The sequence below is a fragment of the Nelumbo lutea genome, chromosome 2, assembly GCF_056320005.1.
Source record: "Nelumbo lutea isolate HS-2025 chromosome 2, American lotus-T2T, whole genome shotgun sequence".
In the NCBI taxonomy this organism is placed as follows: Eukaryota; Viridiplantae; Streptophyta; class Magnoliopsida; order Proteales; family Nelumbonaceae; genus Nelumbo; species Nelumbo lutea.
The window spans coordinates 65530989-65603077 of record NC_142685.1 but is presented as its reverse complement, the minus strand read 5'-3'; the positions used below and the strand labels follow the sequence as shown (position 1 = coordinate 65603077).

At 36.6% G+C, this 72089-nt stretch overlaps 3 protein-coding genes and 1 non-coding gene across 5 annotated transcripts; 2 read left to right on the top strand and 2 right to left on the bottom strand.

The window, feature by feature from the left end:
- Positions 1-7947: 7947 nt before the first annotated feature.
- LOC148871266 (NAC domain-containing protein 90-like) lies at positions 7948-9491 on the bottom strand. The gene is made up of 3 exons (XM_088973082.1): positions 9229-9491; positions 8808-9100; positions 7948-8595 (listed from the first exon to the last, which is right to left on the bottom strand). The coding sequence occupies exons 1-3, from the start codon at positions 9380-9382 to the stop codon at positions 8296-8298; spliced, it is 747 nt and encodes a 248-aa protein (XP_088829208.1). The 5' UTR covers positions 9383-9491; the 3' UTR covers positions 7948-8295.
- A 19356-nt stretch (positions 9492-28847) lies between these two features.
- LOC148871265 (uncharacterized) lies at positions 28848-29616 on the bottom strand. Its single transcript, XM_088967243.1, has 2 exons — positions 29434-29616; positions 28848-29332 (listed from the first exon to the last, which is right to left on the bottom strand). The coding sequence occupies exons 1-2, from the start codon at positions 29561-29563 to the stop codon at positions 28923-28925; spliced, it is 540 nt and encodes a 179-aa protein (XP_088823369.1). The 5' UTR covers positions 29564-29616; the 3' UTR covers positions 28848-28922.
- A 20002-nt stretch (positions 29617-49618) lies between these two features.
- LOC148871264 (sorting nexin 1-like) lies at positions 49619-60866 on the top strand. Of its 2 annotated transcripts, none has more exons than XM_088971885.1 (11): positions 49619-49743; positions 49848-49979; positions 52727-52862; positions 55386-55519; positions 56772-56846; positions 58765-58924; positions 59079-59212; positions 59530-59598; positions 59851-59930; positions 60328-60388; positions 60479-60866. In XM_088971885.1, exons 1-11 carry the CDS (start codon positions 49726-49728, stop codon positions 60692-60694), a joined length of 1215 nt encoding a protein of 404 aa, XP_088828011.1. In that variant the 5' UTR covers positions 49619-49725; the 3' UTR covers positions 60695-60866. The 2 variants fall into 2 exon arrangements, with proteins under 2 accessions (XP_088828011.1, XP_088828010.1); XM_088971884.1 differs by having other exon boundaries at positions 49632-49743; positions 49816-49979.
- Positions 60867-64483: 3617 nt separating this feature from the next.
- On the top strand, positions 64484-64563 carry TRNAL-UAG (transfer RNA leucine (anticodon UAG)). The gene has a single exon. It is a non-coding gene; the product is annotated as a tRNA-Leu (tRNA).
- Positions 64564-72089: the final 7526 nt, after the last annotated feature.

Below are 72089 nucleotides of genomic sequence, written 5' to 3'. Positions count from 1 at the left end.
TGGTGAAGATTTTCTTCTAAACCCCCTTCACTTTTCCAATATACCCCGGCTCTTCAAATCCTCTAGATACCCCTCTGTCAAAAATTTGCCATTAAGATATGAACGCTTCGTTGTATATTTTCCTTCTTTTCTTTTCTTCCTTCAATGCACATACTTTATCTTGTTAAAAAAAATTGCCATATGAGAGACCCAGTCAGAGACCTCATGAGTCCTGAGGCCGGGGTGTTGTGACAGGACCAAAGCTGATGTTCACCACCAACAAAGATCTGCTACCCATAAGAACACTACCCACACCAACCCACAAGACACTTCAGTAGCCACACATTAAGAACATTTCTCATGCTTGAATGTTGTCATTCATGGGGAGATCTTAGTTACTTGATCAGAAGACGGAATAAAATGATCAATGTGAAGCTTCTTGTGTAGTGAAATGTCACCTAAGAAGTGAAAATCCACTTCAACATAATTCATCAGTGCATCAAACATTAAGTAGATGGCCCCAGTGTTGTCACACCAAGCAATCGAAGTAGAAGGGGGTAAAACCCAAATTGGCAAATAAGGATTGAGTCCGAAGTAACTTAATAACAGAGTTGGCTTGGGCACGAAACTTGAATCTCGTGCTTAAATAAGCAATGGTAGGCTACTTTTTAGAACTCCAGGCAATGAAATTGAAACTCAAAAGGATGGCATAGCTTCCAGTAGAGCACCTATCATCAGGATAACCGCCCAATTGTGATCCAAATACTCACTCAATTGTTAGGAAGAAGATGTTGTGAAATGAATACCATGATCAGTTTCATGCTTTAGGAATGGTAGAATCCACATGGCCATCAACCAGTGTTCAGTAATGAGCACTTTTCCCTCAGCCAGTGGTGGAAGCCATTTGCCTGCAGTCATATTCCTTCAATCTTCAGGGCAACTCTTGGATATATATAGAGACTTCAATCTTGGGCAAACTATATTTTATGGTGAAGATGAAAATAAAAAACAGTGTCCATTCTTGGGCAAACTAATAATTTGAATAAGAAATATTTCCAAAGTGTCCAGACTTGGGCGTTTGATGTATGTCTCTGTAATGCAAATTAATGGAGTTTTGATGTCCTTATCATCGTTTTCCCACTACCATACACGGTTAGAGCAGCTCTTTCACAGGTATCATTCAGGTAAAGCTTTTTTCTCTTTTCACAGTTTCTTAGAATTTTCTGTTTGCTTTTGAGTTTTTCCCAGTTTTCTTTTTTTTTTTTTTTTTCTCATTTCTAATATAATTTTCTTCGTCTTTTTTTCTCAAAGATTTTCAATACATTCTCAGAATTTTCTATTTGTCTATTAATTCTCTGGTCGCCTTATTAGATATATTTCTTATTAAAAATTATTATTTCATATTCACTGCAAAATACAAATTTTACTACTTTAATAATACTCATTTTGAGTGTTAGGATGTACGTAGAACTGAAAAAAAAAGTTTGTGTTTTGAAATGAAAAATATGTATTTTTCGTTTTTTGCTCAAACATAATATCGGAATGGAAGTTGAAGAAGGGTTTCATTTTATAGTTTTCTATGCTATAAATGTTATTATTATTATTTTGTTTCTTGCTCATACATAACATCCAGGAATGGAAGTTAAAAAAGGGTTTTGTTTTTTTGGTTTTCTCTGCTACAAATGGGGTTTTCTTTTCATTCCTTGGGAATTTCTTATTTATTTTTAGTCTTTTTAATTTTAAAATATGAAAAATAGCATTAATAGAGAGCCATTTAGATAGCTTGTGCACATTATCGAGAGTCTCGTTCTCATGGAAGTGCACAAAAATGAGTGTAGGAGATCCCAACTCTTAACCCATGATTTTGATTTTGTTAAGAGCAGGAATGACCGATCCCAGATGTCCTAACCACTCTTTATCCGTCTTGAATTGCAGTCAAAGAGTGAGTAGGAAATCCTGTTTGGGACAGGGAATGACCAACCAAACTGTTTTTTCTTTTTTATAGCGCTGACTGCATTAACGGTATAGAGACTATTACAGTACGTTAATTTTTTTATAATAACCTTTTTTTTATGCGCATGCCTGTAACCTTTCTTGGCCCGTACTGAGCACAGGCACCCCACGTTATACTTCTTTACTAGTACAAAACAAAGATAATAGCAGCTTTATGGACAATTTCCTCGTAGGATCCATCCACATGCATCGAAAGCTTTATTGAATTCCATCATGTGATCTAATTGTTAATTCTGTTAACAACCCATTTGGGATCAGAACCGATATTTTCGGACAGCTATAAGTTCCTGACATCCCATATGAGTTCAAATGCAATTACACTCTTTCCCAATTTTAATAAATAAATTATGTGAGAACACACCTGTTGCCGCCAAATATGAGGCAGAGAGTAATAAGGAGATTTTATAAGGGAAGAGATATACGTTAAAGGTCCTGGGTGTTATCTCAGGGGTAAAGATTCCAATGATTAAGTTAGTCAAGTGGTTAAGAGGAATCAGATCAGATAAGAGATAAGAACTTGAAGCCAAATCCTTAGTAATCAGGAGCCATTTTCTTGAAATTCTGAATATAGTTACTTTGAGATGAACATCCCTTTTTATAGCTAACCTTGCCTTAAAGAGGAATTGGAAGTAATTAGTGATGATTGGCCACCCCCGCTAAGAATTGATCTAGCCAATACCATGTGGCACAATCTAAGGCCCGTCAAGTATCCCAACATCAGCACCTATCATTTAACTTCTTCATGAAATTCACATGTAGAACAGTCCAAACAACTCTACGAATAGAAATCTCTCACAGGGGATTCTTTCGAGTATCCAAAAAGTTAAGATTAATATAAGAGAGAGAGCTTCAGAAAAGTAATAAGAATCTCAGATAGTAACCAGCCAAAAAATAATAAACAAAAAGCAAATAGTGACAGAGAACTTTGATGCACCCTGGTTTGCTGGCACATGCAACTCTTGTATTCTTTGCCCCAAGCATGGTGGTTTTATAGGAAAAACCATTATCAGCCATGACCAAACAATTCTTCTCAGGGGCCCAAATTAGTTTTAGACAGAAAGTAGAAAAGTTTTCAACCATCTCAGCATTTAATACATTTAATATCAGGAAGTCCATGGCAGCCTATTCTCATCCCAGCATCTGATAAAAGTGTAATAAAAGTTACCAACTGACCATTTGGCATACCATTTACTAAATAAAAAGGAGGACAGCACCAAAATGAGTCCAGATTTAAGCCAATGGTATGGCCGGATATGTCTTTGCCACCAAGTTTCAAAAGCACAAAACACGCAACTGAAACAGCATCGCCATGATCAGCTGAGAAGCAGAACTTCAGAGGTACTTCAGAAATCAAACATTTATTGTAAGACTATTAATCCAAATGCTCTCGGAGATAGTCTCTTCTCGAATCACATCATGTTTTTTCTGTCCAAGCTTCAGATTCATATCCTCACGTGTGGTGTAAAGTGTTGGATTTTAATTTCATTTACACATTAACCCAAACTTGCACGCATGTTTTGAAAAATAAATTTTTCTCATATTGAAACATATTTTTAATTTGCCCTATATTAGAAAATTACAAGAATTGTCTTGGGTTTTTAATAAGAACTGATTTATACTCCTTAGGTATAAAAATGAGAGTATGGAGGTTTGCTACTGTGCAATGTGCATGTGCATGTGTGTGCAGCGCAATGGGGCGCTTTAGATGCACATTTTGCTCACGAATGATGATTTTAGCTTTTGGTGCAAGATTGACCATTAGTGTGATCAGAGACCACGATTCAATAAGGTGATATCAAAAGACATAATCCAAAGGTTCTGTTAATTACTTTTTAACAATCACAATTTTTGAAATTATGACTGTTTAAGGAGTCTTTTTTGAACCAACACTTTCTTCTATTTCATGATCCTTCAGAATTTATTTAAAGAGTGTGAATCAAGCATTTGTATATGCAATTTCGAAAAACACCGTGTTCCTCTCCCATTTCGATCTACTTGTTGATTGCAGATTTTTGTCCAAGGCTCTGTTGTATCTTGAGAATGGATTTAATTATAACCCAACAACAAACTCAACAAAACCAATTAAGAGCAAATAACATTTTAAAGACAACATCTTTAAACACGTTTCAAAACTTCTCCTTCATGTTTCAACAATTCCATTTCCCAACAATTATCAAGGTTGACAAATATACAGTCCAACTATAGAAAGAAGAAGAGTAACAACTTAGTACTCCAGATCAGAGATGCTTATTGCTGGCATATGTTTAATTTTGTTTTTGGTGTGCCAAGCTTTGTTCTCATTATACATCGTCTTTTTCTTAGCAGATCCAGGAAACGAGTGGCTCTGGTCTCCAACAGCTCACAACGCACTGCTGGCTTTCATTGTAATGTAGTTCATATAGTAGATTCTAAACAGTTTGCCACGTGGAAGGTATGTGGGTCCTTTGGACTTTTTCACCCCAGACCAGACTTAGTTAGGGTCAAGATTCGAGTCAGTTCTACAGCTAACAAGACTTAGGGGTTAGCTGAAGAGTCGTTCTTCCTTTTTTTTTTAAGAATAATGAGAAAAAAAAAATTGGGGCCAGTTTTTAAGGTGTGTGGGTCTCTTTCCTCTTATTAGATATTTATTTATTTTTTTCCTTAATATTTAATTTTGACCTCTCATGGCACAAAGTTTCGATTTTAATATTGGGTATAAGGAGAGATTTTTATTTATATAAGATCGACTGAAATTCATTGACCTGGCCTTGATCTATTGTTTTTAGCTACTGCTACTGAGTATCAATTGGTCGCCATTGGATTAATCAAAATACAAGGGCGCCCACACGGAAAATGTCACCTTCCACTTACAATTAGAACTATTATATAAATAGCCATGTCTTTTTTTTTAGGCATGACTCATATCCCAATTGAATTATTAATACATGTAATTATACGACTTATATCTATCTATCATATACATATATATATATATATATATATATATATATATATATATATTGGAATCAATCAATTGATTGGTTCCATCTCTAAGACATAGTGAAAACCAAAATTGTATAGCATGTTGATCTCAATCTTAACCCAACCCAAGGTGTTGAACCTGTAACCTAACCTTAATCCAACCTGACCTTCAATCTGTAACCTATAATTTATCCCTCACCCAGTCTGATCTAGAATTATATTTGTTAACTGAAATAGAGTTGGGTTCAGTAGGGTTATTTACGGGTCGGGTTGGGTCAGTTTATTGAGATTTTTTCAACCGATCCGACTTGATCGGATTACCTAAAATTGAAACCGAAATCGACCCTGTATTAAGCAAAATTGACCTGGTCAGTTTGAGTCGGGTTGGTTCAGTTTGGGTCATTTTTGGCTTTAAGTTCAACCATGGTAATAAATTGGTAGATTGAACATCAGAGAAGTAGCTAGCAACATCATCCAGCAAGGAAAACACATAAATTAAGAGAAAACAGGCCAATAACTTTGTGAAGCACATAAAAAAGTTGAGTTTATGTATCAAGAAAATAGAAAGTCAAACTGTATTAGAGAAAGAAGACTGAAATTTGTATATTTCAAGAAACCTTCTAATCTAAGTAAAAAATGACACCTAATTATAATTGTAATTGGTTGGCTATTTGGTGTAAAAGACCATAAAAACTAGGATCCTTTGATTCTTTTCTTTAAACTTTTCCAAACAAATTCCTTGTCTATTTGTCTTACAATACTTGCCATTAATGTCATTCCTAACTAGAGGACTAGAAATTAAGTTAGGTTGTAACTAGGATAGAGACAACTTAGTTAAGTAGGTTGTAACTACTAACTAGGAACTAACTACTAAGTCGATTCGGTTTTCACACATGAAAACCGAAACCGACCTGAACCATCGGTTTATGATTTTTTACAACCCGAAACCGATCGGTGCTGAAGAAATCCCGGCAGACTCAGGTTGGGTCAGTCCGGGTTGGTCGGTTTGGTCGGGTTGGGTCTTCTTATGAACAACCCTAGGGTTCAGTTAGTTGGCTTGGGTTGAACCAATTTCTTACTTCTTTTAGTTATTTTACCTTTTGATACTATAGTAATAGTAATTTGTGAGGGACTGAGGGCTTATAAATTAAAGGGAAAATTCCTTATTAGTACCCTGTAATTTGGGCCTAATGCCACTTTAGTCCCTGAACTTTAAAATCCAGTACCTGTCGTTAACTAACTGTTAACCAGCTGTTAAGTGGCATTTGAAAAATATATAAATGCCCTTCAATTGTTAACCAGCCATTAAGTGGCACTTGAAAAAGACACAAATGCCCTTCAATTGTTATCAACCATCTAAACATTGATAAAAAATTAACAGTCTCAAATCTTTGTCTTTTCCATTCAAGAAAGTTGGGGTCATGTTTGAATGGCCATTTTGGTGACCCAAACTTTCTTGAATAGAAGAAGCAACAATTTGAGATTGTTATTTTTTGTCAATGTTTGGATGGTTGGTAAAGAAAATTTGATGACACTCGAAGGGCATTTGTGTCTTTTTTAAATGTTACTTAACGGTTAGTTAACACTAGTTAACTGCAACTAATGGATTGTCACATTTTAAAAGCTTGGGTACTGAATTGTTGCATTTTAAAGTTTGGGGGACCAAAATGGCACTAGGCCCAAAGTACTGGGTACTAATTGGGAATTTTTCCTAAATTAAAAGTGGATATAGCATTAAACAAAGCAGAATGGTATAATAGGATTCAAGCAGCTGATCCCATTTATTTGCGTTGAGTTTTGGCTTATATGAATGCATGTTCATATGTACCATTCAACCAAATGATCAATCCAATATCAGGGTTTGGTTCATGTCAAAACAAGAAACAATAATTCCTTTTAGCTGTGTTTAAAAAAGATACAAATAAGTGTGAATGCAAATTTGTAGAATGTAAAATGATCTATATAAATTGTAAAGTTTGGGTTAGTTTTGCATAGACAAATTTACCTTCTTATCATACAAACTTTTAGTTGTAATGGTTGCAAACACGAATTCCAATAAAGCATATGCCCTTTTTTTTATCAAAAGCTCACTTGAATGCAAATTTACTTCTTATTGATGCACTTTTACAACTTATTATCAATATAAATATACATTGAAAATGTGTTTTCTTCATTTGTCAATGCATAAATGTAATATTGCCAAAGACAAAAGTGAACCAGAGTACAAATTTACTCTAAACCAGGATTTACACTCAATTTGCATCATGTCCAAATGCAGCATTTGGAGCCCAATTAAACCGAATTTATACATCTTCGTTCATTCCAAGATCGATCCATGCACTTCATTGTGAAAACATCTAAGCTAACTGTGTGTTCATCAGTAACTAAGGTGCTTGCAAGGACGCCATTGTCCATTAATTGAAGGAGAGAAATGCAGGGGGGAGTCCAATTTATTCCTTTCTTAGCTTGTCCTTGATTTGAATTTGTGTTAGAAAAAATAGGAGAGAAACAGAAAGCTAAGGGAAAGTTCCTAAAATTTTGTGAATTCGTTCAGAACTTTCCCTCAACTTCCTCTTTCATAATATTTTGTGAAATCCATCACTGGCGTGTTCATGTTTCAGTAGTGGTTCACAAGAGAGCATTGCAACTACAGTCGCAGATTTGAGAACTCACAACTTTGGTCCTCAACTCAATTCACGTACCACATCAAAGATTTCTTGGCCATTCAATCTTTTTTTTTTTTTTTTCCTTCTTTTCCAAACAAGTAAACTCTCAAATCCGCTCTCACCAATTACACTTCAATTTCTCTCATGCGAAGATATTAATTAAATATGTGTAACATATACAAACAAAACGTGGAAAAAAATTTAACAGTGATTATATGGATATGGTTGTCCTGAAATTTGTCATTCCAGTCAAAAATTAATAAAATATGGGATTTGTATCGCGTACTGATGCTCCACAAGTGACGATGATGGTTTAAAGTAAATAAATTCTGTTTCAATATCACACAAATTACTTTTGATATCAGAAGAATTTACATTTTCCTGCAATTCAATTCAACTCTCCTTTCTTCTGGAAAAAAATTAAAACACAAGAAATTCTTAAACAATAAAAAAGAGAAACAAAAAGAACTATTCCCACCTACTTCTTTCAAGCTATTGATTTAGTAGGTAAGCTGGGATGGAACATTCGCATGCAGCCTCTCCCTTAAGATTATTACACAGATTTCTATCAACCAACTTGGGTTGAGACCTAGTTTGTCCTAAGAAATTAACAGTCTAATTGTTAGATTTTCTGTCAACTGAACTCTTGGGTTGAGACCTTACTTTGTTAATTTCTTCAGAACCGATTCAATTGTTCCCATTCCCATAGAGGGTTAAATTCATTTGTCATCTTCCAGTCGACACTTTCTCCAAGCTGAGTAGAATCGTCATGAGCTTGATCGCCTGAAGATGAAGTATCAGGTGAGCTGAGTTTCTCCAGAGATGAAGAAATATTGCGATGAGACGTCGTCCCCCTGTCCATATGACCTTGTTGCATTGGTGACTCGCTTGTCCTAGCTCCTACAGGACGTCGATCGAATGCTCTCAGACATCCAGATTTCACATAAACTCGACACAGACTGAATTCATGCCTCAACTGCCAAAAGGGTAGAAACTGATTTTAGTTGCAGACTTGAACATGATTCTGCTATAAACAGGATGTATACAGCAGAGTACGTAACCCAATCAGATGTACTAGCAACTGACGTGTGTACTCATGAATGGATTACGTAGCCTGTTGTACACGATCTGTTTGCAGAGGATTTGGAGCATCTGTGTGTAGTATTTGATTTCCTTCTTAGTTCTTACCAGTGGAGCTGCACTGCTAGATGAGGTGGCTTCTCCTTGGGTAGCTCTGTACTCGTTCATCTTCCATTTGGTTTTCGTACCAGTAGGAGCTTTCCCTTTGTAGAAAACCATGGTTTTCTTCACACCGATGATTCGATTACCAGAGGAGTAAACAAGACCAGGAGAGCCCGTCGCCTTCCAGTACCCAGAATTCGTCGTCCGGTTCGGTCTCCCTCCACGGGCTTCTCGTTCTTGTCTAGGACTGAAGAAGAACCACTGCTCCGGGTCTCCATGACAGAGCTCTCCCGAAACCTCTAAAACCCAAGAAAATGAAAACAAGTTAGTCTCAGTTTTACTTGTCATTTCATGCCGATTTTATCTCTTGATAAGATACACAGTAAAGGGTAGTAAACTCAGAAGAAGAGGAAGTAAGGATTCTAACGTGGGAGTTGCCATGGATCGAGCTTGTAAATGTTGACGACGGGAATAACACGTTCCAAGTCAGGTCCAATCCCTTCAAGCTTGTTATACAGATAAAACGAAACCAGCTCTTCCTCAGTTGGGTAGAAACGAAAACCAGGTGGGACATCCTCCATGGTCGCGCTGCTCTTTCTTCCTCCTCCTCCGTTAAGTAAAACCAGAGGTTTGCGTCTCGTCTGTCTGCTTTCTGGAAAGGAATTTGCAATAATAAATATACACAGAATGAGAAATGATGGAGAAAGAAAGGTGGAGAGTCTGGCAAAAGCGCAGAAGGGTTTCACGATTTTCCGAGTGAAATGAGAAATGTTGCGTGGAAACTTCAACCACGCGTTTAAGGAAGACGTTCAAAATAAAATTTTACGTTTTTCTGGGCCCCATCAAAAACCTTTGAACCGGTCAATCACCGATTCCCTGCATCGTGGTCCACTTCTCATTTCCTGCACATTAATTCGTTTTCACCGGATGTGGCGTACGATTGAGATCTTATGTAAATCGTTATAACTATGCTCGACGGAACCAGTTCTTGATGCATGATTTGTCTATCCCATAATCTCAAAATTTGGATGGATATGATTCAGTGATCTACGGCACTGAATGGATCCTGGCCCGAGCATGGACCTCATGGTATCCATTGGATGATGGAGATAGATGCTGATGCGCTACAGTGATCGCCCACTTCAGCCAATAAGAACTGCCCTGGTCACCTTTATATGCTCTCACTTTGCGTGTATGGCAGTCGTGGAGCGTTACTATTGGTTACACAGACACCACGTTCAGCCAATACCGAGTCAACGTAAACATAGACCCACTTATGCGGATATCCTGCACAGAACCGTCCCGATTATTCATCGAGATAATCATCCGATTAGGGCCATTAGGCGATTATAATAATAATAATTTGAAATTTTATTTTGATAATATAATATCAATAAAAATGACAGTAAAATAGTAAATTGTTTATTCATTTAAAATAAGTAAATCTTTTATACGTTAATAAATCAAGTGTTTTAAATAAAATTATTTTATATATTATCTATCAAAATTATCTTTTATTAAGACATAAAATATAATAAAAATTATAAAAAAAAAGTTTTTGAAAATATTTATATATTATTAATTCAATAATCAGTTTGGGTCTTGATCAGTTTTAAACAAACAAGAACTAAAAAATCAAATATAATTATTAATCCAGAGAAAGGACAGATCCAACCCATTGGCAGCTCTATATGCACCATTATATGAGCCAAGACTGATGGGATTTATTGTCAAGGAAAATTTTTACATTCACGAGGAGATGTGTTCCTAATGTGCTACTGGAATCCGCACTATTAGAATGTTAATGTGTTGTTTTTGGGATAATTAAACTGCACTCCATCTCAGAAATATGAAATTATAGCCTTCTCTTAATCTATTAGTAGTCCCTTATAAACTACATCTTGTCCATGAATTTGACATTGATCTAAGGTCAGGATTCATCCAACTTGTACAGTGGAATTAAGATTTCCAGGGGTGGATTGAATAGTAAAAACCCCATTGTTTTTGGCTGATAGTAGATAACAAAATTAAGTATACAACAATGGTCATAATATTTAGCATTCCACGAAAATTTTTGATTGGTGAAAGTACTTTGGTATCATATCTTTCTAGCATTATAGATTTTTTCTAAGGTTTTTAAAATTGAATCAGACAACAAATTGGTCAGGGGTCTGGTTCTCGGGTCAATCGATCCGACCATTTGAATTGAACAAATGACCCATTCTGACAAAAAAAATTAAAAACGATCAAAATCATTGAACGGTTTGAACGACTTAATCGCCCGAATCAATAATTTACTGACCAAATCAACGGTTTTGACAAAATAACGGTTGTGAGGTAAAGTGGAACCAATCACCTGGTAGACTTTCGATTTTTTCAGTCCAACCATATGATCCATTCCGATTTTGAAAACCAAGATTTTTTCTAATTTATTCAATGTAATAACCAGCTCAAGCATGAGTGCATGACTTCTTTTCAAATCTATTTATGAGCCTACCATCCACTTAATATTACTAGATTGGATAGGTCCAGCGTGCGTGATTTGCACGTGCAGTGCATTTATATGGAGGAGCATGGTGATGTTAAATAAAGAAAAAACATAAAAGAACTATCTTCTTCATGCCACTAGTAGAATATGTGTGGAAAGTTGAAAACTGTAGTAAAAACATTGTAAAAATAAGTAAAAATATGGTTAAAATCAAGTAAAAAAATTCCTGACATTAGGAAGCAAGAAGTGGCATTATTTTGTATTTCAGTTTATCAAATGATGAATTCTGGAATATTGTTCCATTACAACAAGGAAATAGTCTACCAAAAAGTTTTTACCAGCCTTATTTCTTATAGCCACGTGGCATGCTATGTATATTATGTTGAACCAAAGAGAGAGCAATAAAATAGAGATGAGGTGTAATAGCAGAGGAATACAAAATTAATAAAATAAATTGCTTGCAATGATTATAAATTATAATAAAAGTGTAATATTCTATGAAAGAGAGTAAAGCTTTCTCTAAACATGCAAGCGGAAATAAAGATATAAGTTAACATAATATAATTAAGTTTAAATTGAATAATGCATCAAAACTAAGGCAAATATATACTTTATATATATTTAGATGTGTTTAAGTCCACTCTTCCATGGACCTATGAAATAATCACAACAAACCGTCATTGAACCAAGAGATCTGACAAGCTTTCAACTAAGTCCAACTTAGACCCTTCAATTTACTTGTATCAATTAAAGGTAACATTACGACCCACAGTACCTAGGAAATTAAAATATATTTTAATTTGTTGTGCATGCATTTGGATGGTAGAAAAAATATAATCCCTTTTCTTTTCTAAATTAAAGAACCCATTACTGCATATATCAAATATATACATCATTTGTCTGATGCCCTAGCATAGAAAAATATTACCCTTTTTCAACTCTTATTAATAAGCTACGTAGATAATTTTGTAAAAAAAATAAAATTGATGCAAAATATATTATTAATTTTTCTTTGTATATACATGATTTTATGTTGAATTTATAGAAGTTTGAGTAAAGTCAAGAATGAAGATGATACTATGCATTGGAATTAATAGAGCTAGGTTTTTATATATTTACTTTTTGGGGTGGGGTTTCAAGGACATTGTACCTTATCTGCCTATAATGAAAGGTATATTATCTTAGCATTATTTATTTATTTTTGTTTTTTCTGCATACCTTTGGGTGGTGAGGAATCAGTCTGCACACCAACTTGGCAAAACGGCAAAAAGATAAGAAGTTCATGTACAATTAGGAAACAAGAACAAAGAATTATTTCGATTTTTTGTTTTTTCTTCGTACCTTTGTGTGTCATACATTTTTTGTCCGGATTATTTCATTTTTTTGTATTTTTTCGAAAAATATGCAATTCGAAATGCTCCTTTCTTAAAACCATTATTTGCTTGAAGTCGCCAACCATTACCATGGCAGCCAAAGATAAGCTTCATATATTCTTCAAAGAAAATGTGAATACCAAGGGTTTTAAAAACGAATCGGAAACAGAAACGGTCAGGGGACCGGTTTTTGGTTAACCGGTTCAACTGTTTAGATTGAATAGTTTGATTCATGATGTTATAAATAAATTAAAATAAAAAATAACATAAAATTAAATAAAAATAAAAAAAATACAGAAAATAAAACTATATAAACAAAAATAATACAGTACAAAACACATGGAAAATATATAATTAAAATACAAAAAAATTCTTAAAAATACTGAAAAAAACACAAGAAGATTCAAAAAATACAGAAAAGTAAAACAGAAGAATAAAACTATTCAAAAAATGACCATCTTCTGTTCTCTCTTCTTCTTCTTCACTGTGATAAACAGTGGAGCCGACAGCCTCTGTTCTTTGTAACAGGGATGGAGAAAGTTAAAAAAAACAATAAAATAAAAGCAAGAGGATGAGGGAGAATGAGAATGAGAACTAGAATCAGGTAAAATAAATGGAGAGATGGGAAGGAGAGGAGCGAGGAGGAGCAACGAAACTGTTCTCGCTGCTCACAAAGCAGAGTAGATGTGCTCCTTCGACAGCCGCTGCTGCAAAATCGCCAACCTTCGCTGCTCCTTATTGCTCCTTCTTGCTGCTGATTACAAGAGGAACGAAATCCGCCGCTGCAAAATCGCCAGCCGCTGCTGCAAAATCGCCGACGGCCCCTGCTCCTTGTTGCTACTGATTACAAGAGGAAGGAAATCCGCCGCTGCTCCTTGGTGCTGTGCCGTAGATAAAGAAACCTTTTGAGGAAGGAAATCCGGACGGCAGTCGCCGATCGTTGTGGTTCACCATTGGTCGACGTTGGTTGTGGTTGGATCATCGGTCGACATCGGGTCGTGGCTGCTGTAGGTCGTCGGTTGCGCCGTCGGAGTATGAGAAGGAAGGCTGGAACTTGGAAGGGTTAGAACGAAAACGAAAATGAATTTGGCTACCCGCGAACCGCTGTCCGGGTCGAACTGTTTATCGGTTCGATCACCCGAGTCAGAGGTTTTTTTTGACTTTTTCAATGGTTATTTACTAAATAACGGTTTATAGTATAACCGGACCTGGGGCTAAACGGTTATCGATTTTTCTGGTCCGACCATTCAGTCCGGTCCAGTTTTAAAAATCATGGTGAATACATCAGTAGTCACCGGACAATCTGGAGACCCCAAAATAAAATGTGAACACGCCAATTGGTATTTGGTTTAAAACACTAGACTAAGGGTTAATATAGGGTTAGAAAACCCATAATTGCAGTTAACGTTCAGATAGTGTCTCCAAATTGTCATTGACTTAGATGGTTAGATTATTTGGCCCAGAAATCCTTTAGACAATTGGTTGCCAAAAACCATTAACCTGAAGAATTAAACTGTCGATCTATTTAATTCAAACAATGATTTTTGACCATTTTTTATTTTTATTATTTTTTAATTTTTAAATTTTTAAGTTAGAATGGACCGTCAGTATGATTTGGATGCTTTTTAACAATCGAAATTACTCCTTATTTAGCTTTGGAAGAGTTATAATTTTCTCCACCGTCCAACTTTAACTTTAAGTAACATGATCAAACTTTTCTATTCCATGTATATATATTCTTGTCGAGTTTAATTATTTTCTCTTTTATCCTGAAATTTTACATAGGAATTTCTCACATTAGGTCCACGTGGGAATGGACTGCCCACTATTATGTAACCCCCATGAAAAAAAATATAGATACATATATCTCCTTTTGGATTTTCAAAAAAAAAATCCAAAAATAAATGTTCTTGAATATCTATGGCGCACGAGCTGCACCAGGAAATTTTAATATAAAAGTATACCTTATGAAATGTGAACCATAAGTATATAAATCATGTAAAGTCTTTAGGTGATTAATTGGTCGAAATTTTGACCATATATAAAAATTAAGGTTTTAAAAATTGGACCAGACACGAAATCATTCTAACCACTGATTCTCAAGGATTGAATAATCTGATCGTTTGGTTTGAACAGATGGCCCGTTGTGATTTAAAAAATAAAAATAATTAATATAAAAAATAGCCAAAACCATTATCTGAGTCAACTGATTGACAGTTCAACCGTTGGGATCAGTGAATCACTGACCAATTGAATAGTTTTTAACACAGGAATGATTTTAGGACAAAACAGAACCAATTACCTGATCGGTTCCTGAGCCATCCGGTCCAGTCCGATTTTCAAAATCATAAAAACTAAGTTGAAAGCCAAGTGCTTTAGCTGGCTTCTGGAACCGGCAGTTCATTATTATTAAACAGGCAATGGCCCAATAGCTGAAATGGCCACTCATATGGAGGTGTAAGGTCAATAGATCTGACTGCAGTATTAAGGTCAATAGATCTTACATGCACCTTGCTCTGTACACCATCCTACCCTTAATATATCCCCCGTCAGGTGTAATATATAATACCAAAAACACAGTTTCATGGTTAAGCAACTTGACCATTCAATGGAGTAAACCAATTCTCTTGACCAAGAACCGGTCTATGATTGACAGAAAATCTTTTGGACTGATAGTACGTTTCAATCAGTGGTCCAGAATTGTCAATGCATTAATAAATTTTAAGAAGCTTACCAAAGGGAACATTATTTATTAATACTAAAAATTGCCTTTTGGTACTGACCACATTACATTATAGTCGAAAGTTAGGTTTGTGATGTTATTCGTGAACTCTAGTCTTATCCTACCGTCCCCGATCTGATTGTATATCATTAACAAATATATAATTAAATGAAGTAGAAATAAATTAAATATGGTATACCATAAACTACGAATTGAAAGACCTAAAAAGGATTTAACCTATGACACATTAACAAATATATAACATTCAAAACAAGTGCTTATACACGGATTATATGCAATTGGATTGGAATGGATTTATATTTGATGTAGTAAGGATTAAACTATCGATATATTTGTTTAAAACTAGGTATCAGTTAAATATCAACATTATTGATATCTTTATTTATTTATTTTTTATTCTTTTATTCTATAATCATTATAGGGTTCGGCCCCACATCTTTAATTCTCTAAAAATTCAAATATATAAAGGCTATTTTATTAGTGTATGTATATATATATCTGATTACATTAATACGGATATTGATATGTCTCATTGCATTGATATTTTAATCATTCATTTAACAAAGTGAATTTGGATCAACAAGACCAGATCTTATTGAAATTCCAATTTGGACAAATTGATACTATTAATTCATCATTGAAGATTAATATTTAATACCATGTGTTTTGAGAAGCAAAACAAGGACAATACAAATCCACCATTTTCTTTTACTTTTGTCTACATACAAAGTTACCCTTTTTTCACCACGTGTGCATTTGATTCTATGTGGCACCAAGTTAGGGCTACGATAGTTCCGCTCAGATATCTTACCCATAAGGATCTTATCTACACCTACCCACAAGACACTATAGTTGTGCATTGGGAATATCTTCAGTATTTATATGTTATCATTCAAGGGGAAATCTTCCCAATATACAGCTGTAGTGTCCTATGGGTAAGTGTGGGTAGGATCGTTGTGGACAGGAGATGCAGATTAGAGCTTGATAGGGTCCCAAATCCATTTTGGCATTTACATAAGTAGCGTTAGTTTTCAAGTTTTTTTTTTTTGCATAAATTTAAAAAATGAATAACTTTCATGGTCCCCTAGTCCATATTATCCCTATAATTCATTTTGTATTGTCATTTTTTCTTAAAAAATTGAAATTTGTTTCTATAAGTACATGGAGTTTACCATCACCAAGATTATGACGATGATGCCAAAGGAAAACTATATAGAGGAATCTCAATTGGGATACCCCCCCAACAGTATAGAAACACTCTATCTAAATGATGGAAAGCTCATACACTTGCGTTGAGCACACAAAGCCACTTGGGATGTGCGATGGGCATGAAATGCTTTCTAGGATTTGCGATGAGTACAAAGAGCCATCCAATACCTGTGATGAGCATAAAACACCTCTTGAGACCTGCAATGAGCAATGAATGTCACCCGAAGCTTGTGATGGACATAAAATAATATCGTCAGCCTAAGACAAACCCAATAAACAACTAACACTTTGCGATGGACATGAAACAACAGTCCATGTTGTAATGAATGGTGGACAGGCCCTAAGGGCAACGACACTTGCCTACGGGAGATTAGCATTCCTTCTGGTCACAACGAGCTATGATAAGGCATCCCTAAGGCGATCGAGCAAACACCCATGCATGCTAGTTAGATTCAAATCTTGTTCTTAACATGTAGCCATAGGGAAACCCGTAAGGGGGCGTAGCCTGCACATGTCACGCGAGAACCTTTAGGAGAAAGTGAACTTTACTTTTGAAGGATCTCGTTGGGCATGTGGTGAATCCCGACGGTGTTCCCTTAAAAGCTGATATAAAGATAGAAATCTCTTTTTTTAATAGGAAAGATCTCCTTTTAAATCATTTTCCTTCAAGCCTTGAGGTCCTCTCCATAAAATGGGAGAACAACTCTCCTTCCAGATTAAACTACCACATAACCTTAACCCTATGGTTTCTCAAGGAGATCTCTCCCTCCCCTCCTCTCTTCCCCTCTTTTCCCCATTATCTCCTTGAACCTTCGGGGACTCGACCAACCACCAAGAGTCATGGTGATTATAGTTTCATTTTTTTCTTTCCTTAAATTTTCTATAAATCAATATGGGTGCTGAATGTGGTTCTTATAATGTGTATATGAACAAGAATGATATGGGATTTCAACTACAAAAATGATCCGGGAAGATGATTTGGGCCGATATGTGGCTCTGGTGAAATAGTTGTCTTTTTCCTTTCTTTTTAAGGGTTGGGTCTAGTCGCTCCCTATATGTTTTGCTCTTCTACGGTTTTTCATTGATAAAATTTTAAGGTGACTGCCGAAAAGCCATCAAACTACCGCCTGGAAGCATTTGATGCTAGGAATCGAATCGGATTAGGGCAAAAGGAAATTCATGATAACAGAGAGAGAAGATGGCTAATAGTGTCAATGAATTCCAACTTAGAATTCACACGACTGTAATTAATCGGTCATGTTAAATGACAAAAACAAGGCTAGAGTCTAGACAAATGGGAATTTGCAATTCCACAAGTGTGGGAACGAGATGACTTCAATTAGGGAAGCATTTGAATTCCTTTCCAGTCCATGCCAGCCATATGCTCTGTTAAGGTCTCCCATGAGTGAGATAGCTATCCATCCGATGTTCCAGGTTTTAATTCAAAAAGTAACCATCAAAAACAAACTAAGTTTGGACTGATTCCTTCTTTATTGCTCCATATTTTCAATCATTTTCCAATAATGCCAAAAAATCACGGCATCGTCAAGGGTTTTTTTTTTCTTCCCTTTTTCTGCAAATAAGAGACATGAAGTCTAAAAGAGCCAAGAGTTTATCTGGATGATTTGTCACATTTAAAGAATAGAAAACCAATCCATTAGTCTAGACTTTCTGCAAGTTGGATGATCTTAGTCAACGATATGTTAATTTTAATGTATTTTTATTAAAAACACTTTTTTTAATAATTAAATAACATAAAATATCCCTTGTGAAATTAAAAAAATAATAATTAAAAAAAAAGAATGCAAAGTTCAAAGTATTGATACATCCCTTCCAGTATAAAGGTGTATGCAAACAACCTATAAACTCTCTCTGAGGGATTGGTTATCACTTCAGCCTCTTTGAAGTTTGAACAGCTTATCCAGAGCGTTTCAAAGCAACTGAACCAGTTTAATTGAATCTTCAGCTCTGCCCTCCCAAACAAGCCCAAAGAAGATGGCTGAATGGGGAAAGGTTTGGCTATTTGGTCCACAAGACAACTAATTACCCCCCATTCAGTTATTTTTGATAAAGAGAAAATGTTGAGAGGAAACTCTCAAAAGAGCGTAAGGTTTTCTGGCCACAGCAGATGTGATGAGTTGTATTAGTTTGGAACTTGAAATGGATCCACATCCACATGCATGTCTTTCCCTATAATGTGGACTCTTGGGAGAAATTTCAGGCTGAAAATCTCAGCAATTCATGGCATATATTCTGATTAATGCGGCATTCCTTAGTACTTATGTCCTTTTTCTAGTTAAAATGCCCCTCTTAATACAAGTTTTTAACTACCAAAAAGATAAGTCAACTAATTGGAATTTAGGGCTGATACGGACGGGACAAATCCATAAAGTTTCCTATCCACTTGGAGTGTCATTTGAACCGGATTTGGTCCAATCGATTCAGTCCAATGTGAGTCCATTATAAAATGGACCAGGTCCAATCCAATCCAATGAATGTTTTGGATCAATTTGGACTATTTGAACCGTCCAATCTATTCAAATTCATTTTGATTTAGATTAGTTTTAACCCAAACCCAGTCCATTGACACATGATATATTCTTATCGTATATCAATGGACCAGATATTGGCTTAATCCAACCCAATCCAATATAAATTTGTTATGGACGGACAAGGTCCAATCCAATCTAATAAATATTTTGGACCGAATTGATCCAATCCAATATGTCTTGTTGGTCTGTCCAATCCATCCAAACTGTCCAATCCAAACCAATCCATTGATACCTTACTACCCACTAAGCGGCTTGCATTGACAACATCATCCCTCCAAGAAAGGGTAAATAAAATTGTCTAAGGAACAAAGGTAGCTCTAGAGGTGTAAATCAGGCCAGGCCACCCGTAGCCCAGCACGGATGTCCATGTCGTGCTGGGCTAGGGGTTCGAGGTCCATGGGCCAGCATGTGCCGTGTCGCCCGTGGCCCACGTGCCGTGTCACCCCTGGCCCCCGTGCCGGCACAGCCTAGCCCATGGCACGACATGAAGCACGGCCCGCCACAGGCCGGCACGGCATAGCCCACCAGGCCCGTAACGGGCCACGCTCTACCCGCCCAGGAATATAGCCGTTGGGCCTCCCTCCCAAAGGAGCCCAACGGGCTAGTTTCAACTTTTTTTTTTTGTGGGGTAGGGGGTTGAAAGAATGACTAGACCTTGGACATATAATACTTCCGAATCGAATCTCTTTAGAAAGAAGATCTTTTGTCTCATGGTAGCCTGCTCCAGTTCCCTTACGAAACTTTCATTATTGGGTTAGCCATACACTTCACATGTTTCTAGCGATTCACATGGTATCATCAAATGATACAAGTCTTGGATAAGAATCTACAACGCACTAGAACGCCCTTGTTGACGATCCTTAACTCCGACAGCATCTAGGGTTCCTCGAACAATGTGATAACGACTAGTTTAGGGGGGTATTTTGGGTAAAGTTATAAGTAATTTTACAATGATCAAAATACCCCTCCAAACAACTAAATAATAGATAGTTTTTTGGGTATTTTGGGCAATTGAATTATGTTCAATTCCTATAAATAGCCCTATCCTCCACAGTTCTCATCACACCAATTCAACAATTCTCTTAATTGTCTCTCTCTTTCATATTCGTACAATTTCAATTATCTGCAATCTCAGAAATTCTGATTAATTGATTATTTGATTCTACATTCTCCAATTCTGAAGTCTCAACTTTATCAAAGTTTCAACTTTCAACAAGAAGATGGCTCGCTCAACCAGCTCAAGTGTCTCAATTCGGGAAGCCTGGACGTTTAAAGGCTTCAACCGTTGAAATCAAGTTGGTATTTTGAACCGGCAATCCAGGTAAGTCGAATTAGATTAATTTTTATCTTTTTAGAATTAAAAAAAAATGGCCGGCCCTTCTCAAAACCGATTCCCCAACATGTTCACCATGGATGACATTTAATCGCATCATGATAATATTAGCGTTAAGACTGATGCCAATGCATTTGATGTCGATGGAAGTGGAATTTCCACCTCCAGTAGTAGTGATACTAGGGGAAAAAGGAGGGCTTCTAAGCTAAGTAGCCCAATTTGGAAAGTTTTCAAAATAGAGGATATTGAGGGAAAGGGGAAAAGGGCTGATTGCCAAAAATATAGGAAATACTTTAATTATTGTAGCAAGAATGTTACAGGTCATTTGAGCAGACATCTGCTCACACATGAGCGAGAGGAAGATGAAGGGAGAGAAGCAACCCAAAAACAAATTGGGAGGGACAGTAGTTTTAGTACTTTTTGATAGATATTCACAAAAAAAAAATGAGACTAGAACTTTCTAAGTATATTGTACATGCAGAACAACCATTTATGTTAGCTGAAGATCCAAAGCTAGAAAAATAGTTGCGTAGTTCTGTAAACCCACAATATAAAAAAGTTTCTAGGAATACTTTGCATGCTTATGGATTCGTTTTGATAATTCTAGCAATAATGATTCTGCAATAAATATTTTAAAATTTCAATTAAAACCATGCTTAAATAGTAAATCATTTCATATTAGATGTGCATGTCACATCTTAAATTTATGTTTTCAAGATGCCTTGAATGTTATTTCAAATCATATTTCAAAAATTAGAAATTGTACTATATATAAAAAGTTCAGGGGCAAGAAAACAAGAATTTAAATATTTATGCCAAAATTATAGTTTAAAATATAAATATTTTATATTAGATGTAAAGCATAGGTGGAATTCTACCTATGCTATGTTAGAAAGTTGTATATCTCATAAATAAATTCTTTCTGATTTTTATAATTTAAAAATGACTAATGATATGATATTTGAGGAAGACTAGGAAGTGGCAATCTGTACAAGAGATTTTTTAAAATATTTTTATGATGCAACAAATGAATTATCTGGAATTTATTATCTAACTAGTTGTAATTTACCGTATCAATTAATAGTAATTAGTGATTGTTTTGCCAAATATAGAAATAACGCACAATTTCAATGTATTGTTGAAATTATGGGAAATAAATTTAAAAAATATTTGGAGAACATTTCTCCCCTTTATTGTTTAGCTACAATATTAGACCCTAGGATTATGAAAGATGGTTTAGATATTTTACTTGGAACATATTATGAAAATATGAATATACAGTTTGTATGAAAATATGAAAATAAATTTAAAAATATTCAGAGAATATTTCTCCCTTTATTGTTTGAAATGTACAATTTGTATGAATCTGAAGTTGTTGTTCATCTTCTTCTTCTTCTCCTTCTAACTTTGAGCCCAGTAATAGAAGAGAACAGCTTTTTTATTTAATAACTAGAAGACAAAAATCAGCTAGTTCTACAACAAGTTCATTTACTGAACTAAATTTTTATTTGCAAGCAATTTTTTCTAATTCATGTGAAGTATCAAATAATTTTGATATTTTAGCCTACTAGAGTGAACACTCGAAAAATTATCCAGTTCTCGCCGCCATGGCACGTGATCTACTAAGCCCTCTGGTGTTTACAGTTCTATCGGAGTCTTATTTTAGTGTAGGTATCAGGGTGCTGGATGATAAAAGAAGCTGTGTGAATGATGAGAGCATAAAAATGTGCATCTGCTTCAAGGATTGGCTAGATGCAGAAGATAGATTACAAGGCAATGGAGGGTGTGATACAACACTAGACATTTCACTCGAAGCAAATGATGAAAGTCATGAAGATGATTCATGAATTTGACTCCTTGTAGAATTTTTTATTTTTACAAATTATTGTAAAATTTTTAAATTTTATTTAATTTATTTGATATATTTTTAATTTTTTTTTTAATATGTAATTTTGCATTTTCAATTTATAACCATATTGTATTTTTTTTTTGTATTTTATTAATTTATTCCATTTTTATATTTCATTGTATTTGTAATTCACTAATTTGTACCATTCAAATTTAAATGAAATAAAATTTCTATTTTTCTTCCAATTTGTTATTCCATCATTCTTATTTCAATTTGGTTAAGTATTTTTTTCATTTATGTATTAAATAACTTAGATTTCTCATTTCTTAATTTTTTTTAACTAGTTCCTAATTCCCAAAGTTCATATGAAAGTTAAATATTTTAGTTTTACAATTTTACTTAGGAAAGAAATCAAAATTTTCAAAAAAATAAAAAATAAAAAAGAAATAATGCAGCCCGGTTCGGCCTAGGCCCAAGGCCCACCTTGTGGCCCAGCCGGCAGCCCGACCTGGTCCAGGCCCGCGTGCCGGCACAGATCCACTTGGGCCTGGGCCGTGCCGTGCCAACCCCCAAATTTTCCACTGGGGAAGACAGCACGACCCATAGCAACCCACGGGCCAGCACAACACGGCCCGCCCTAAAGGCAGGCTGCCCATGGACCATGCCATACCGGCCCGGCATAGCCCACTTTACACCTCTAGGTATCTCTCTAGTCCTTAGAATTGATCCCATGAATAATTGAAAATAAAAAAATGAGGAAACAGCAAATTGAAAATAAAATCTAAAATGAAACATCAATGGTGCCAACTGCCTCGATACGTCTCTGGGTGTGATTGCAGCTGAGATTTGGAATTGGAAAAAAAAGAAAAAAAAATGCTTCAAATGAAATTTCAAATTTTACGCAAAATAGAAAGGGTATTGTATCATATGTGGAGGTTTTCAGAAAATCGATAAAAATTTATTAGGTGGGACAAATCATAAATTTCCATAAGATGGGACAAACCATATATTTCTCTTTTTTATACAAGTAAATTGTTTATGAACCAATGTCCAATGGGGATTTGGAGCTTTGGCTCAGTTTGAAAAAAATATAAATACATACAAAATACAAGAATTTGCACTCCTCCATGTTTGTATGTACTCTTTCAAAAAGCAGGGTTGATTATTGGATTAGGAATCCGCATGTGTTCCCCTTAGCCGCATTAATGCAATCCATCTCTGTCTACCCCACACCCGGCTCTTTTTGATTTGATAGAAAATAGAAGAGAAACAGAAAGTTGAGGAAAATTCTTAATAAGTTTTGTGAAATTCCATAACAATTTTCCCTCAACATTCCATTTATAATACACTCTTAATAACATATTTAAGAGGATTATCATAAGAGAAGTATGGATTTTCTAATGAAGATTCAGCAGTAAAACACTGCTGAAATACAGTGATTGGCTGAGGCAGCATCTCCAAGGCATTTTCATAATTAGAATCTATAGGTGGAATAACCCAATTGCTCTTAATCCAATAATTTCATTCAGTAACTGTTTTTCTGCTGAAGCTTTAGCTGCAGATCCAAGTTAGATAAAAGACTACTCTTTGGCATCTCATGAATGACTCATCACATGCAAATAATAACATGGTATAAAAAAGATGTAGATGGCAAATTCGATCATAGTAAACCCCTCTAATATCGTCATGAAATTAGGGCTGTAAATGGATCAAACTTAATCCAATTCGAATTCGAATCTAATTCAAACACCCATTAAGCTACGATATGATGAGGTAAGATTTGACAATGTGATATCCTTTATTCATCATATTAAAAGAATTTTACTTTTATTTTATGTGAGATTTGGGACTTATTTTTTCTGTTTATAGTATACTTTTTGTCTTATATTTATTTTTGTGGACTCAAATGGTGGTTTTATATAGATTTATTGAGCTTTGAATTGAATCGGATTCAAACCAGATATCCAAATATGTAAAATAAATTGAATTCAAACCCATGTTTTACATCTTCCCAATATCAAATCGACTACAGATCTCTCAGATTCTTAATTATGGGATTGGGTTCATTTATACCCTTATCTGAATTCAAAGCAATCCATATGGCAGCCCTGTCAAATTTGCATTTTGAATGATATAGGCAGAAGACCAGAACCCATCCAACCTTACGCACCAATAACTTTACGTTCACATGCAGCATTGGAAAATAGAAACACCAAGTGTTTACTAGGAATCCAGTGTGAAATCGGCACACTTCTTGATCATGACTTCAAGGTGTTTCCAGTCGCTCTTGGCGTCTTCCCTCAATGACCAATGGCTTTGATCCCTTTAGGTCTTGCTGGAGGTAGCGTTTGGTCATTGATGTTGACTCTTTTTGTGTATTAAATGACCTCTCCAATCTCTCCAACCCTATATGTTCACATATTCAAGGGAAGGAAATAGGGCTGTAAACCGTATACATTTGTTTGAATTCAAATTTGAAGTCGACCCATTCATAGTTAAATCGAATATGGCTTCATTCCTAGTCGATTCAACCTATATATATATATATATATATATATATATATATATATATATATATATATATATATATATATATATATATATATATTTGCATCCAGTAGTTATTGTAGTTTGAATGTTTCACTTTTATTGTAGTAATTTTAGTTTGATCATGATATATAATGTCAAAGTCCTTTGTAGTTAATTTTATTAATAAAATTATTTTTTAATCATTTTATTTTAATTTATTAACTGATAAAATTCAGTAGAATCCAAGTAGTTGAGATGGTGAATGGATCGCTCTAAAATTGGAGGCACGCTCATTGAATCAATGTCTGCTTAATTTGCAACCAGAATCAGTATCGAAATCCGTTGAAATTGAAATAAGAATGATCTATTCTCCTGCCTGCTTAGTTCGAATAGAAATCAGAATCAGAATCTAAATTGGCTAGGATGAAGTTCTCATTTCCAAAGGAGGGGAAAGAATGGTCATTCCCTCAAATGACTGGGAGAATGACACTCCACTAGAAACAAAAAAACAGATTCTTTATTCTGTCCAATCAAATGGAGAATTGAAATTTACCCTTATTCTCATGAACCAAATGGACCATGGTATTTTTATTCTCATTATGTTAATGGATATTCCATTTACCATGAATTTTTGTAATCGGTCCAATGCTTGGTCTCGATCCGATTAATAATCGGGTTGACATTTGGGTCATTGACTCGTGAGACCACCAAGGGTTCCTTCTGTTTGTTTCTTTATGCCCAGTAGATAGAGATAGAATATGCTAATAGATTGACGAAAATAGACAAATCTTATAGATATGATTGGCCCCAGACCCCAGATAAAGGGGTCATCATCCAAATGGGTCCTACCTACCCCAGATAAAAACTCTTGATTATCAGTTTCTCTGTTCAAGCTTAACAATTCATTGACAAACAATTTCCCTGCTCCAATGGACCAAATAGGTTCTCTGTTTTGGAACCTTTTTCTTTTTTAACTTCTCTGTTCATCCCCAAAGTACCACGTACCAATTCTTCTTCTTCTTCAAAAATGAAAACAGAAAACAAAATCAAAATACAGACATCCAATAAACCAATCCCCATCATCTTCTCACTCTCTCCCTTTTGTTTGCAGCCCAACCTACTTATACGAGCTTATGTGGCAAAATCAGAATCCAACCATGTCAGACAGTAAAGGAAACAATGGGCAACAGACATCACAGATAGGTCTGCATTGAAGAGACACATAATGAAATGCAACAAGACCACTTTAATGTAGGTTCACCTTGGGGATAGGCTACCCTCACTGTGTAACCCCAAGAACACAAGTACTAAAAAATATCACTGTAATTCAATTATTCTTGGCATAGTACAACATCATTAATAACTCTTTTCAAAGGTGGTGAGAGCCAGTAGCGGGCCTAGAAATCGCATAAGGCTTCTTAATTTACGTATCAACCGAACCATCACTCTCAGTTGGCTACTATTGTTTCGTTCTAAATTCAGGACCCATTTAGGAGGACTGGAGCTTTGATTAAGCTGCTTTGAAGAAGGTATTAAAACAAGCTTTACCAAAAATCCAATTGTTTGGCTGAATGACAATATATTTGATCTTTCCGTGCTAATTTAAGGGTTGTCTTTGTCTATGTGAGACCCACCTCCCAATACTGGGCTTTAAAGCCTATCCTGCTACTTTGGGCCAGGCCTAGCTCCTAATGGATTTAGCTTAGTCTGATTCCTATCCAGTTCAAGTTGTATACAGAGAGAGTAAAAGGGGTGTACGTGTGCTTGTGTTGAAGTCCACCTGTATTAATTTGGTACAAAAAAGTTTCAAGCCCAGACTATGTAAGATTTCAAGATATGTAGTTCAATCTTAGATTGTAGACAGGAGTTGTATATACAAATTTTTGCACCTTTTATGGCATAATCTCTATTTCAATATACTATCTTGCATTTCAAATTATTTAAAATTCTCTCTAAAACATCTTCTCCTCCTAAACTATTTCATGTTCTCAGTTAACTAAAACTCCTTAAAAAAAAAAAGATAAATCTTCATAAACCATCTCACAGTCCCGGTAACACTCTTTAATATTTTTCCCTTAAAACTATCTCTAATGCAACTCTGTCCACCTTTCAAATACATATACATGTATTTAATTGTCCGTCAAGCTAAATCACCTGAGAGCATCTTAGGTTGTGTTTGATACCATTGCAATTTCTACTTACAACGTTTTGTATTGATCAGTAGAAATGGCAATGGTACCAAATACAACCGTAGTGAGACCCATTTTGATTAATCCTATTGTATAAGGAGACCCGTATGTTTTATATTGCCTTTTGTTCAGCAATGACCCATGCTATATGCAAGTCCCGTATTTTTAAGTTAAACTTTTAGTTTAATTTAATATTAGTAAATTAATTAAAATTAAAAAAAAGAATTAGATGTATTAAAAATATTAATATTCAAGTTAAAGTTTAAATTTTAAAATAAGATAGGTAATAATAATAAAATTATAAAAATTAAATATAAACTCTTATAATAATTATAATCAGTTATGTAATATTATAATAATTATTAACTGTTATTACTGATAACAACTTTAATTGAAAACACTTTTAAATTCCATGTAAAACTAATTATATTAATAAATTTTTAAAATTATTATTAATAAAAATTAATGAAATTAAACTTCTTAAAAGTTTATTAATTTTATAATTATTTCCTATGCAATACATAGGTCCCGATTCCCGAATCCCAACTAGTAACTCTTAAAAAGACTAGGGATAATAATTTCTAGAGGAATGTGGGGGATATAGATTTATTATCATAGGACCATTGTCATCATTGTCCACCAGGAATGAAACCGTGATTGCATTTCCTATTACAACTGGTTGTAGGACAATCTTAAGACCCTCAATAGAATGTGAATGACAGAAAAATTAATCCATAACATATTCACATCAACTGGTGTTGGTTCAAAATACCGGTTTAACATTTTATTAGGGTCACATGCGACCACTGTCTCAGCAAATCTTTTCTCACCAGGACACCCGGGCCCCATGTTTTGTACATGGTTTAAGGTGATGGATGCACCCATTTGTTCGTGAAGCCGTATGGCTGGACCAGTGGTCCAGTACTCTCACCACTCCTTTCACATGTCAGTAGGTGGTTTAATACCAACCTCTATGTGGAAAGACAAAAACACCCTTAATAAAAGTATATTACTCATCTCCTATTGTAATCTGTTTTTTTGTTAGACCCTAGCCTGTTTGTGTTTGTGTTGTGTTAGTGGAAACACCTGAGATTTTGCTGTAACGACTGTGGTAGCAGCAGAATATGCAGATAGACTCCCTCTGGCATATGACCCTCTATATATTTGGTTGGACTCAGTAAATGATGGACCTTCCTTCTCTCTGAATATACAGTACATGCATAATCCTCAGTGTCTACTTTTTGGGTAAGAAAATTCTTAAGGTTCTTGAGCCCTAAACTGAAGACAGGAATTCTTCTCCTACCCTACTTTACCTTTATCTCTTCTCCATTATTTTTCACGGAAGAGGCCCATTAGATGCAGCAAGCTTGATTATTGGATCCAGTACTGCAGTAGAGTGCTGATATGATCGTACCATGAAAATTAAACTTGATAATATCATATGGTGGTGTTAATATACAGCTTAAAGACATATACCATTTGTTTGTAATACATGTACTGAAAATTTTTTATGTTGATTTAGCCAATATTGAAGATCCCAACCTTCTAGGTTTCTTACAAAACTGAGACCTGCTACCAACTAACACACTTGCAAACCAGAACTACAATTTGAGAAAAGCAGCACAGTATTATTCAGAAATGGAAATGGAAGGAAACAGCTGAAAATTACTCGTAATTTCTAATAGTAGAAAGAAATTTCTTATCACAAGTGCTTCATATGACACTAATACAAGGGAAAGAACTACTAAAAGTTTAGTTATCAAAATCTCCACATACAAGACGCAGCACAAATATACTAACTTTTATTTAGGTTTCTTCTCCTTACATACTTAGAGACATACAGGAATAGATAATAGTTAAGGTATCCCTATGATGGGTAAGAAAGGAAAATAATAACTAGATGGTGCAAGGCCCCACTCTGGTGGTAGGGGTATATTAATAGTCTTTGAGGACCCTATCTCTGGTGTTTGAGTTGAAGATGAAGAAGATGGTGATGATGGGTTCTTGGACTCTTGAGGGCATGAAGTGTAGAAGTTGAGAGGAGTAGAGATGGTATAGGCATCAGTCTCATGGACCTTCACTATCTTAGAGACCAGGTTTTTCTTGTAGGAGCAGAGCTGTCTTGGGCCACCCAGGAGCTTGGCAAGGCAGTTGGAAGAAGGCACTGAAGAGTCAGTTGGAAGCTCTGTCTCGAAGGAGCCAGTGTTGTCTGTTGTTGCCATTGACAGTTTTTTCACTTTATCACACTTCACTACCACCTTGAGGCCTGAAACAAGAAAAGAAGAGAGAAAATTTATCAGAATTTTGGAGTTTGTGAGGAACCACATACCCAAGAATTCGAGAAAAAGAAAGAATATCTGAACAAACCGGAGAGGCTTTCATGGTGAGTGCAATCGAGACAAGAGACCGAGCCCTTCACTTGATGACATGCTGAAGGCTCAACACCAGAGAGAGCTAATATTAAGACAAGTGCAAAAAAGCCCCAAGAAAGCGCCATTGAAAGCAAACCAAAGAACTGATGGAGTGGATGGAAGATGTTAAGGTACCATATAAATAGATAGATAAAAGTGAGGCGGTAACATATATAATTAGTGAATGGGACAAAACCTGAGTGAGTAGGTGGTAGTTTCCATCTTTAATATATCCTTTTGTGCTTCTCTGCTGAGAGAGAGAGAGAGAGAGAGAGAGAGAGCTCTTTGTAGCTTTGGTATATAGTCACTTTCGTTCCCTTGAGCAGTACTGAGATATTAAAACCAGTCACCCGTGTTGCCGTAAAATTTTAAGTTTTTTCATACATGAGAGATGTCACCTTTATCCACTATGAGGAGGAAGATTTTTCTTTCCTTTGGAGAAGTTTTAATTTTCAGTGACTTAAAAGGACATAACATAAATGGGCTTTTTATTATGGGGTGCTTAATTTTGTTCTTTTGCCATTAAAATATCCTTGAATTTTAAGACAATAGTGAGTTTAAGAGAATTTGAAGGGGTTAGAAGAGATTGGGGTAAATCAAAACGGACATGCGTAAAAGTAATAAGAAATGATTTAAGCACTAATAATTTAACAGTGATATGGTTTTAAATAGAATATATTGGTGAAACAAGATTCATGTAGTAGACTCCATATAGTTGGGATAAGGCATGGATGATTATAATGATGATGAGTTATCTAGGAAGTTATTTACCCAAGTAAGTGCATTTATCCATGTTCTTTTATTTCCATAGTAAATAAGACATTAACCGTTTTAGCCATAAAAAGTCATTATTAAAATGGGTAATTTTATCTCATATGGGTATTGCTGGTGCGCAATTTGGTGCTCCCTACTAGCAAATAGCTTGAATGTCAGAATAAGTAGGTCGCCAAGTCGAGCTACAAGAGAGAGATGTCAGAGTGTCTAGGTTGCTTTACCCGGGGTGGGCACTCCGATGCTTAAGTTAACGAACTCGAGATGTGATTGCAAGAATGCAAGAGAGCTAGAGTAATTGAGAGCTAAATTGTGCATACCTTGTGAGGTTGGAGGTGAGGCCCTTATATAGGCGGGCTACCGTGAACCTCATGAAACACGTCCAAGATCTCCGGCCTGGTTGGTTTAGAGGTGGTTTCACTCCTGGAGGTGGACTTTGCGTAAGCAGTTAATGCTTATCTAGTTGCGCCCAAAGCGAGCAGGGTAATAATTGGTTCTTCCAACGTGGCGTCGTGATCCCGGGGAGGTCGAAGATGATAACCCACTTAAGGAGGAGGTCACTCAACAGGTCCCTTGTTGAACTCAGGTCAGGTTGGCAGAGGTCAACTCTCTTGCCAACTTGATGTCTTGCCAGGGCCAGAGTAGTTCGGTGGAAACAGGTCGCCTCTTACATCGACCTGAGGTCCTGCCTAGTTGTTCGTAGTTTGGTCTACCAAGGTGGTACCGTGGTCATTGAAGAAGTTGTAAAGTGTCCGAAGTTGTCTGCTTATGTGGTGTCGAGGTGTCACCCAACTGTTCCGTGATGCCATGTGTCATGATGTCATTAGAGGACCAAATTACCCCTCATCAATTGTCCCCCACCTAAGTGCGGGGTGGTCAATCTAGAGAGGGAGTAGTTATTACTTGAGGTGATTTTGTTTGTTCTCCATCCTCGTTTTGTGGACCAATCAATGGTTCAAGATCGGGTCGGTTCACTCAGTCCAACCCAGGCACAAGGTAGAATATCGGGAATGCGCGATTGCCACACAACTATTAGGTCATGCAAATGTAAAAAACGCGATAAACTGATTTCACCTCGGAATACAAACCATCACACACTTGCGAACCGTTGGATTCAACCGTCCATAGTTCGGTCCATCTGTCTATAAATAGGACCCTTGGGGGCCCATTTTTCTCATCACTGTCTTTAGAGTTCTTGGTGAGATCACAGAGCTTGGCATTATTGAAGTGCTTAGTGTTGTCGGCGAGGTTAGTCTATTCATCTTAGGTGAGTCATTTCCCTTATCTCCATTTCATTCACAATGTCTAGTAGTGAGTCTGGGGAAGAGGGGGTCCGCCCTACCAAGTCGAGGAAGGGACCTTGGCTCAAGACCGGCATGGTTCTCATAAGAGGGCCTCGTCTTCACGTAGGGTTAAAGCACCATACTAGTTTGGATTCGACGCCTTTAGTTAGGGATTCAAGTTGTGTCAGATGCTAGTAGCCTAGGTGTGCCTAGAGTTTGACCTCAGTAAGTTAAAGTCCTCGGTGTGCACCAACGAGATGATGGGTTAGGTCAATCAAGAACCTAACTCCGAGGAGGAAGAGGAGGACGAGGTCGATGTAGTTGGAGGAGGCGTGAATGGTGGAGTTGATGCCAGTGTGGAAGATGTGGGGGTAGACGAGCCCTAGAATGTGTGACTTATTTGCCTCTTTTCTTGGATCCCCGAAGTATATATACTGTATTCCAAGCCTCTAAGCTTAGCTTTCTTAATTTTTTTTTAGATGTGCTCTTTCCTTCTAATGAAATCGACTTTTTGCATATATTGTGCCCCTCCTTCTCGCCTTGTATTTTCAATTACTAGAAAATAGGCTAAGTATCAAAAAACATTCGACGTTGTCGAGGTGATGAGGTGCACGAGTTGCCTAGGTGCCAAAGTGACTAGACTCATAATTTTAGTTAATTCAAAATGATTCTGACGTATCAAACTGTCGACATGTCTTGAGGGCGGCGTAGGGGACCTTAAAGCTAAAAGTGGTTTGGCTTCCCCTTGTGTACAACTTAGCCGAAGTGCCGATAGAATAGATCAACTAAACTAGGTTGCCAGGGCAAGTGGTCTCATTTTCACACATAGTGAAATTTTATAGTCTTATCGGACACTGCTTGAAACTTCTGAACTCTTCATAAGTAATACCTCCTTAAGCTGCCAGCATTTCACGCATGGAGTACCTACCTCCCCTCCAACATTTCGAGCTCGTACATACTCTCACCGATCACCTTGAGAACTCTGTAGGGGCCTTCCCAGTTCGGACCTAGCTTTCCTATGTCGGGATCAAGTATCATAACCTTCTTGAGTACTAGGTCACCAACTCAAAATTGGCATCTCTTAACTCGGGCATTATAATTTCGAGCTACTTGTTGCTGGTATGCTATGGTCCAAATACAGGTCATATTATAGACTTCTTCTACTAGGTTGAGGTTAGTCCGCAGCTCGTCCTTGTTAGCCTCCTCATCATTTGTCTCAAACTGCAAGGTCGACACCTCAATTTTGATTGGAATGACATCATCTGTCCTGTACGTTAGGTTGAAAGAAATTTCCCCAATCGCTGTCTTGATAGTAGTTTGGTAGGCCCATAGGACACTGGGTAGCTCGTCCACCCACAAACCTTTAGCTCAAGAGAGTTGAGCTTTGAGTCCATGGAGTATCGCCCTATTCGTCACTGTGGCCTAACCATTTGCTTGGGGATGGGCCACCGAGGTGATGTTTTGTTTGATTCCCATCTCAGCACACTAGTTTTGGAGCTTAATATCTTTGAATTGGGTGTAAGCAGCGCAAGTAGGGGAGTGTGAATGACATGCTATACAATTGCTTGCCTATAACTACTACATTGCGACCTGACTGTCACTCCTCCCTCCAAGCTGCATTACGCTCTGCATGTAGGGTCCCGTGGTGCAGATAGTCAACGAGCGGATCCATCCAGCTCGGTTCTATAGCTAAAACAAGAGTGACCTCTTCTGCCACCCTAGGGTGTGGTAGGTCTTCAATATAAATCATTCTCTTCATAGTATCCATTGCACCAGCTAGCTTCAAAAGCGCATCAACCTTGGTGTTTTTGGACCTCAGCACTTGTTAAACGTACTAAGAGTGGAAATTAGGCAGGAGCTCTCTAACCTTGGCCAGGTAGGCCAACATGGCGGGATCCCGGGCCTCATACTCCATATTCACTTGGTTCACCACTAACTATGAGTCGTTGCACACCACAAGATGTTTCATACTAACCTTCTTCGCCAGCGATAGCCCGGCTATCAGCACCTCATATTCAGCTTAATTGTTCGATGCTCAGAATGAAAACTGGAGGGCGTACTCTAGCTTCACCTCGCTAGGTCCATAGAGGATCAGCCCAACTCCACTTTCACGCTAGTTGGACGATCCATCCACATAGAGGATCCAGGGTTCCTCATCCCAAGTCGAGACGGGTGTCGCATTGGTTGATGCCTCCAAGGTGATCACGAGCTCGACAACTCTATGGGTTGGTGTGCTGAATGTACACTCGAAAATGAAGTCAACCAAGATGCCTTGATCGCTGGGCACAACCCAAATCAGATATTGTATGCACTAAGCTTGATTGCCCACTTTGTCAACTTAATTGAGACCTCAGGCTTCTAGAGGACTTGCTTAAGGGGTCGATCGGTTAAGACTATGATGGTGTGGGCCTGAAAGTAAGGATGCAACTTACGGGCTACTAGCACCAAGAAGAAGGACAACTTCTCAAAGTTTGGATACCTAGTCTCCACAGCGTGTAAGACTTTACTCACATAGTAGACAAGTCGTTGCACTATTGTGCCACTATCTTCTACTGACAATCTCATCTTTCGACCTTTTCTACTTGTCGCTCAGCTCCAACCGGGATTCGAGTGCTTCTTCGGCCTTTGTAAACTTGGCTACTTGATTGAGGAACTCTTCCATGGAGGCCAAAGGTTTCAACTCAAACACCCAATGCAAGGCAGGGTGTCAAACACCATTGAACGCTACTGTGAGCTAGATAGTTGGGTCAAGGTTGGGAATCTAAAGTCGCTCCAAGTTGAACTGTTTGATGTAGTCCTAGAGCTTCTCATTGGATCATTGGACAACATTGAGCAGGCAGGTCACAGATTTCGAGCATCGCTTGCTTGTGGAAAAATGGGTAATGAACAGGTCGGCAAACTGGTTCCATCTCTTTATGGAGCCTGTAACCAACCCTGAATACCACATATAAGCAGTGTCCTAGAAAGTGGTCAGGAAGGCCATGCAAAGGCTCATGTCATTTGCCTTGTGTAGTTGCATTAGGGCTTGGAAGTTGTTAAGGTGATTGACTAGGTCAGTTGTCCCATTGTAGGGCCTTGAAGTCTTTCGGTCATGGGGCTATGAGGATCTTAACAGCTAATGGCGAATTTTGAGACATCGGTTGTGATGACGAGGTGGCTTCATTCTCTTCTTTCTTTTCTACCTCCTCGTTGTCATTCGGAGCGAGGTGGATCCTTCCTACGGTGCAGCATGTACGTCTGTGGCGCCTTCTCTGGGACCCCTCGGTCAAACTGGTGGCCTTGGTCTCGCTTGGTGTTGCAGCCTAGCTCAGTTCTTCTACTGGGACCTAGTTTTAGTTGTATGAGTAACAAGGCAGGTCTGGTATCAAGTACTGATTCTGGTTACCGGGCTGCTGGTTTTGGTTATGGCCAATGTTTTTCCTCGCAGCATGACATCACGGGTATTGTTGTTGCATCCCTGCCAGGCGGCAAAGCGTCCTTCCCATGTTCTCTTCTATAGATTTATCCCTCGAACATACTACATCAACTTGTTGAACTAGCGCACATCAATCTGAACAGGAACTGTTGAGGGCTCGACTAGAGGGAGAGGCACGTTCATATTGGACAGAGGGAAGTTAGGTTCCTGCATGGCAGTGATGCCTAGTAAGGTCAAGGGGATTGTAAACTGCCCAACTGCCCCCCTGTGATCGAGTTGTTGTTGACAGGAGCGTTGTTGGATGATGACATTGAAGATATGTTTAAGAAGTATGTGTGTAAGAGTACGGCTTTTTGTATTGTTTCCCACAGACGATTCCAATTGATGGTGTGCAATTCGGTGCTCTCTGCTAGCGGACAACTTGGACGTCGAACTGAATAGGTCGCTTGGTTGGGCTGCAAGAGAGAGAGATTAGAGTGTTCGGGTTGCTTTACCCGGGGTGGGCACTCTGATGCTTAAGTTAGCGAACTGGAGATGTGATTGCAATAATGTAAGAGAGATAGAGTGCTTGAGAGATAAATCGTGTGTACCTTCTAAGGTTGGAGGTGAGGCTCTTATATAGGTAGGCTGCCATGAGCCTCACGAAGCAAATCTGGGATCTCTGGCCCATTTGGTTTGGAGGTGGTTTCATGCCTGTAGGTGGACTCCGCGTAAGCAGGTAGTGCTTATCCAGTTGAGCCCAAAGCAGGCAAGGTGATGATCGGTTCTTCCGGTGTGGCGTTGTGATCCTAGGGAAGTTGGAGACGATAACCCACTTAAAGAGGAGGTCACCTAGTAGGTCACTAGCTGGACTCAGGTCAGATTTGCAGAGATCACCTCTCATGCCGACCTAATGTCTTACCGTGGCTAGGGCAGTTCGGTGGAAGCAGCCTCTTACACCGACCTCTGGTCCCACCTAGCTATTCGTAGTTCAATCTATCAAGATGGTACTGAGGTTGCTGATGCAGTTGTGAAGTGTCTGAAGTGGTATGCTTATGTGGTGCCGAGGTATCACCCAACTGTTCTACGATGCGATATGTCATGATGTCATTGGAAGACCAAATTACCCCTCATCAGGTATCATTTACCTAAGCGATACCTAGGAAAAATAAATTTTCCATAAACTTCACATAAATCTGAAAAAAAAAAAAGAAACATGAATATCTTGGTCAATGAGAACCAAAATCCCATTGACCAACTTTCCCCCTCTCAAAATCCAAAAGGCGAATGGGAAATTTGATGGTAAATTTTAGATAATATCCCTAAAAAAACACAATATCAACCCAATAGATCTTACCATCTAAATAATTTTTTTCTAAAATTTCTTGATTTAGAAATAAAAATATGAAAGGCTGGTATGGATTGGTTATTCCTGTGGATCCCAATCTAGCTAATGGATGTATGGGATCGATAGGATCCCTCCATGTGGCGAAAATAGCAGCAGAATTGATTTCCACTACTCGGAGTCTACTAATGTGGAGAAAGTGAATCAGAACAAGTTTCATCTCATAAAACCCATGATTCAGCGGGAGCGATTGGACTGATTCAAAATTCAAATTGTTTTTTTTTTTTTCTTTTCTTTTGATAAAAAAAAAAAAAACTGCAGATCAATACGCACACATCGTACATCTATTTAGTAACTATAATCAACTAGACAGCAGATGGCAGAATTTCAGTGGCCCATAAGCAGAAAAGCAGAAAATAATGTTAGTTCTGCAACAGCTACCTAAAAATTTATGAGTTTACATCTGCTGCAACTAAGGTTGCAGCAAATTCTGCAACCACCTGATAAAACAGTTCTTTGACTACAAAATGTCATATGATCTCCTTTTTTTTCGTTGGATCATTAGTTAGTCAACTTAGGCTGTATTTGGCATTCCTTGAATTTATCTCCTTTTTATAATTAAAAATTCAATTGTAACCCTAAATCGGCGTAGCAAAATTTTGCTGCAACCATAGTCTCAAATGTTTCAAATACAGACTAGCTTTTCTCTTAATCAATGCTGATCGTGCGTTTTCCAAGCAGAAGTGCAATTTTGGTGGGCCTGGATTGGAAATATTATTTGTTAGTTCACTCATAATTTACATTCGCATGGACCTTGTCATCACTATCAGCAAAGATTTGTCATTCACACCTGGCCCTACAAATTATTTCTGCAAGTGTTTTCAACCTTAATCCAGCTGGTTAAATCATTCAAACCATCATCTATTGTATGATACCCATCATTTGGTCAGAACTGTTGACCTGATAAAAAATATTCGAACTTAGACAATCAAACTGTTGGCGCATTCAAATTGGTTATCAGGTCACAAATTGCACACTCAATGTATGTATAAATTTTCAGAGGTCATAACCTTGTGCTTAGATGTTTAATTGAATTTTTTTTTCGGGTAATTTTTTGGGCTTTATGTATTCCAAGTCTTGCCCATCTATTTTTATAAAAAAATAAATCCTTTTTTTGAGCCTCAAATCATAATTTTTAATATTTTTATAAATAAGAAATTAAAATTTGAATTAAAAAATATAAATTTAACATAAAATAATATCTACATATACATATATTACACCTAAAAACATAATTATACATACCTACATACACATTTATACATGTATGCTGATGTGGCATGGTCTGATTCATTCAACCCAAATGGTTGAACCAGTGACACGCTATCCGGAGAAAATTGGTTTGGCCTACTGGTCAGTTTTTAAAATATCGATTCATGATGAACGTGATCAGTTTTTCAGACTTATTCATTGAAAAAGGTGCCATAAATTTCTCTTATTTGTAAAGTTATTTCCACAAATTTGTAGGGTTGTGTTTGACACCATTGCTTTTTCTAGCTGAAACGTTTTTGATTGATAAATACAAATTGGTGAGAGATAGGTGTCATCATATCAGAAGTAAGGGTCATTTAAGCTAGAATGATTAAACTTCAAAACCACCAGAGAAACAATAAACAGTAATTTGAGGTTTCCACAAACACCTTTCACACATGCAATATTTTAAGGTTTCAAAAGTAGCCTTAAACAACAGTTGATATGCAAATTTGTATCGATCAACCTAAAACATTTTAAGTAAAAACAATAATGGATAAAATGGTTTCTATAAAAGGATCAAATTTGAATCACCCTTAACCAAATCGATTTCAAATTTAAAGAAACAGATAACCATTTTAAGGACTTACAAAGCTAAATTATATGCATCTCTTTTTTCTTTTAATCTTCTTTTTATATCTGTTTAATCAATCATTTATTCATGAGTATTGAGGATTTCCAACATCAGAATGATTCTTTGCTAAGTATTAATCATAAGTCATAAGAACAGGGAGAAAGAGTATTAAGAAACATTCCTTTTTCAAAATATTGAAACAGCAGAAACGGTGCTAAATTCAATATTCAGTAGCTCAATTAACTGTCTGTAGGTAGGAATACCTATCCTTTCTTGGCTCCAAATTCGAAAAAGAAATAACTGAACTGGAGGTGCTCCAACTACCTCTTGATTTAATGGCCAAGGCACCAACCCAACTCTCATGTGAAATGTCCAACTCCATATCCAACAGTTATAAATAGGATGGCAAGAGTTCACATTGTTGGTTTCAAATCTTTGGGTGGTTCTCTCGGTTCACCTAAAACTTGAGGATTTATCCCATCTCAGACTTCTCGATCTTGCCTAGTTCATCTAAGGATCACGTTTGGTTCACAGTCAAAATCCCAAATCATTAGAATTTATCTCATCTTTGTATAGTTCATCCATCAGGAATGGGAATTGGATTTCCATTCCGATTATTTCAATACCATTTGGGGGCCTTTGCGTTGGTTGAGCTGCATTGACTCAGCCCCTTCATAAAAGTTATCAAATATAAATTCACTGAAAAGTTGATTTCTCAGTTCATGTGAGAGTACTTTCTGATTTTCTAGGCTTTTCACCAAATATGGCTTTAGGCTTTCTATGTGAGGCCAAACATGGTTTTCTGGGCTTTGGCCTACCACGACAGAATCCACTGCATCAAATGCCTCCCATACAAGAACAAAGTTCAAGGCCCTAACCAGGCTGAAGCTTTGATTGAGCTACTTTCAGAATTGGCATCTGGGTCACACAGAATGCGTTCCACAGCACATTCCAGCCGTGTATTGGGAACATCTCCCAATGACAAGGGAGATGTTTCCAAAGTATGCTGAGATGTTCATGTGGGACGCTGTAGGGCGTGTTTTATGGGGAACAGATGTGAACTCCTACTCTGTGATTGAAAAAAAAATTATTAAAAGAATCTGTACAAGCACATATCCCCATGTATTTGAACATTTCCCCTGATAAATATGGGGAGCCCATTCGAAGTCCTCAACGGTTGACTACATTTTCTGTAATTACATTACTATTTCATTTTTTCTATCTTTTGAAAATTGGACGAAGAAATTGTCTATTTCATCAAAATTGGAAATACAACAGACACAATTCTCAAAGTTTAAGATACTAAAGTGAAATTTAATCTCAAGTCTCTGCTATGAGTTTACCAACCAACTGATCGGCATCTCGCATTGCTACTGCTAGTTGGGACCACAATGCAGGACCGCAAATTCCACGGGCATTGTTGTCAGTACTGATATAGCAAAAAACACCAAACCTTGGGTAGAAATAAAGCAAGCAATTAATGAGACCACCACGTTAGAAGAGACCATTTATTAAAAGCATTTCTTTCCTGTTGCATACAACTAGTTTTTCACTTTTTCCACCTGCTTTGTCGGGGTAGGGTGATCAATGAATTCTTAAGATTAGCAAGGATTAACTGATTGCATGGCTGATCAGCGGGCTGTGGAATTATGATAATGTTCAATGCCAGTAATAAATTCAGGGGCCCCATTATGAAATATCAACTTGCTAAACAGCGATAGTGTTCATCTAATCTAAATTCTTTTGAGATGCATTTTTTTTTCTATTTCTGTTTTGTTTGTAGTGCAATTTATTTGCACAAGCACAAATACATTGGAATGCAAATGAGAAAACTGTAAATTTTAAATAGTCATACTTCTGTTTTGGGTTTCATTTTAGTTCCAACAGATAAAACAATGCAAAATCTAAAACAAAAATAAATCAGAATTTGCACTCAAGTCATTTGATGAACTCCCATACTTTTAAACTAGTGCAAATGAAATTGTACTACAAACAAACAAGACCAAAATATGTTGAAGGTGCATGTTCTTTACCAAACCCACCATTAGACTCTACACTTTAGATATATTTATAACTTTATACTTATACCAAGGGAAAACCTATGATGCTGAAAAGACGTGATAGTGGAAACGCTTTTACCAATCAAAACAACCCTTGAATTTGGACGGTGAAAACCTACCTGATTGATTATTAGTTTTATGGTATCGGTTGATTGGTTATAAGTTTTTTTTTTTATATCTACTTATATCAATGGTATTTTGAAACGAAAACTATGGGTGCTTACAATTCGGTTAATCGAACCATGGGCTTATTTTTTAAATTGAACCAGGGTTACCGGTTTTTGAAAAACTACTAACAGAAGCCAATCGGTTAATCAGTTGACCGGTTCGGTTAACCATCTATTTGATTTGTTGGTTTTTTGGTTTTTATTATTTACAATATATTATAGAAAAATATATAAATATAAAATAAAACACTAGAAATATATAATATTATATTTTAAATAATAAATAATATATTATATATTATAAATATATATCTATATATAATGCATATTTATTAGTTTATAATGTATAGAAAATATAAAATTTATAATATACATAATATATATCTATATATATATATATATATATATATATATATATATATATGTATACTAGTTGGTTCAGTTAATCATCGATTTTCTATTTTGGTTAATCGAAACCAAACTGGTACCTTCGGTTTTTTTAAATACCAAACCGGTCGATTCGATTAATCGAATTTTCAGTTCAGTTTTTCAGTTTTTCTTGCTCACCCCTAATGAAAACCTGTTTGATGGTCCTTGAAGGAATCAACTCTCTTTCATTGTAAAATAGGCAAAAAAAATTCAAACATTTAGAAAAATCCTTTTTTGGTCTATTAAGTTCCTCGTTGATGAGGGATATATCCCAAGGCTCATTCCCATTTTGAACCATTCAAGTAATCATTTTCTCATACGCTTGTTTGACTTTAAAAGAAACCTGGGAGCTTCAAGTTGCAAACAAGCCCCCCAAGAGACCTATAACATGTACAACCTAGTAGTCCCAACCCTTGACCCATCGAAGTTTTCTTTTATTAGTTAGAACTAAGCATTTGGTTTCAATCAAAAAAAAAAAAATCAAACAATTCCAACTGAGAATCAATATTGGCCCTAAGGGGCTGATAGAGGGCAGTCAGTCACCCATACCCTTTTATCAAAGTGAGTACTAAACAAATTTATCATGCTAGATGGAAAGCATAACCCATGCCAATCACTAAGTTGGCTGACTTAACTCTTAGAAAGAATTGGGAGTTCATAGTCTTTTTCTTCTTTTGTTTTGCATCGAAACTTTTGGAGGAAACAACAAACTTCTTGATTAATTGTTTCCACTCCACTCTTGTGCCAAGTTCCAATTCCATTTCCAAATTTTCTTTCTTAAATTTAATTTATTTTTTGGGTGCTTAAGAGAAACCTCAATTGGAGTCTCTTGACTAAATTTGATATTTTGGCAATGTTTTAAAAACCAACCTGAATGTCGAACCATTTTTTTCTTCAAGTCCCAGGTCAACAGTTCAACCGTGTGTGTATAAATATATATTTTATCTATAAGTAATGTATAATTATGTTTTAGATATGTTATATATATTTTTATATTTTATTTATATTTTAAATTTTTTTATTTATAAAAATATTAATGATTTTAATTTGAGGCCAAAAAGGGTTTTTTTTCGTGAAAATAGTGGGGCAAAGCACCTACGACCCTTGGGACACATAGATCTCGAAAAGTTACCCAAAATAAAAAAAAAAGAATATATATATATATATATATATATATATATATATCACCCCAATTGAACATCAATGTGCAAAGTTATGGTCTTTGAAAATTTGCATGCATTAAGTGTGCAACTCGTAACCCGATGACCGTGCCAAACGGGTCAACAATTGAATCATCCAGGTCAGACATTTCTTGAAAAAGTCAATGGTTTTTTACCATTTGATGGGTTTTGACTTAATCAGACCCTGAATCTTTGCTAAGTGACGATTTGAACAATTTAACCGACTGGGTCAAGGACGAGTTGAATGCCACACCACATGATTGTTATATTTTTAGAAAATGATAATAATACCCTTGTCTTCACCCCTAATGCCAATGCTTTCCATCTAAAATGTCACACTAGTACGAGTAAAGAACAACATTTGAACCTTTGTGTCTAGACTGGTATGAGTGGTGGTCTCACCTTGAACTCAAGATGTTATAGAAATCAATGGAGGGCTTATGTATTCAAAATCTCCATCGATTTTCCGATGTCGTCGATAATCTGAACATGTGGAGTGAAGAACCTATAACAATGAAGAAGCTCTATTTTCATTTGAGACTTTGCAACATCATCGATTCATTGTGCCTGAGCTTTGGTTTGAAGCTCTACTTCACCTGAATCTTGCAAAGAATCATCTGTTCATGGTTCAAAGTTCCGGTGGACAAATGAAATATTTCTATCATCTTGAAGTGCAAAGCCCTGTTTTCTCAAATTATCGGGTAACAATGAAGCCTAATCTAAGCATTCCATCATCCAATGTAGTCCACACATTTCCTCAATCATCTCTGCTATGCACCTTGCTCTCCCCATCTTCTCTCCTTCGTCTCTTCGCCATCTCTACTATGTACCCTGTTTTTGGCACGATGATACTTCTCTTGAATCAGAGCTCTTACTCGGTGAGAAGTGTTGGAATGGCACAACAGAAAATATAATCTATATGTGCATAGAAAGAAACAAAGAAGATATCAAGAAACCGAAAGAAATAAAGAAAGAAAGAAGAGAGAACACTAGATTTAACGTGGTTCGGCCAAATTGCCTACGTCCACGGCAGCAGCTCGGAGCTTTTCTTCTCACTATAAATAGGAGAAAATACAAAAATGACCTCACTAGAATCTAGCTCATATCCAACACCCAACACTACACTCCTCTCAACACACTATATATAGTATACAATGAAATGAAATGGAATGTGGTGAAAATAATAAAGGAGGGGGACCCCTATTTATATCGTATAATGGGTATTATGAAAAAGAGTCTTCATTACTAAGAAAACCCAAATGGTGGACTTAATTAGTGTGCCACTAATTAATATGTGGTGGGCCACTGTTTGCTGATTCAGTGAGCCACTGACTGGCCCATCGATTCTACTTTTTAACATTTTCCAACTTGAAGACTATTTTCATAGTGAAAAACCCTCTTGATAATAGCTATCGATCATCTCTTGTTAAGTGACTTCAAGTCCCAGAGAAGTTCTACACCAGATAAACTTCTCTCTCATCACCGGCTTTGTTAGCATATCAGCAACATTATCGTTGGTGTGAATCTTTTGTAACGAGATATGCCCATCTTCAACTACTTCACGAACAAAGTGGTATTGTACATCAATGTATTTGGTCTAAGCATGAAAGATAGGATTTCGTGTTAAGTGTAATGCGCTTTGACTGTCATAATGAATAGCCACCACTTCTTGCTTGATGTGGAATTCTTCAAGCAACCTCTTTAGCCAAATACTTTCTGTGCATGCTTGTGTAGGTGACATATATTCTACTTCTATTGTAGATTAGGCCACCACAGACTGCAATTTTGATGCCCAGGTCACTGTGCCATTAACTTAAGAAAACATGTAACCAGTAGTCGATTTTCTATTATTGCGATCTCTTGCATAGTCTGCATCTACATAACCAACTAGCTTCAAGATTTGGCCACTAGAACAAATGGAGATTTTAGAAGTACCCTTCAAATAACGAATGATTCTTTTCACTACAGTCCAATGATCTCTTCTTGAATTTTCCATGAACTTACTAATTGCTCCCACTACTTATACAGTGTCTGGTATGGTGCACACCATGGCAAACATAAGGCTCTCTATTGCTGATAAATATGGTATGTGGGACATCTCTATCTTCTCAGCTTTAGTGCTAGGGGATTGTTCTGAAGAAAACTTGCAACCAACAAGAAATGGGATATTGAATGGTTTGGATTCTTGCATGTTAAAGTGACAAAATGATGAAATGATCATTACCAAAGTTTGTGTAGGCACAATGATCTGCTCCGCATTTGCTAAAGCCCAAGCTCACAATGGATGAATCAAACCGCTTATACCAACACCCAAATCTAGACTTTCATGTTCTTTCTGTCCATATATACTGTCATCCCAAGAATCTAATTAACTACCCCCAGATCCTTCATGTCAAATTCCCTAATTAAACAATCTTTCAGTGTTGAGATACTTCATTTATTAGTACCTGAAACTAGCATGTCATCAACATATAACATCAAAATGATGAAGTGATCATTACCAAAGTATGTGTAGGCGCAATGATCTACTTTGCATTTGCTAAATCCCAAGCTCACAATGAAAGAATCAAATTGCTTATACTAACACCTTGGCGCTTGCTTTAGACCATAAAGTGGTTTGGTCAACTGACAAACCAAATCCTTTTTATCGTCATCGACAAAGCCTTCAGGTTGAGTCATATAAATCTCTTCTTCAAGATTATCGTACAAAAATGTAGTCTTAACATCTAACTGCTCCAACTCCATGTCAAGTACTGCAGCTATACTCAATAGAATACAAATAGTACTTAATCGAACAACAGGAGAAAATATTTTGTTGAAGTTGATACCTGATTTCTGAGCATATCCTTTTACAACTAGTCGAGTTTTGTATCTTTTGATATTCCCGCTAGTGTTTTTTTTTAGTTTGTACACCCATCTACAACCAATGACCTTTCGATCCTCAAGTAGTTTGACTAATTCCCAAGTTTTGTTTTCCTTCAGAGCTTTCATTTCTTCCTCCGTAGCCATTTGCCACTAACAAGCATTTGGACATTTGCATGTTTCCTATGTATCATAGTGTATTAGATCTAATACATTTCTACTTTTAGCTTTAAACTTCAGAAAATTAGCTCTATGGTGTTTCCCAAATAAACAATCTTCACAAAAATTCAAAACAATAGATTCTAAACCAAGAAGTACATTTTGATTAAGAAGTACCTTTAGTCCTTGTTTGCTCATATGACTCAAACGTTTGTGCCAAATCATGATGGAATCGTTCATAACATTTGCAGTGATGGCATCGTCGACCATGGTATCTCTGATCAAGTGGCATAGCTTTCCTTGTAGTTTGCCTTTTGCAATTACCATAGCTCCTTTATTGATCTTCAATTGGCCTTTTTCTCCAGAAATTTTGTAACTGTCAATCATCAAAATTTCCCAGTGGCAGGAGACTTTTTCACAATTCAAGAACATATCGTACACTAGAGATTGTACGAGTGATGCCATCAAACATAGTAATTCTGACTTTTCCAACTCCCACTATTTTACATGTGTTGTTGTCGCCCATGTAAACAATCCCACCATCGCACAATTGGTATGTGTAGAACCAATCTCTACACGGCATCATATGGAAAGAAGCACCAGAATCTAATATCCAATTATGTTTTAAGTTTTCACATGAGTCAATAAACAGTACCTCGCAATCTTCTGATGAATTACTTCCTTCTGCGATGTTTCCTTGGGAATTATTTAAAGTCGGATCTTTGTCAAAGTTGGACCGATCTTGATCTGCTTTGGGTTACCGACAATCTTTTCGAAGGTGGCCCTTCTTACCATAGTTCCAACACATGAGTCCTTTCCTGTTGCCTTTTGACTTGGATCCTGTTTGATTTCTATTAAAGTCATTTCTCTCATTCGATCTACCTCATACCATCATTGCATCACTTTAAGAATTCTCACCAACTTCTCTATAAGATTCTTTCGTAAGCAACATAGAAATGCGTACCTCAATAGCTACTAATTTGCTTACTAGAGTATTAAACTCATTCAAGTGTTCTTGCAAAGAGGCTCCGTCCTTCATCCTTAGGTTGTAGAGTTGTCGCCAGAGAAAGATTTTGTTGGATTTCGATTTCCTCTCATAGAGACTCTGCAACTTGTCCCATAAACCTTTGGTAGTGGTTTCCTCAGAAACGTTGAATAGAACCAAATCTTCTAAAGCAAGAAGAATATCAGCCATGGCTATCTAGTTTTTCTTCTCAAAATTTTCGTCTCTCATATCAGCAGACTTCTTCTCTTTTCCTTCTAAGGCAATTGTACAATCTTCTTTAATGAACATAGCATGCATCTTTAGCTTCCAAATTGCATAATTGGATCCGTTGAATTTTGGTATGTCAATTCGGGTAAAGTTTGAACTTGCCATATTCAACACGTGCAATACCAGAACAGCAAATACAAATTTTAGTAGAATCCTGGAATAGAACCATGAAGTTCTGATACTAATTGTTAGAATGATATGGCAGAAAATATAATTTGTATGTGCACAGAAAGAAACAAAGTAGATAGCAAGAAACCGAAAGAAAGAAAGAAGAGAGAACACTGGGTTTAATGTGGTTTGGCTAAATTGCCTACGTCCACAGCAGTAGCTCAAAGCTTTCCTTCTCACTATAAACAGAAGAAAATACAAATATGACCTCACCAGAATCTAGCCTGTATCCAACACCCAATACACCCAACACTACAATCCTCTCAACACATTGTATATAGTATACAATGAAATGAAATGGAATGAAAATAACAGAGGGGACCCTTATTTATATTTGCAAAGAGGGGTATAATGGGTATTATGAAAAAGAGTCTTCATTGCTAAGAAAACCCAAATGGTGGACTCAATTGGTGTGCCACCGATTAATATGTGGTAGGCTTGTTCGGTGGGCCACCATTTCCTAATTCAGTGAGCCACCGACTGGCCCACTGATTCTACTTTTCAACAAAAAGTCATTCCATGCTGGACCCATTTCAGGATTCCAGGAATTGATTTACAAGGTACTGGGTTTGAATGTGTTAGCATGGGCGAAAATGGAAGGGTGAATTTAGTAACTATGGGGTTCCAAATTGAATTACGATTGGATCTTCAATAGCCTTGGGCTGGTTTCTTATACAGCAGTCAAGTGGGCTTTTCCATCCAAGTTCGTGATTGGGGGATTAGGATTCAGTCTTTTGTATTGGGACCAAAGGACACTTTGTGGGTGACCTTGTCTTTCTTCCAATTACCATAATTTTGGGGTTGAACAGATTCATTGCTGGAAGCAACATGTTAATAGTCAATAGAAGGGTCGTGTTTACCACACTTCCAAGTCTCTTTGATGGTGATAGGGGAAAAATGAAGTTGGTGTCACCCTTGATCTTGACGTTGTCATAGATGAAGAGGAACCACTCGAGGAGGCGGTTGATGAAAAACCATTGATAAGGAAATTGCAATCCAAGAAAGTTGTGGAGCTAGGGATTTTGATTGATGTTGAGGCTGTAGATTTTGTTGCCTCTAGTGGAGATAGTGGGGAGCAAGAGGGGAGGCGTTAAGCTATTGTGGTGGACACATCTCCAAAAATGAAAACAAAGAGGAAGACGATTGCGGCTACAATTGACAAGCGATCAAAGAAGAAAGTTATGAACAGGATGGTTCCATTGTTGTGTTCTCAGTTTAAGAGTAACCAATGGAGCAGTTCCCGTGGCAGTCCTCCTTTGTTCAACAATCGACATTCAATTCACGTGGGTGCGTCAAACACGGTGATGTGCGAAGGACACTCCATGCTCTAATTTTTCTAGTAAAGCTTGCATCTTCTTGAGTGTTGGATTGCAGGGTTGGCGACTATGATTACGAAAGGAAGAAGCCCCAACTTTGAGCTTCTTGAGATCACAAAGCTCGTCCTTGAGCCACTCGATGTCTATAAACGTGATGTTTTATTGTTGTTTTCTACCCCGGTCCAGATTCCCTCCTATCTCTATGCATTAGGGTGTGAAAGAATGCTACCACCTCTAGAACTCGTCTAATCTTTGTTGCTACTATTTTCAGTCCCTTCACCAGTAATAGTGGCGGTGGTGGTGAGGAGGAAGAAGAAAGAAGAGGGAGTGAGAAAGACAAGTTGAGGATGAAAGGGGAAAGAGACAAGTGGAGGGCAAATTTAATATTTCATTTTTTCCATTAATATTTAACAACAAAGTCAATTGTCAAAAAACTCAATTACACTTTAAGACAATATGTAAATAGTAATGGTAGAGTTAGTCAATTAACTAAACCATAAGGGTAGTTTAAGATATTTGCCTAAAATAAATTAGGAAAAGATAATTTGGGTATTTAGAAAAAAAATAAAGGGTTAGATGAGAATCTTTTTCAAAATTAATTGACAGAATATTAACGGAAAGAGTCTTTAGCCCCGTTCACTTTTCAGTAAGTTACTTACCCAAGTAAATGTATTTTACCTGGGTAAGTTTTTCCTACGAAACACTTACCCAGGTAAGTGAATTTACCCATGTTCTTTTATTTCCAGGTAAATAAGGCAATGACCATTTTAACCATAGAAATTCATTATTAAAAGGGGGATTTTTGTTCCATTCAAGTGTTGGCAACTTTCCCCCTATGTGGGAAAGTTATTTACCCATCTAAGAGATGGGTATCACTTTTCTGGGTAAGTGGTACCTAGGAAAATAAACTTTCCCTGATCCCCACATAAATCTGAAAAAAGACACATGGGATTCTTAGTCAATGAGAATCAAAATCCTATTGACCAACTTTTCCCCCTCTCAAAATCCCAAAAAAAAAGAACTCACCCTTTGTGTAATAGCTAAAGTTCAGGGAGTCTTTGTCACATATTAAAATATAGGGGGATTTTATCACTAATCCTATAGTATAGGGGGGTCCTTATAGTTTATTCTTATTTTTATCGAAAAAGTACGAACAGGCCCGATGCAGATTTTTTATTTTCACTATAGAGCTATAAACATTCAAAATGGCAATAAACATGCTCTATGCACCAACACCCGCCTGTGAATTGGCATCAATTCCAAGTTGGCACTTACCCCAACAATACTTTGAGCCTACAAATTCTGACCCTAGGCTGAATCTTCATTCTCACTATTTTTATTCATTGCCTGACGGATCTATTAAGGACTTTTCTAGGCATTTCCATCATATTTTGAGTTTTTGACTTACCCACTTTTAAAAAAGGGGAAAATCTATGATGCGGAAAAGATAGGATATGGAAAGAGTTTTGACCAATCAAAACCCACCCATGAATTTTGATAAATGACAATTGATTGGCTATCACCTTTATGATTCCAATTGACTGGTTAGAAGTTTTTCAAATATCATATCTTTTCCATATCATAGTCAAACCCTTAAAAAAAACAAATACGTGGAATATGTGAGACACGTTTAAACTCTTGCACAATACCTTACGAGTTATGAGAAACGGCCAGTTGGGGCATGTTTGGTCGTTCCGAAGATCAACAAAATGGGTTTATTAAAAATGCTAAACTATTTGTAGTTTTGTACAGTAATGGACTGATGGACCATGGTCCATGGGGCCCACAGGCTGCTTATTGCTGCGCGTACTACGCCATTAGCGTATTTTAGCAGGAAAGATTCTCATTTCAATTTTCAAGCATGTTTACTTTTCTCCTCCGGTACATATCTTTGCTCACCCCCGGCATCTGAATATAATCTGATCAGAGCTCTCCGTCATTCTTCTTCCTCGAAAATGGCCATGATTGCGACGGTAATTACGAAACTGACACGAATATGTTCTTGTAGCTTTTCTGGTTTTCATGGTGGTTGAATTCACGAACAGAGATGCAATTGGATTCATTGCTTTTACCGCAGACCAGCCTCTCAGGGTCTTCCCAGAGTCCCAGATCCCCTTCTACACAGCCCTTCTTATCAGTTTCTGTAACTGACCCTGCGAAATTGGGGAATGGCGTCCAATCTTATATCTCCTACCGAGTCATCACCAGGGTAATTCGTAATTTCGAGGATTATGTTTCATTCTTTCATCTTCTGCTTCATTATTTAATCTAGACTTCTATTCTAGGGCATGTGGATTCAAAATCCAATATTTCCGTGTTCTTCGATTATCGCGTTCTGAACAAGTACTGGTGTTTGACGAAAACATGATTCTCTATAAGACTAGCAAAACATGAGCGATTAGCCTGAACTGTGATAATGCTGATATTCCCTGAACTTGTGTTTGCTATAGAATTTCTTTTAGAGAATTTGGAGGTTTAAAGTCGAGATAAAAGAGCCTGAAGTTTGAAATTAAGAAAGTGAAGAAGAGAATTATTAGGTTGACAAGAGGCGTAATCTGAGCAGGGTTGGACCCTCAAAACAGCTGGTCCTATTCGATTGAATGAAACTTGGTTCTGGTGCATACATGTATCCTAGCAGTTAACTTGCTTGTTGGAGCTTGATGAATATCTATGAACTAGAAGGCGCATTAATATCAAGTACAATTGTATTGGTAGATAAAATTCTATCATGCACTGTATCCAAGAATACGTGGTTAATGTAGATAATCAAGCTCAATTCCCATATCAAGTGACTTAAATGGAAAATGGGAAAGTTGGTAAATTACATCACTATTTGCTTCTTTGATATGTCTTCACCTTTTGACCCTTCCAGCGGACTCTTGACTTTCTGTTGGAGTTTAAGATAACTTTTTTTTTTCCCTTTGAAAAGCTAGGAAATACAGTAGATAATGGGAATGAATGATATGTTCTACTGGATACCCTATGGGTAATTTGGGAGGAAAACAAGTGCAGGATCTTTTTAGACTAGACCACGCCCTTCAGATTATTATTGCTATTGGAGTCACATATTGAGTCAAGGTATTTGACATATTCCAAGGGATTTTGGTTGATTCAAATTTGACATTGGTTTCTTTTTGTCTGGGTCTATATCATATTCTTAAGATCAGTTCCTCTTGCTTCATTGTAGTTGAATACTGTTTAACCTAATCTAGTTGATTAGTATCAGTCTTACACTTGGTAGGGTTCAATTAGATAGTAGATTCTAGAGTTATTGTTCGATATGAGGTCAGCTCCCCCTATCTAGTGGAAATTTTCTGGCCATTATCAATTTAATTTTCCATTTCCATTTTGGGTTGGTATAGTCATAGGAGGTAAATATCTTAGTTGTCTTTCTTTTTTGAAAAATTCTTTAGAGAGTTATTACATTTGTATTTCCTTTTTTTAGGTCCTTGAAGAGGTCAGAAAAGGGGAAGTATTAGAGGGAGATGTTCTTGGATTTAATTTGATTAAACCTGACAGAATTTACAAGTGGTATCTTCCCTATCATGTTGTGCATGCATTGAAGTTTTGGATGACTTGCTGCTTTTTGGATTGCTTGTTTATTCAATGGATCCTCTTGCTTGTTGTTATTTATTGAGTGGGAGATAGCCATTGAAGCAGTTGCTTTGATTAACCCTTAGCTCAGTAATCCAGGTATTTGCTTGACGGTGTGCCATTGTTTGAAAGTTCTGAACCTTAAATTGGCTCACTAATTGTTTTGTATTCTGATGTATGATTAATTTCCCCTGCAAAATCTTTGAAATGATTAATTTCTCCTGCAACATCATATAAGTTTGTTCATCTTGGTGGGTACATACCCATCATAGAGATTAGGATATGCCCCTACTTCCCTACGTATGGTGAAGGTCAAGCCTCCCACTACTAAATGGGGATGGTTATGGGGGAAAATTGTCTACAGAGTTTTCTATCAGTTAATTGACCTAAAGCATATAGAGACAATCACACCTTTAGTTGTAATAAATTCCATGAAGGTTCATGCTTTGATGATTTGATCCAGTGTTTTAAAAGGTGTACCTAGGCATGTGGTAAGTACACCTTGTGAAATGTTAACCAATGAAAATTAAGTAGACCATGTGACATCTTTAACATGATTGGTTACTTTTTGATTTATTGTGTAGTTTCTGCATCGTAGTTGGGCTCTTATTTAAATAAAATTTTCAGTTTATTGTCCATCATATTTAGGTTATTGACGATTATTTATGCGTTAATTAATTAACTAACTTTGAATCCAAATTTGGTTTTCATTTTACACTTGTAGTGTAGTAGCGGTAAACTGGGTTTTATTAGTTACATACATGTTGCTTGTGGTTTGAAATGAGATGAATCATTTGTCTATATGTTTATGTTTTTTGCATATGTATTTTAAATTTCTTGAAAATTTTCAAGACACAGAAATACACTTATGATTTATTATAACATACATGATCCAATTCAATTCAACCTTCTCTATGATTTTCTTACCAAAAAAATTCACTATGATTTACAACATGCTTATTATTTTCGGAAAATTATAGAAATGATGCCTTTACACATGCAACTTGTATAACAAGATTCTTCATGTCTTTATAAAATAAGAAAGTAACATCTTTTGACTGAGTCCCTTCCAGATAGTTAGCACAGTTTAAATAGCATAATTCACATGGTTGTACTAATGGATTTTTTTTTCTGGAAATGTGAATAACATAAGTACCATTTCATATATCTGATGTAGGAGATTATCATGTCATCAATGATATCATCTCTGTAGTTGAGGATTTACCTTAAAGAAATTCTATTTCTCCTTTTATTTGTCATGTTTAGGGTCTTCTAGCTTCTATTCTCAGACATTAATTATGGAGTGTGGTTGAAGTTATGTAGTTTTTCATTTTAAGCATTTGAGGTTATATTTTATGGCAGACAAATTTGCCTGAATATCAAGGTCCTGAGAAGATTGTCATCCGGCGTTACAGTGACTTTATATGGTTGCATGACCGGCTTTTTGAGAAATATAAGGGCATATTTATTCCTCCTCTTCCAGAGAAAAATGCTGTAGGTAATAACACGATCTTTTCTTTACCAAAACAGTGTTTTAGTCCCTTTATGTACTAAAGTTTTTTTTCTCTATTTTCTTTTCAACAGTTGTCAACATAGTTGTGGTGCTGGGTTCTTCAGAAATTGTATAATATTTTTATACCTTTGATTAATGTGCTTATTTAATGATATATTAGTGTTGGTTGAAATATTTTGAATTTCTTGTGATCAATAACTAATATAGTTTATTTATATTAAGTAGGACAACAACAGAACAAGTAAATCACAGCTCCAAATGGGAAACAGGTCAGGAACTTAGTAATAGATGTCAAGAGCTTAAACTTTATAGCATAGGATGAAGAAAAGAAACTAAAGACAACAATGTCTTGATTTAAGGATGTTAGATTAACATTAATTCTATCTATTGGATGATTTTTATGTGTTGAAGCATCTTCTAAAGTGTCACAGTGATCAACATTTTCAAACCATCATCAACCCATATGCATATGGTCAAGTCAGTTAACCAGTGACCTGGACAGCTGACTGGTCCCTGTTTTTTGACAATTTTTACTGTTAACTAACGAATTTCCCAGTTGATCTTCTAAATTGTTTTACTTGTTACTGACAGCAGCCACTTTGTTCAAAAAGAAAATGCCAAGGTTAGGTCTTTATCCATTCCATCCTTCCTAAGACCCTAGATAGTTGGGACCAACATTGGGTAGTGACCTTTTATTTGTTTTACTTTTTGATGTCTCTGGAGCAGTAGAGCTGGCATTTTTCAAGTTTAGATTTATTTTGGAAAGGTTTCCTTTATCCTTACTTTCCTTGTTTTGCCGATTTTTGTCAATCTCATGGTCAATTCCCAACGAACTGGGGTTCCTTAGTAAACTGTCAAAAAACGTACAAAGAAATTGGAATTAGTGGTTCTACACTGTGTTCATGAAACCATCCTCCATTGCTTGATTTCCCAGTACTGTTTCAAGAATAAATTGTTTCAAGGCCTATAGATCAAAGATACTCATCAAGGGAAGAACTGCTGGCATTGCATCAAGGTTTAAAGCTGGAAAATTTTCTAAGTTTTAAGGATATCTTGGTGGAAGTTGACTCACATATAGTTGTAGGCCATCTGCTAAAAACAACCAAGGCCTGTGGGCAGTTCAGACACATTTTGTGGGAAGTAAGCAAGCTGGTGCTGGAACTAAGGGCACTTTTCTAACGGACACCAAGAGAGTCAAACTTTTTGGAAGATGATATAGTCAAACAAGGGGTTAATAGGAGTCAACTGTATTGGGGTGGTGACCGATTTGGAATCCATTATACATGTTTGTATAAATAAAAGGAAAGGGTGTAAATGGGAATGGTAGACAGGACCGCCTAGGGATGTTTGAGATACCTGTAACTCATTCCTTGTAAATACCAGACATTCTTTGTTGAAATTAATAAAGATGGCACTTATCTATCATATAAAAAATCATATTGGACACATGGGGTTAAGGAAAGACTGTTTCAACCTTTTTTTGGTAAGAAAGAGAAATCACAAACTAGAGCAAAATTAAATACAAACAAATAAACAAAGTCAACCAAACTCCACATTATGACACTCACTAGTCGCTACCAAAAGATGACACACCTGACAAATCCTTGCCTAATTGATCTAAGACCCAATCTGGTGGATAGGAATGCCAATCTCCTTGAGCCGTTTCTTTACCTGATCTTAAAACAAAAGAGAACTTAATATCTAAACCGACCAAAGAGTGAGTGAGGTCTTGGACCAAGAAGAAAGAGTCTTTTGGACATTCAAAAAACATTTCTTGCAAGGCCAGAGATTATCTGAAGGCAATCTAATTCTATGATCAGCTTGAAAACACCACATCTTTTTGTTAACAACACGCCTTCCACAGTGGCTATTACTTCTGCTTAAAAAGCCGATGACACTGATGATTTGCCACAAGAGAGCACTACAAAGGATCACAGCATATGATGACAGCACTGAAAGACAAGATGCTATCTCCCAAAATAAAATCAATGTTTAATTTAAACCAGCCTTGGTCTGGGGGGAGGGGGGTCCAACTCCTGTTGAAATTATTTGCAGCTTGAGGTCTGGGTTTCCCCAGAGAACCCAACCTCAAATTAAAAACCATCACTCGGTCCTGAGTCAACCTGTTTAATCACTCTGGCAAGCAACAAATTATGGAAATAAGGTACTGCAATTTCACAGCAGATGGCGTTGGGATTTATTCTGTATGTTCTTGGTCTTGCTATTGTAGTAGTGATGGTTTTCTTGTCAGGCTAGGATATGATATTTTCAACTCTTTATGTACTATTTTTTAATCTTTCTATTCTTTATCTCTCTTTTTATCATTCTTAATGAAAACTTTGTCTATTATCAATGAAAAAAATAATCCTATCTTAAATTTCTCTCCTTTTGTCCACATATAAAACTGTATACTGGTTGGATGTGCCATTAATTGCAGTAGGAATGCTTTTGAAGCATTTGATATATTCCGTTCCACTAATTATTGACTTTGATTTCCTTGATATGCAGAGAAATTCCGCTTCAGTGCTGAGTTCATTGAGATGAGGCGTCAAGCACTGGATATATTTGTGAACCGGATTGCTTTGCATCCACAGCTCCAGCAAAGTGAGGATTTGAAGACCTTCTTGCAAGCAGATGAAGAGGTGAAGTGTCAGTGCTGTATGCCTTAAGTAGGAAAACCTTGTTCAACTTCCCATTATGTTGGGAAGCATAAAAAATTATAATTGTCAGAGTATCCTTTTAAAAAAGGAACCCAATTGGTGCAGTACAAGTGGGTCTTAAACATTTGAGCCTTATGCCCATGGCAATAGGGTTTTCTTACTGTTTATGGCCCAATATTTTAGTGAGTTCTATTCTTGTAGTCTCACTATCCACAACCCAGGATTGAAGTATATTTATTCATCAATACAGTACATTACTTTTCAAACAGAAAAAAAAAATGATCCACCACAAGAAGCCAATAGTGGAACAATTTAAGAGAGAATATTCTAGGAAGATGCAAGGAAGATATTGTTTCTTGTCTCTATTAAAAAGTTGTATTCTATTTATTTTTAAATTTAGTGGAGAATGATGTTCTTAATGAATTTTTTTTTTCTAAAATTCTTGGAATTTGTGCATTGAGAATGATTCTTGTGGAAGTGGAAACTCCAGTAATCTCATGCCTATGCATGTGCATATTTCTCTCTCTTTCTTGTATCTCATTTCTGTAAAATTCATCAAGGTGCTGCACAAACCCTTTCCTCAGGAATCATCATCATCATCATCCAAGCCTTATCCCAACTACATGGGGTTGGCTACGTGAACCCTTTTTCACTAACCCATTCCATTTCAAACCATATTCACTGTTAAATTATTAGTGCTTAAATCGTTTATTACTACTACCCATGTCCTCGTTGGTCTACTCCTAGCTCTTGTAGCCCCTTCCACTTGTAACAATCACTTATAACCAGAACTGTTGGTGGTCTTTTATGCACGTGACGAAACCATCTTAGCCTACTCTCTCTCTCTCTCTCATTTTATCACTTATTGGAACTACTACTAGGTTTCTATGGATGGCTTCATTCCTACTCCTATCCTTTCTAGTTTTTCCACTCATCGATCTTAGAATTCGCATTTCTGCTACACTCATCTTCTGAACATATTGTTTCTTGACTGCCCAATATTCTGCTCCATACAACATAGCTGGGCCTTACAACTGTTTTATAGAATTTTCCTTTTAATCTAGGTAGTATCCTCCTATCACACAAAGGTCCAGATGCCCCCCTCCATTTTGCCCTTACTCAGGAAGCATGTTGCACCATAATTTCATTGGAAAATCATCATTTTACATATTACCTAACCTTTACTGGACTATAATATGCATAATTTGATTCTGGTATTTATCTTCATGTGCAGACAATGGAGAGAGCCAGATCGCAAGAGACTGGTATATTTAAAAAGAAACCAGCTGATTTTATGCAAATTTTCAAGGTAGGTTGTGTTTGGTATTTAGGAAAGACACTTATTTTTTGATAAGTAAAAGGAAAATTTTTCTAAAGAAACAAAAACTGGATACAACCAAATAAATAGGTGTTAGGATAATACCCCAGAAGGACTCCCACCCAAACTGAGACAAAAACTCATAACACCCCAAAAATTTGCACTAATACATCAAAAGCAAATTTGCACTAATGAAGCTCAGTTAATCTTCAGTTTCTCCAAACTCTTCATGGCCTCCTTCCTCCTCCCAAATTTCTCCTCCAAGTGCACCAGCAGCCTTCCTCAAACTTTCTTCCTTCCTCTTCCTTTCAAAGGCTTCAAAGGTTTCCCAGCAAAACTCTCCCCTCCCAAAAAGAATTAAGCCCAGGGACTTGCCAATTTCCACCTCTCTATCAAATAACCTCTTCAAATCCACACTTCCTTTCCTATTCTCCTCCTCTTGCACCACATTGGCAGAAATCTCAAGGCTTTTATTTTCATCCAAGCTAACCTTCTTCAGTTCATCATCTTTGGAGTTTGCCAGATGAAACCCGTTCCCACCTCCAACCTGCAGAGATCACTTTTCCACTTGGGGGTTCTCATAACAAATATTTCTATTTTTTGCTTCTCTTCTTTCATATATTCTTTTGTATTTGTTGGTCAGCCCTGCTCTTACCAAACCATCTTTCAGTCTTGAAAAAACCTTTGTAACATGTACTATGTTAGACTTACTTGAAGCTCTGGGTTTTTTTTTTTTTTGGAACCACCGAAACATCACTCTATTCAGCTCAATCATTCTCCTTCCTCCTATTACCCAAATCAACACCCAGTCTTCCAATGACCACTTCAGAAGTTGAAGAACCAGAGCTGTTCCCCATCTTAACACCATGAAGCAGATTTTCGACAGGACTTACCTTTTTACCTTCTTCTCCTTCTATGTTGTCTCCCTCTTCCTTGTTCCCTTCCCCTTCCCTATTCTTAATCTCTCTGTTTGCCACCTCTTCCACTGCCTCCCCCCTAGCTCCATTCTCCTCCCCAACTCCCAACTCCAAATCCATTGAACTGCCCCCATTCAGAACTGTATCGAAGACCCTATTCTCCTGGCATAAGTCTGAAGGAGCAGAAGAGATCATACCTGGCTCACCACTGACAGAGTCAAAAGAGCTGCACGTATTCAACTTGGCAAGGGGAAAGTTCACAGGTCAGATCATTGAAACAAGCTTTTGGTGATTGGGAACTTTTAACATAAAGGAAGGAAAGTAACAAACACATAAATATGTGGAGCATAGGCCTACAAGGAATTTGAAATGAAATATTAATTAAGAATTTTTCTTTGGCTAATAATGTGCCTTGAAAAATCAAGAAGATAAAGAAACATGCTCAAATTGATATTGGAACAAATTGTCCTTGCATACATAGACCAAAAATTTTATGGTGATGTGCTTCAACCTCATTGACACCATCCAAGTAGAAGAGACCTAACACTTGAAGGAGTAGGTTTTTCAGCCAAATTTACCACTTGCACTGGACTTTATGATTCGTTTCTGAGGGGAACCTTGTCATATCCTGTCTACCTTGCTTGCTACCCTACTAAATGCAAAGATGCAATACCTGAAGATTTCTTCAGGTATAAAATTACATCTCCAATTATTGTAAATTGTACACCCCTTTTTTATAATACCTTTCCAGCCATAGTGAGACTTCCCCTCTTCCATCATTATTGGGCCATCAATCACATGCTGTATATTTTAATTTCCTCCACTAAAAGGCACTAGCTTTGACTATTAAGTTGCCTAATTGAAGTTTTTGAGGTCCAATTGAATGAAGATAATTCTTTTGGTAGGCAAGAAACAAGGTTCTCTTTCATATACTGTAGAATGAGATGGCACTGACACATCATTTTCCCCTCCTGCCCTTAAACTTTTGACAGGATGTACAGTCTAAAGTAAGTGATGTTGTTCTTGGAAAGGAAAAACCAGTAGAAGAATCAAATCCTGAATATGAGAAACTTAAAAATTACATCTTTGAGCTTGAAGAGGACTTGGCTGAGGCACAGAAACATGCTTTTCGTCTAGTAAAGAGGCATAAAGGTACTAAGAATCTAACTAATGTTGGTGACTTACTGAACCTTCTTCATCTGTTACAATTTATTGTTTTCTATTTTCCAATTTTTCCTTGTGGGTTTTCCTTCCCAGGTATCATACTGAAGTAACATATAAGATTTGCTCATCTTGTTGTGCTTAGAACTAGGGCAATCACTGTCAGACTTTGGGAAAGCAATCAAACTTTTGGGTGCATGTGAAGGAAATTCTCTTGGAAAGGCATTTTCTGAGCTTGGATCAAAGTCAGAAATGTTATCTATTAAGCTACAGAAGGAGGTAAGTTCACTTGTTCAACTTTTGGGGGTTCACATGATTCAGTAAATTGTTATTAATAATTAAGGCCATTACCTAATGTTGGTCCCAGTTATCCAGGATCTTGGGGTCGACTGTATATGGACCTTATGGCATTTTTGCACAAAAATGTTGCTGCTCATACTTGAACCCCATATTCTCACACTTGTCGGCCTAAGATTTAACCATTGTGTCAAGCAATGGCCCCTAAACCATGTTTTCTAATTTCTAGGTTATTATAGTTTTTCTTACATTCCTAAATCTATAAATGATGGTGTTACTGCCCTTGGACAATGATCTAGGCTCACAACCTGTTAATGAAGTTTGCGGAACCTTTAAAAGATTATGTTCGTGCAGTGCAGTCTATTAAGGTTGGTTGCTTCTCCTGTTTGAATTTTGAAACCATGCATCTACTATATTTGTGAAGTCAGTTTTTCCAGATCAGCTTAAAATTGTACTAACCAATTCAGCTGAAAAAATAGGACAAAGTATTGAAAGCCAGCAAACCATGAAAAGGGGATAGCTCAAAATGATAAAAGATTCTATAAAATCCTGTGAGGGTTCTGTATTTGTGTTTGTGGTTTGTTGTGGAAGCTTACACTTTGCTCCCATTTTCTGAGTAGGCCACAATGGCAGAGAGAGCAACCGCCTTCAAGCATCAATATGAACTGGCTGAAACAATTAAACTGAAGGAGATAAACCTGTATGATTTCACATAGACCTTCCATGTTTTTTGTGTTTTTTGAAAATTGCACTGAACTTGTGTATTGAATCTGGGCATTGATAGGCAAATCAAAAGCTTCCTTTAACTACTACTATTATTGTTTCTGGAAACCCAAACTCTTGTGGTATGATATGCAAAATTGCAGGATTTACTGATATCTTTTTTCCTTACGTTCCTTAAAGGATGTTACTGTAGCTACGTGTTTTACTACCATGAAATGATGAAATTCTCTGGTTCCTCTTTTGGTCTATTCTGATCTTCAATCTCTGCTACTGTCACTTAACTAGAAGTGATATTTTAGTAATTCTAATTGTTATTTGGAGTTTTTTTTTCCTTTTTGATAACTGGAGATTTTGTATTTATTGTTTGTTTGCAGTGATAAGCTGATGCTAATACGATCAGATAAGGTTGGAGAGGCTGAGATTGAATATAGGGAGGTAAGTTATCAGGTTCAGGCAACATGTAATCCCCTGATGAGCATGTAAAGATGTCTTGTTAGGTTAACGAATATTGGCTTTCTAATGCAGTTGAAGGTTGAAGGCGAGGAGGCAACAAAAAAATATGAGATGATTGTGCAGCTAATGAATGAAGAAATTGTACGTTTCCAAGAACAGAAAACATGGGACGTGGGCGTTGCCTTCCATGAACTTGCAAAGGGACAGGCGCAACTGGCAAATGAGATTGCGGATGCTTGGCGTAGTCTCCTCCCTAAGCTAGAAGTTTGTTCTTCCGCTCAAACATGAATATCCTGGGAAATTTCCTTCAAGACTCCCCCTAAAGGTCCCTCTTTCTTTGTAAAGGCAGGGTTCCATGAGTTTTTGTAAATCTTCTATGGGTTGTTGTAGAAATGCTGGTTATTCTTCTTTCTGTAACTTTACCAATTTCAAACATAATAAAGCTTTTGGTCCTTCCATCTGTTCTACGCCTTAAATCGACATATATCCCTCTTATCATCATCTATGCGAAATACGATTTTATCAATACAGGCGACTGACTCTCTGTTAATGGCCTGGTGAGTTGGTATGAGAGACACACCACAAGTTAGTTCTAGTTAAATGATCAATTGATCATGACAAGAGGCTACTAGCTCTCTAAACGCCCTCCCCTGAGCATTTTCCAACTAATCTAAATTCATGATTTAGCTAAAAGCCTAAAACTACTTTTTTTTGGTGATAATTAGTCTGAATTACCCAACAGGAATAGAAATGGCAACAGGGCGGGTTCTGGGTGGGGATCATCCTAATCTCTTAACCTCCATCTTCAATCTCTGATGGAGAAAACTTGCCCACTGGGGACCCAAATCTTTTCTTTAATTGTTTTGATAAAAAAAAAAGATTTAGTTAAAAGAAAGAAATAATTTAAAAGGGCAGATTTCTTAAAGTATAGAAATTGAAATTTGTAGAATATATGTAGTGCCATTACTGTAATTATATATTATTGCAGTAACTAATAAGGGTAGGGCCTTGGGGCAGGGTTGTCCCCAATCCCGCCAGAGCAGTCCTCACAGTGATTTCATAGTTGCATCCCACCCTATTGGAAATATCTCCCCATGAAGAGCAGATCCGGATTGGGAAAATTACGATGGCTGACCAGGGATAGGTCAGGGATCTGTTCACCGTCTCATCCGAATGAGCACTGATCTGCCTAAATTTTCTGGGCCAGTGTTGGGTTGTTGGCCTTGGAAAACACCCTTCTCCTTTTTTTTGTGTCCACTCCTGCAACCAGGATGACAGATTACTGATGATTGATCATCATCTCAAGAAATAAAGGTACAAGAGTGGCAACATGGCTTAGACTTTCAGCCCTCGTTTTTTCAAAAAAATATTATTCCTATTTTGCCCTGATCTCATTCATCTTTTGGACATGAAAACTGTTCGAGATGGTTTTGGTAATTTTTAGAAAAATAAATAAGGGTAAATTACACCAACATCCCCTGCTTTCAAAAACGCTCACTGACTTCTCTCATTTTTTGTGAAAATGTTTTTTTATTTTTTACCAGTGTAAGAATATGGATTAGAGAGTTCAAGTTTAAGAAGGGTCATTTCAAATTTCAAAGTATCAATACATATCCCTTGTATCGAACGTATTTTTTGCTCAATGATACATTATTTAATTTTTTCTGAATAATTAAATAACATAAAATGGATTCTTGTGAAAACTAATCAGGAATCAGAACCGCTTTAGTCACCGGTTTCTGGGTCAGCATTTCGACCATCCAATTCAAATGGACGGCCTGTTCCAATTTTAAAAGATAAAATTAAAAAAATTAAAAATAAAAATGACCAAAAACTGTTATCCTAGTTGAACAGATCCACAGTTCCACTGTTCAGGTCAGTAAATTGCTGACCAAATTGATGATTTTTTGTCAAAGAACCAATTAGAGGTGACACGGAACCAGTTGTCTGAATGATTCCTACACCAAAATGATCCCACTTTCTGGATCAAGGATGGTTTCATAACACTGATATCGATACACCCCTTTTGGCATATCCTATGTATACATACTTTCAACCGTGGCCCACTTAGCGATCATTGTTTTATTTGGTGGAGGAATAGTATTAGTCAACCTAAATTGGGTTGCATAAACAAAATTGGAAATGAGCAAATTTTTAACCAAATGGACTAAGGGATTTTCTTTTTTTTTTTTTTTTTTGTATTTGAGTTTTTTTTGTCAATGAAGGTAAAGTTAATATATTTCAGAAAATAGAGGTCAGCGAGTTTTTTGAAAACGTAGGGGAAGTTAGTAGAGCTTACATTTTCGGTTGTCTCATTTCTCTGACCATATTGACATTACAATTCGAAGCATACGCAATTTCCCTCTTCTTTTTAAATTTAAATCTTATTAATATCAATTTTAATTAAGTCTTAAAGTTTGAGACGTCACTAAATGTTAATATAATTTAATTAAATGCTCATTTAAGTTACCTTTGATTACAGTATTTAATATATCCTTAAATGTTATTTAAGTGAAATGGTTTATTAAAAATCGACAAACCAAAAATAACAAGTTTCAAACCCAAGTTATTTGAGTATAACAATAATTAATTAACCATTATGCCAACCTTACTTACTTATTAGAATGGCATGTTTTTTATACTTAAAGTAATTTTTCCCAACCAATGCTATAAATTTGATTATTAATATTTTATATAATAATAAGATGAATACAAGTTATATTTATTTATTAAAAATTAAGGTATATATTAACTTGTATACATAATAAATATTATCTAAATCTATATATAAATACACATTTTAGTTCTTTTATTATTTTTCAATGATTACTAATTATATCCTGATACTTTATATAAATCATTAAAGAATGGTTTTTATGTTTAAATAAATTAATTATACTCACATAAAACTCATTTTTATTATTGTTCATATTTTTAAGGATTTCTTTTTTTTGGATTTTCTTAGTGTATCCATACTTTCAACCTTGTTTTCATTAATGAAATGCGATAACAATCCTAAGATGACAGAGGAGGTCAAAAGACTCAAAACCACTTTTCAGTAGAGATATTTTTGAATTTGTGTATTTTTTATTTTATATAATAAGCGTAGTTTATTATTGTATATATTATATACAGGATTCAGCCTTAGGTGGCATTTGATAAATATGAGGATCTGTTTGATCCACAATCGGAATCAGAATGATTTATTCCCTTCACGAGTGTGCATTAGACTGAAATCAAAATCTGAATTGGAATTGGCTAGGATAGATTCTCATTTCCAAATCCCTCAAATTCTTCATCCAGTTAACTATCCTAGAATCTCCTTCCACCACCACTAAGAAATGTTCAGAAACACGATGAACCTCATACACGTCAGCAAGGTTTGAATTAGGGGTGTCAATTGGACTGGATTTGGTCCAATCTGATCCAGTCCAATGTGAGTCCATTATAAATGAACCACGTCCAATTCAATCCAATGAATATTTTGGACCAATTTAGATCAGTCCAATTCAATGTCTGGACCGTCCAGTCTGTTCAAATTCATTGACTTAAGTTGGTTTCAACCCAAACCCAGTCCATTGACACATATATTCTTATCTTATATCAATAGACCAGATATTGGCTTAACCTAACCCAATTCAATATAAATTTGTTATGGACGGACCAGGTCCAATCCAATCTAATAAATATCCACTCCAATATGTCTTATTGATTCATCTAATCTGTTCAAATTGATTTTGAACTGAACGGTCCATTAACGCACTTAGCCTGAATCTTTCTCCTCCATTATCCTGACCGTCCTCCGAATTGACTGATCCTCCCCCTCTATAAAAAGTCTTAATTCATAACTTTTTCCCAGCTCTATTTTATTACTTTGAAGATAGTATGGATCAAGGGCATACGAGCTAAATGAGCGAGCGTAATATAAAGGGAATCAATTTGCTTGACCCTTGTCCATGAGAACTCATGAAACTGTGAAATTACAGTGGCTGACTGAATTTCATTGCTGCCAAGACGCCGGGAAAATTAAACTCCGAACACAATTAATAGTAATCGATATTATGGTAAGATATACAAGACAGTTTGGCCGAGTGGTCTAAGGCGCCAGATTTAGGCTCTGATTCGAAAGGGCATGGGTTCAAATCCCATAGCTGTCAGTGATTTAGTTTTTGTTTGGATGATTAATTACTTAAATAAATGCTATTTTTGAAACCGGGCCGATATTAAATTATTAATTGAATCTTATTTTGTTATCGTTAACTCCAATTATATACAAAGGGGGTTCCACTATGATGCCAGAAAATTTTACAATCAATCAATCGGTATCATAAAAGTCGGTTGGGCTTTCAGCGAACCTCATCGGGTTGGAACGTGATCCAATTTCTTGGCCAAATCCTTTTTTCCAAAATCAGATAATTTTAAAGATATCATAGATTTTTTTTTTTTTTTTACAGAAGTTATAATATAGAGAAGGCTTAAAAATTATTTTTCGATGGGCTACACAACCGGGGGATCATCCCCAAACCCACAAAGCCTCCCAACCCTAGTGCAAACCGGATTTGATAGGTGTTTGAGATCGATGTTATTTTCTGAGAAAATGGCGTCATGTAGGTGCAACATCAGAAAAACTAGTGCTTCAGAAAACAGCATCTTATTTGGTATCGTTTTTTCATAAAAAGCGTTGCTTCAGATCACACCTTGGGAACCGGATAAGTGTGGTCTGAAGTAATGCCAAATTTGACGTTTTCTCATAAAAAAGCTTGTTGCTGCCAATGGTGTAATGATGTGGTGTCAACGTGGCATCATCTTGGACGTTGGATAATAATATGGCCAATGCTGAAAATGGTTCTACAGCACTGGTACCAAACAAAACCAATGTTGTTTTCCCAAAAAACAGCCTATGTGATAGCATTGCTTCTAAACAAAAAATAAGCACCATTTTCGAGAAAATGATGCGTACAACTCACACATGCCTACCACCGTTTTTATGAAAAAACAGTGGTATTCCCGGCACCGATGCCAAACACCTACCTTATGTCTCTGCTACAACCAACAAGAGACCTTACCAACCAACCGACACTTTGGCATAGGATGTTAAAACTAAATTAAAAAAATATACTTACAATTTATTGTTGTTTGCACAACAGGAAAGAAAAAAAAATAGAGAGAAAATTTTGAATATCTTAAAAATCCTTGTTACAAATATTGGTATAAATAAATCACCTTCCAAAAATTCATGAAAACAATTTTTGAATTGATATGAATAAAATTTTCAAATTTTATTGATACAAATAAACTAATTAAAAAAAATGAACTTATGAATAATTAATTACTAAAAATATGAAAAAATCAGTAATTTAGATTTTTTAAAAGTACCTTTCAGTAAATTAAATTACCAAAAACATGAAAATTAGTTTATGGAAATCACAAAATTAAAAATTCCCAATAAATACCAAAAATCAATGTAATTTACAATAAATTATTAATATTAAAATTCCCCGATAATTTTTCATTTTAATAATTACCAAAAACCAATGTAAATTACTAGTAATTGATTATGGAAATTATTAAAAGTTTCCAATTTAATAATTTTCAGAAAATATTAAATTTTATAAATACTTATGGTAATTAGTAGTTAAAATTTTCCACTTTAATTTTTAACAATTTTCAAAAACCAATGTAAAATTTTTATTACTAAAATTAAATTTAAAAATCAATATTTTTCTGAAATTACCTAAAATTTGCTGAAAATTATTATTTTTAATTTTAATGATAAATATTTTTCTTTAAATTACTGAAAATTTTATGAAATAACTATCAATTTTGGATAATACTAGTATAAAATTAATTTCATATAAATTAAAGAAAATTGATAGTTATAATTTGGATATATTGATAGTTATAAATTGATAGTTATAAATTTGAAACTATCAATGTTTGAAATAACTATCAATTGATAATACTAGTATAAAATAAATTAAAGAAAATTGATAGTTATAAATTTTATGAAATAACTATCAATGTTTGAAATAACTATCAATAACTATTGATATAAATAAATTAATTTTCAAACATTTATGTATTTTATGAATAATTAATTAATAAAATATCAAAATAAATTAATATTTTCATTATTTTAATTATCTTATATGTTTAATGTTTGAGAAGTTTCCAACTTTGTTATAGCGTTGAAATGGGAGGTAGGGCGACAACACTAGAGGTTAAGAGCCAAATAATGTGGCAAAATGAGGGGCTTGGGTAGGGTGAAGGTAAATCCGTATTGAATTCGGATTAATGTATTTAGTTTTCATTATTTTAAAATTAAATTTAAATAGAGTTTAAATTAATAAGTTTTACTTTTATTAAATTTTAATTTACATAGTAAATTGTTATTTAAACTTTTAATCTTGTTAGAATTTGTTATTAAAAATTAAATATAATATTATTGTAATTAATTTTAATAATTATTATGTTAAAATTAAAAATAGTAATTTATTTTGAATTTTATACTATGTTAATCATTTTAAATTAAAATTATTGCAGTACAATCTAAAATTATTAATTTATTGTAATTAATTATTAATTTTATTTTTCAATGACGATATGAAAAATATTGTGTATAATTATAATAACTTTTAGTTATTAAATTTTATTCTTTTATTATTTATCTTATTATATTTATTTTATTTTTATTAGTCTTTTAGATATTTTTAACTCATCTTATTAGTATTTTAGATAGTGAAAGAAATATAAGGGTTGGGTCGTTTATTGTGAGATAGGTTGGGAGATGTTTTATGAGGAAGTTTTAGGTGAGGGAGATAGTTTAGGAGAACTTTTAGGAGAGGAGATAATTTAGTTGGTTGAAAACTTGTGTGTGTGTGTGTGTGAGGGATAGAGAGAGAGAGAGAGAGAAAGAGAGAGAGAGAGAGAGAGATTTTAAAATACTCCATGTAGAGACCTTTTAAAGAAGGGAAAATCTATGAATCGGAAAAGATATGGTATGGAAATAAAATTAAATTCTGGGTTGACCCTTGGATTGATGAAAAACCTCTCTCGGAAGAAATAATTCAGAACCCTATTGAAAATATATAGGAACATTCTTGTAGGGGATTTGATTAACCAAGAGAGACGATAATGGAATAGAGTGGGTTGAATCAAAATTAATTTTGATGCCTCCTGTAATTAGGGGTGAGTATTCGGTTAAAAACTGAATCGAACAAATTGAATTTTTAAAAATCAAAATAAAAAATAAAGACCGAACTGAAACCTAATTATAAGAAAAACTAAAGCAGAAATTTTTTATTTAATTTTTGGTTATTTTGGTTAAAACCGAATTCATTAACATATATAAAATATTTTATATTATAACATATAATATATATTATGAAACTGAATTTCATTATAATATACTATATATAATATATTAATATATAAATATTTAGCAAATTATATGTTATATATTATATATTACATATTATATAATGAATTTTGGTTAATTCAATTTTTTGGTTAACCAAATTTTTAATTCTGAAAACCGAAAATTTTTTGTTTGTTTTTTCAGTTTTAACCGAATAATGCTCACCCCTACGTGTAACATGGATAAAATGTGCTCGGTTGCAACTATTGTTTAAGACTTTACGGGGAGGGTTTTGGATTATAAACACTATAAATTAGGAAAAGGGCAATTTTCTTAAACTACTCTTATGGTTTAGTTAATTGACTAAGTGTACTCTTACTATTTGAAAATTGACTAACACTACCCTTACTGTTTCTGACAATTGACTGATACTTCCCTAACCATTAACACCCATTAATAAAAAGACAAAAAGACTGTTTTACCCTTTATTCTTTATCAGATTTTCAAAATAAAACAACTTAAACATGCAACAAGAATCCCATGCTGTGTTGGAGCCCAATCAAAACTAAAATTACAGAATAATATACTGAAAGACCAAAGAACAGAGAGGGAGGTCTGAGAGCAGAGGTTGAGTGAGACCGGAGAGCAGAGGTTGAGAGAGAGACCTAAGAGAGACAGAGGCAGAGGGGGAGGTCTAAGAAGAAGGCTTGAAAGCATGACTTTTGATGATGCTCCAGGAGAGGACGATTGAAGTAGGTGACCGTGGGAAGGTACGTTTGTTAACTATAACCTTAGGAGCTCGTGTGGAACACCCCACAAGCAACGGATGAGAGCTGGCCACGTGCGAACAAATAAGCTCTGTAACCTCTCTCTCTATCTCGGTCTTGGTTTAGTCCTTTGTCAATTCGTCGATCTACTTATTGTGCCAGTAGTTTCTAAGAAACAGCAGTCTATTTTGATCAATTTTTATTGCGATCCGGATCTATTTACTTGTTGTAGACTGTTTAGGAAGGTTTAGCAGATAATTTTGGCTTTGGATGGTCGTAAGAATGGATAGTGTTGGGGTCATGGCTGATTTGACCCAGAGAGATGCGTCACCGCCTAGTCATCGCCCGACCACGTCGGCATAGCCCTGCCGAGCTATGTTACTACCATGGTCCTCCGCCTTATCCCTCCAACCATGTCAGCTATACGCTACGCGGATAAGACCGACCACGGATAAGGGTGGGAAGACAACTCCACCGAGGAATAGGACTCTACTCTGGTAACCTTAGTGGAGGGCTCTATCCTAATTATCCCAGAACCCTAATCCAACCAAACCACCGACTATAAAAAGGTACTCCATGCTCAAGGTAAGGGATCCCAACTTCTAGCGCCTATACTATTACTTTGCTCGGACCAACACCCTTATTGCTCAGCCCGACCATTCGGAGCATCGGAGTGACTACCTGGGGACAACTCCTCGGGCCTCTAACTTCTCTTGATCGCAGGTTACATAGCGCGGCACCACCCAGTCAGCAAGGATTATCTGGTTGCTCTCCTCAATTCGTGCACAACCTTGGATTGAGCAGCATCAGATTGGTGCCGTCTGTGGGAATTGCACAAAAAGCCTTCCCGAAAACAAAAACCCTTTGCTACGCAGCCTCAAAACTGATCAAGATGCCTAAAAATCAGCCTGAATGATCGGTAGGCCATTCCCCATCTTAGGAGAACCGACATCACAGCTCCTTGCATCAGGAAGCCCTGCAGCCCTCAACCGCAGTGGATCCAGTGCAATTCTAAGCTATGCAAGAGAAGATCGACAAGATCTTCGAGTTCATGCAGGCAGTGGAGACTGTTGTGTTGCCCAACTAGACCGTCCCCCCTCACGCCCCGACATGCACGAAGGATGATCCTCAGAATGAGGACCCCAAAGTATGTCGGCTGGATGTGAAGGGAGCGCAATACAAGTGAGAAAAGCAGGACATGACCCAAAGGCCCACCTCTACTACCCAGTCCCACGAGCAGGATTACCACAGCCAGACGTGCCAGTCAGCTCGGATCCCCGCCAAAGAGAGGCTCGGCAAGAGGACACCGCCCTTCGTGGTCTTCGTTGCCGAATCAAGCTCAATAAAGGACCATCCTGTGTGACCCAAGAAGGAGAAGACCACCCACACTACGGCCCCAGATGACAAATATGTCGAGATCAAAGAGCTTCGGCAGCATTTAGATGAACTAGAATGCACTCAGACTCACAAGAGCATGACGCCCGCCGTGGACCAGCCGGCGCGGGTCGCCACACATACCGCCAAAGAGCCGCCCTTCGTCCAAGACATCATTGACAAGATGCCCCCGCTGGATGGCAAGCCCCCCAATTCAACAAATATGATGGGAACACCGACCCTTTCGACCACGTCGTGGCACTCAAAGCTCAAATGATGTTGCATGGCACGTCGGAAGGGCTGATGTGCAAATCCCTTGTAGCCACCCTGCAAGGTCTAGCTTTGGTGTGGTACTCATCTCTGCCGCGACGCTCCATAATGATATGGAACTAGCTGGAGGCCCAGTTTCTAACGCAATTCACCGCTAGCTAGAAGCATTGGAAAACTTCGTCCAGCCTCATGCAAATCCGACAAAGGAAGGCGGAGTCCCTCAGAGATTACCTGGCGAGGTTCAACATGGAAGCACTCCAGGTCAGGGACTTGAACCAGTCAGTGGTAATTACAGCCATACAGCACGGGCACCGCCCTTCCCCGTTCAACTTCTCCATCTCCAAAAATCCCCCTCAGATGCTAGTGGCACTAATGAGCCATGCGCAAAAGTATATCAGCGTTGAAGAGGCTCGGGCGCAGTTCAAAGACGAAGATGAGAAGCCTGACAAGAAGAGGAGAGATACCAACGAGCAAAAGTTTGAAAGGTCGGACAGAGATCACAAGAGACAGGATCACCGACTAGACCACAGACCTCAGACTCCTCCACTGACCTACCGGAATTTCACGCCACTCAATATTCCGCAATCTAAAATTCTGATGCAAATTCATGACCGCAACTACGTCAGGTGGCCCGAGAAGATGAAGACGCAAAGTAACAAGAGGAACAGAGACAAATATTGTGAGTTCCACAAGGACCATGGCCATGACATGGAGAACTATTTTGACCTGCGCAACCATATTGAAGATCTGATCAGGCGTGGTTACCTCAGCAGCTTCATCGACAGAAGTGAGAAGCTAGCCCAAGAGAAGAGGAGAACGGATGAAGATCGACAACCGCCGCCCTGAGGCCCCCCATCCGCCGTTATCCATGTCATATTAGGAGGAACCACCATCAAAGGGGAGAGTAGCTCGGGTCGAAAGAGATATGCTCGACTCTGGAAGATCGACGACTGGGGTTACAGGAAGAAGCACAGCACATCTATCACCTTCACTGACGATGACCTTCGAGGGGTCCAGACACCGCACGACGACACCGTGGTCATCACGACTGAAGTGGCTAACTTTAAGTTGTGACGGGTCCTAGTCAACACGGGGAGCTCTGCCGATGTATTGTTCAAAGATGTATTCGAAAAGCTCGGCATCGACGGAGAGTGGCTCATGCCAGTCAACACTCACTTGATGGAATTCTCGGGAGAGTCCCTCTTGCCCACTGGGAGAATAACTCTTCCCCTCTTGATCGAAGACGGTGACATCACTACGACAACCATGGTAGACTTCATCGTGGTGTGTTGCCCCTCCTCTTACAACGTGATCCTCGGCAGGTCGACCCTCAACGCCCTACAAGCCGCAATCTCGACATACCACATCGCCATGAAATTTCCAACCAAGTACGGCATAGGGGTGCCACGTAGAGACCAAAGAATAGCGCAGCACTGTTATTAGCTCTCCTTCCAAGGACCATGTCCAACCGCCAAGACATTGATGGCGGAGGCTTATGACTTACGCGACGAGGTAAAGGCACAAAGGGGCCAACCCATGGAAGACCTCGTCTAGGTCCCCCTCTCTGAAGAAGATACCGAAAAGACAGTCAAAGTCAGCTCCCTACTAGACAACCACCTCCGAGAAGAACTCGTGCAACTACTAAGGAACAACGCCTACGTATTCACTTGGTCAGTAGCGATCATGCTTGGGATCGACCCTGAAGTTATCGCACATCGGTTGAATATCGACCCCCGCTACCGACCTGTGAAGCAGAAAAAGAGGAACTTCACCATAGAGCGGTTGCAAGTGATCGCCGATGAAGTACAAAACTGCTCAATGTCGGCTTTATTCGGGAAGTCAAGTACCAATTGGTTAGCCAATGTAGTAATGGTGAAGAAGGCCAATGGAAAGTGGAGAATCTGCATCGAATTCA

Bases quoted from the DNA above. Each gene is read 5' to 3' on its own strand.
- LOC148871265 (XM_088967243.1), bottom strand. From the start codon at position 29,563: ATGGCGCTTTCTTGGGGCTTTTTTGCACTTGTCTTAATATTAGCTCTC. The intron at 29,333-29,433 runs GTTTGTTCAGAT...TTCTTGTTTCAG, and splicing joins TCACCATGAAAGCCTCTCCG to GCCTCAAGGTGGTAGTGAAG.
- LOC148871266 (XM_088973082.1), bottom strand. From the start codon at position 9,382: ATGGAGGATGTCCCACCTGGTTTTCGTTTCTACCCAACTGAGGAAGAG. The intron at 9,101-9,228 runs GTTAGAATCCTT...CTTGGGTTTTAG, and splicing joins CGATCCATGGCAACTCCCAC to AGGTTTCGGGAGAGCTCTGT. The intron at 8,596-8,807 runs GTAAGAACTAAG...CCCTTTTGGCAG, and splicing joins CTAGCAGTGCAGCTCCACTG to TTGAGGCATGAATTCAGTCT.
- LOC148871264 (XM_088971884.1), top strand. From the start codon at position 49,818: ATGCAATTGGATTCATTGCTTTTACCGCAGACCAGCCTCTCAGGGTCT. The intron at 49,980-52,726 runs GTAATTCGTAAT...ATTTTATGGCAG, and splicing joins CCTACCGAGTCATCACCAGG to ACAAATTTGCCTGAATATCA. The intron at 60,389-60,478 runs GTAAGTTATCAG...TTTCTAATGCAG, and splicing joins CTGAGATTGAATATAGGGAG to TTGAAGGTTGAAGGCGAGGA.